This window comes from Lycium ferocissimum, chromosome 7, assembly GCF_029784015.1.
Source record: "Lycium ferocissimum isolate CSIRO_LF1 chromosome 7, AGI_CSIRO_Lferr_CH_V1, whole genome shotgun sequence".
Lineage (NCBI taxonomy): Eukaryota > Viridiplantae > Streptophyta > Magnoliopsida > Solanales > Solanaceae > Lycium > Lycium ferocissimum.
The window spans coordinates 61,596,240-61,653,011 of record NC_081348.1 but is presented as its reverse complement, the minus strand read 5'-3'; the positions used below and the strand labels follow the sequence as shown (position 1 = coordinate 61,653,011).

The 56,772-nt window shown below is 38.5% G+C and overlaps 3 protein-coding genes across 8 annotated transcripts; 2 read left to right on the top strand and 1 right to left on the bottom strand.

Moving 5' to 3' along the window:
- The first annotated feature begins 21,775 nt into the window (after positions 1-21,775).
- Positions 21,776-31,550, top strand: LOC132065819 (transcription factor TGA2.2-like). Of its 3 annotated transcripts, none has more exons than XM_059459373.1 (9): positions 21,776-22,086; positions 24,315-24,434; positions 24,695-24,757; positions 24,844-24,903; positions 25,720-25,797; positions 25,932-25,983; positions 28,273-28,544; positions 29,538-29,783; positions 31,075-31,550. In XM_059459373.1, the coding sequence occupies exons 2-9, from the start codon at positions 24,375-24,377 to the stop codon at positions 31,219-31,221; spliced, it is 978 nt and encodes a 325-aa protein (XP_059315356.1). In that variant the 5' UTR covers positions 21,776-22,086; positions 24,315-24,374; the 3' UTR covers positions 31,222-31,550. The 3 variants fall into 3 exon arrangements, with proteins under 3 accessions (XP_059315356.1, XP_059315355.1, XP_059315357.1); XM_059459372.1 differs by having other exon boundaries at positions 24,312-24,434; XM_059459374.1 differs by lacking the exon at positions 21,776-22,086 and adding an exon at positions 22,589-22,768 and having other exon boundaries at positions 24,312-24,434.
- Positions 31,551-34,829: 3,279 nt separating this feature from the next.
- On the top strand, positions 34,830-43,803 carry LOC132065818 (uncharacterized). Its single transcript, XM_059459371.1, has 7 exons — positions 34,830-34,914; positions 37,072-37,260; positions 38,440-38,622; positions 38,908-39,087; positions 42,259-42,441; positions 43,225-43,410; positions 43,670-43,803. Exons 1-7 carry the CDS (start codon positions 34,897-34,899, stop codon positions 43,718-43,720), a joined length of 990 nt encoding a protein of 329 aa, XP_059315354.1. The 5' UTR covers positions 34,830-34,896; the 3' UTR covers positions 43,721-43,803.
- A 137-nt stretch (positions 43,804-43,940) lies between these two features.
- On the bottom strand, positions 43,941-52,588 carry LOC132065817 (dihydropyrimidinase). Of its 4 annotated transcripts, none has more exons than XM_059459367.1 (13): positions 52,194-52,588; positions 50,447-50,656; positions 49,298-49,349; positions 48,429-48,698; positions 48,066-48,277; positions 46,720-46,840; positions 46,103-46,190; positions 45,926-46,004; positions 45,615-45,702; positions 45,474-45,514; positions 45,321-45,373; positions 44,900-45,056; positions 43,941-44,326 (listed from the first exon to the last, which is right to left on the bottom strand). In XM_059459367.1, the coding sequence occupies exons 1-13, from the start codon at positions 52,272-52,274 to the stop codon at positions 44,141-44,143; spliced, it is 1,638 nt and encodes a 545-aa protein (XP_059315350.1). In that variant the 5' UTR covers positions 52,275-52,588; the 3' UTR covers positions 43,941-44,140. The 4 variants fall into 4 exon arrangements, with proteins under 4 accessions (XP_059315350.1, XP_059315351.1, XP_059315352.1 ...); XM_059459368.1 differs by having other exon boundaries at positions 50,447-50,644; positions 52,194-52,587; XM_059459369.1 differs by having other exon boundaries at positions 50,447-50,614; positions 52,194-52,587.
- Positions 52,589-56,772: the final 4,184 nt, after the last annotated feature.

Here is a 56,772-nt window from a genome sequence, read left to right as displayed (position 1 = left end):
TCCATTTATGACCCATTTTCTATACTCTTCTACAATCCAAGTGTTTCAACCTAACAATACTTCAAACAACATGTAAAGGTCATGAAACTCACCTTAGATAACGTAGAAACAAGCCTTGAGTGGAAGTATTCTTCTAGCACCAAAATTCTATTTCACCTTTCTTGGGATCTTCTTGGTTTGGATGACCCCAATGAATTTCTTACACTTGATTTCTTGTTGTTGATCCTTGATTCCCTTTGTTTTTCTTGTGGATGAGATATATGGAAGGTTCTATAGGTCTTGAGAAGTTGAAGAAAAGTGTGGAAATGAAATAAATGAAATGGGAGCATCATTATATAATTGAACTAAGTTCGGCCCACGGACTTCCACCACGATTTATTTCACGGTCCCCATGATCTCCGGTGTCGTGGCCGTGGTTCTGGTCGTGGTTCATGACCAGCCAGCCACCTTCTCTGCTGGCAGTTCCACGGACCCTTCCACGGTCCGTGGAATATTCCATGGTCCGTGGAACATGGTCGTGGAACTCACAGTTCCACCGGAGTTGTTCCCGTCGTTTCGTTTGATCTCAAATCCTTATGGAACCTTCTTAACACATTTTTATCACTTCATTAGTAATATAAGGGACATTATAACTCTTCTCCAAAACATCATTAAGACATCATTAACTCAATACTCAAAATTTTGCCCGACACACAACTTATAACTCGCTTCCCTTAACAACTTTCTTTCCTTAACTCGAATGTCTTTGGAAATCTTAATTAGGACCATTAAAGACTATTTCTCACTCGTCCAAACCTCGTGTACATCATGCCCTTCATTAGTCTATTCACTGTACGCTAAGGGGGAAATTTCCTAGGTGTAACAGTAGAGAGGCTATTTTCGGTAGACCCTCGGCACAAGGACAAGTAATCCAAAACAGTATAAAAGTAATACCATAAAAGTTATGGAAAGATACTATAAAAATATGATAAAGCAGTATAAAAGGAGCAGTACCTACAACAAAGTAATACGATAATCAAAGTACAAGAAATAGCAGATAGTAGCAGAAATCGAGGGACAAGCAAGTATAAGAGCAATACTACGACTACTAGTATGATCAGATAAGTAGGACACCACACAACTACCCACTAAACTTCTACCCTAATCTGTGTCCTCCATAACCCTTTATCTAAGGTGATGTCCTCGGACCCAAATCATACCCGAACGCCTCAGGACTAGAACTAATAACTCGACTAAGTCAAAAATCACATTTTGAACTTATTAGAATCGACGAAACTTTGAAAATAACGTATTTACCCCTGATGTTGACTTTAGTCAAACACCTCCATTTCTTCAACTTAGAAAACTCCAATTTCACGAAAACCAATCTAAAACCCGCTCGATTTCCTCAGGAACTACACCACTCATTCCCGCAACAAAAATCTAGAGAAAAGGTCATTTTGAAAAAAAAGAGGAAAAAGTCATAAAATGACCTAACAGGTCGTTACACTTTCGTACTCCCATGCAATATTAGACTTAGCACATCTCATGCTTTCATTAGATGAACACATAATTACTGTGACTGTAGTGTCACAAAACTTAAACTATTCGAATGCACTTCAGTACACTTCAACTCCGTAGGGTAGAAAGAAGACTCTTCATATTAATTCCATAACAAGTCCTACCACCTCAGACCTCATTACTAAGAATCACCTTTCATCTCTTTGTCCTTCTTCAACTCCTCCTCATAGCCTTAACATGTTCGCTATCCTCTCAACTTCAAGTGATTTCTTCCAAGCTTGCACTTGTCTTCAGAATATCAGAATTTGCACCATGTCATTAGAGAATTGTTGATTTGTCATTGATACACCCGTGTCATAAGACTCTCATAATAAATTTGGACAATGCTGGAGCATTCTTACTCTAATTTGTAACGACCCATTTGGTCATTTAGGCATTTTTTACCCTTTTACCTCTATTGACCCTTCCACTAGCTCGATTAGAGCATGTTTGACTCGTAGGGATGGGTAGCGTGGTTCCTTAGGCGATCCGGATTGGTTTTTGAAAGAATTACAGGCCTAAAGCAAAAAATCATTGACCAATAGTTGACTTTTAGGTAAACGAACCTTTTTGGGATTTTCGTTGATTTCATGAGGTTCAGAGACTCATTTATAACTTGGTGGGGTGATTGGTTTGGTTCTCGAGGCACTCAGACCTCTGTTAGGAATTCTAAGGGCACGGGTGGATTCGTAGCATGTTTTTATGCTGATATGTACGTCTGGTTTGTATCTAAGGGGTCTCGAATGAGTGTTGGGTTTTGGTTTGGACTTGGTGAAAAATCATATTATTTGCTGGTTTCTGATGTCCCACTTCTGCGGGTATGTGTGCACTTCTACGGGTTCGTCCATGCGGGACTTGGCCCGTAGATGCTAAGTGGTGACCTGGTAAGTGACTCCGCGGAGGCAAAGCCCTCTCTGTGGAGGTGAGTCCACATCTGCGGACGACGTTGTGTCCGCGGATACGAAAATCGCTAAATCAGAAAACCCTTTTTATTTCCCAACTTCAAATCATTTTTTCCATTCACTAAATTCATATCCTAGAGAGTTTTGTGGGTGAAATTGAAGAACTTTTAGGTGAATTCATCTTGGGGTAAGTTCCTTTACTTTCTCTTGTAATTTATTTATGGTTTAGGATTAAATTTCATGCTCTCAAGATTTAAGTTGGGGAAGATGGGTTAGGAACCCTAAATTGTTTTTATGATTTCCTTTCATTTCTAATGAATTTTTTTGGTAAGGTTTCTTAAATTCTAAGCTTCTAATCATTGGGGATTTAGATACTAAGTTGAAGCTCTTCTTAAAATCTAGGGTTTGAATATATGGCATTTGGGGTTTTCTATTATAGATGAAATTATTGCTAATTGGGAGCTAATTGGTGTTGAGGGTTAGTAATTGGACTTCTTGAACTTCGGATTGACCTTTTCCAACATATAGTTTTCCATTTTACCGTTGTGGGCCTAGGGTCATCTTTATAGGGTTATTTTGGGGGTTTTCTGAAAGCATTGCAATGTTTATATCATTAGATTCGTAGTCTAATGTAGATCATTTAATTGCTAGACTTTGAGTGTTCAGAGGTTATCCGGAAGTGGAAGGCCCAGATTTGGGATGTTTAAAGCTCGTCTTCAGCGTCGAGGTAGGTTATGCCTTATCTTCTTAGACTTTGATTGGCGAATCACATGTGTTATGTAGTTATTGACGGGGAAAGCATGATAGGCCTTCGAGCATGGTTGTGGTGTTAAATCCATTAGGTTGGTATGATTTCTGATTATGTAGTCAAGTCGCTGTTCTTTATGCAATTATTGACATATGGTGTACTGGATTACGTAGTTATGGTGATGAAGGATGTGTTGGTTCTATTTCTGGTGTTGAGACTGATTTTCTGATACATTTCCATGGTAGTTTAATAATTCGTGCAAGGATTGAATTGGCTTTATGGTGCTTTGTGAACTCCATATCATATTCATTGGCACTGTTACATGCGATCCCTCATCCTTGCATTCATACATTCATACATGATGAAAAGGGTTATGGAAACGGTTTCAAATTGGAAAGAAAGAGAAAGAAGAAAGTAACAAATGATTATTGCTATGATCCGAGGTTTGTTTCGGATATGTTGATAGAACCACCGCTTGTAGTCCATCCTAGGTGGCTAGTACATGGACTCCACAGGTCCCCCATGGTTCATGACTATTGAAGCGACAAATGCTTATAGCATGTGTGTGTATATTTGAGATATTGGCCATTGCATTGCACATCATTGCATCTCATATGCATTGCATCTTTCATTATTGCATCATATATTATTCTATCGGATTCTTGTTGGTGTTCTACTTGCGTTGATCGATGGATGAGGTATTTCTTAGAACTTGGTAGATATGTGGAATAAAAGCTTAATCTAGGCTATGACTTGATGGTGTTGGGATATTCTGTGCCTGTAGATTATTGTTCGCTGTCTTATCTATTTACCTGTTGATTTCTGTATTTCATATGCATCATCTAATCTTAGTCGACCTATGATGCTTACCAGTAAGTGTGTTGTATTGATACTACTCTTGCTGCACTTTTTCTGAGTGTCGAGTTTAAGGCAGTATCTACATCGAGGCCTAGAGTTTAGCCCCGAGGCTTCTTATCTCCAGATCTGAGGGTAAGCCACCTTCCAGCCTGCAGCCTTAGATCTCTTCTTGTTTTGTCTATCTCTCTATCCCTCAAACAGTATTCCCTTGTGATAAGACAATTATTATATTTCTAGAGATGTATTTGGATTAATTGTTCTTGTACTGTGACTTCAAATCCTTGGGGGATGTATTTGACTTAGTATTCCGTACTTATGTTTATGTATGATTTAAGACTTATTGTTGTTGGTGTAATTTATTTCCATGTATTTATTAATTGACTAAGTATTGATTGAGGGGATGGTTCGCCCACCGGGGGGTTAGTGTCGGTGCCATGATTTGGGTCGTGACACAATCACACCTCAAGTAAGCCATCCTTGCTATGTCAAACCTCCTTAGATGCAGTCCTCAAAGTCACAATGCTTATTACCTGGTTATTTCGCTAACCGTACCAATTCAATCGTCAACTCTCTTCCCATCACTTGCTATACCATAAATGCAGTTCCTCGACTTCCAATAAACTAACCGTTGAAGGCATGACGATCATGTCATTTTTTATACAATTACTCCCATTTCCTAGGATATCACCGAACTAAAGAGTCTGAATCACAACCCCAGTCAATTGAGTCTTCAAATCATAGCTGCAATTTGAACTTGGTCATGCATCCTTATCACAGTAACACATCTCGTACCATACCACGCGATGTCACATCAAGCCGCTCATGTGTAATTCGAGAATGTGTCCTCACTATCTGTGAGAGATTGAAACAAAGAAGTTTAGATCTTAAACCGAATCACATATGCATGATGAGAAAAGAAATAATGGAAGTTTCCAAAATATCTTATAGCCTCTCGAAGATAGGTACGGAGCTTATCGTACCGATTCACGAGACTAGATCTACTAGACATTGCTCTTGTACTCATGAGACTGGTGAACCTAGTGTCTGATACCAAAAGTGTCACGACCCAAAATTCATTAGCCGTGAAGACACCTACCTCCACCCGGTAGGAGAACCAATAACAATTGAATTATCCAATTCATTTAGTTAATTAAACGGAAAGTAAGTGATAACACAATAATATCAAAAATCAAGTCTTTTACTAATAAACAAACTTTGGAAATATACCACCCAAGACTAGTGTCATGTGTACAATAGCCATTAAGGGAAATAATACAAGTCTGAAATCACTAATACACTGTCTGGGATGAGAAGGAAAGACAGGAATACATAAAAGGATAGAAAGAGAATGGAGCTGCAGATCAACCATGCAACTATGATCAAGGTGAAACCTAAGACAAGCCTCACTATACAATTATGGAATATAAAAGAAGCGCTAACCGTTGCTAAACTAATAGGATAACAAGAAGTTGAAGTGACTGCTCAACCGCTATCAAGCTTCTAAAGGATGATGACATACAACACCATCCTCTTAGAGCTACCTTCTTAGAGGTATTATTGAAGACGACATATTTTTGTTGAATATCAACAAAGCCTCAATTAAACACCTCAGGGGAAAGTTGAATCAATGTGCCATTTTCTAGCAAATAAATGGCACAAGCATGATGAAGATTATTAATAATCTGGGAAAATGCGTTCAAGGGTATGAAGTTTCTTCTCCTGGTAGACTTAATTGGTGTTGCTTTTGTATAACTGTAATCTTTTTTTAACTTTTTCCAATGTAAAAAAAATGATTATAAAAATTAACTCTTTCTATTTGAATATCAGTAAGTAGCAGTTGCTCGATCCTAATTTACATGATAATGACTTATTTTGAAACATTCCAACATCTAACAATTCATTCTACTCATAATATTATTATATATAATATTTACAAATCATATTTAAATTTCACCTTTAACATGATATTTTCCTTATAAAACTAGCATTTAACTTGTTACCTATTATATTTTATACTACTAATATTTATGCGAGAATTCAAATAAACATATAAAATTCAAAAATCAATCAAATAATATCATTAATATGAGGCACGAAAGTTCTTGTTTCTAGCATTACAATCATAAATGAAATTATCGTCATACGATCAGGGTTTTGTTTTATGTTATCCTTGTTTTACCCTGAAATTGGATAATAAGTTAAATTTGTAATAAGGTATAGGATATGTGGCACTTTAATCTATTCTTTGATGAACAAAAGATGTACGTGTATATTTTGCCTATAAAAGCGATTTAAGTAATGTATAAGTTGGTATGCTAAGATGTTGGGATTTATATTATTTAAGCTAAGATTATATATATTCCGTGCAATGTTGAATGAAATGATTCAGTGAATTATTTAAACTGTAAACCGGACCAAAATCTGGAGAAATCAAAGCGAGAAAGAATTTCAATATATATTCAAAATACAAAGCTCTTGGATTCGAAAAGTCAACCCTCAAAAGTGAGGGAATGCCCCCTATTTATAGTTTTCCCCTATGGGCCTTCTTTACATCCGGACTCCTTTTTAGGATAAAGAAAACCTAATATGGATAAGGTTGGGTCGTACGGTCCGACACCCGTACGACCGTCGATGTGTGGCAACTTGATTTCCATACGTGGCGGGCGAATAACTGATTATCCGGACCAACGGCCACGATCAGAATGGCCATGAAGAAAACGGGCTAACGGCCACGACTGATTCGGCTATGTTTAAACCGAAAAACGGCCACGATCAACTCGGCCATGGAGGGACCGGACCAACTACTACGGTTGAACCGGACACAACGACTTTAATCAAAACTTCAGATCAAGCGCTATTGTTTGCCTTCTTTCTTTTACAGCCCCCGGTTTGCCCCGGACAAACGCTAACCGGTTTTTACCGTATACAGATAGTCCCCACACTTTCCGGATCGAGGTCATACTGGAGTAACGGGAAGTGGATGAATCATGAAAATCGGTGATCTCATCGTCTCGTTCTTATCTTCTCGTTTTAGCGGGAACAGTTGTCACCTCTTTCTGCCGTCTGCCACGTGTCGCATCCCGAAAGGCCGAGCTCTGCAACCGCCGTTACGCACGTCCTTTCAAGTCATGTCCTCATTAATTATGGGACATGTGGCGTTCGCCGATTGGTCGGGATTTGTAACCGCCCAAACCCATGCCTATATAAGGCCTTCGATGTCCTTCCCTCTTCACTTTTACTTCATCTTTCAACATTTTACCTCACTTTCTTTACTTCTTCACTTCTGTTCTTCATTGCCTTCCTTTCTATCATTGATTCCATCATTTCAACACCCATATTTGCTGCTTAAATCTGCTTGCAAAGAACTCGTTCCACTCAAGTGTTGCTTCCCTGATTGAAATGTTACTCATTTCTCCATTTGGCTTCATTTTCTTTACTTCACCATTTCTATCTTCTTACCTTCATCCCATTATCAAATTTTTAACCTCTCTCAACCATTATAAATGTCTGCCAATACCGAAACCACCTCCCAGGATATTCCCTCGGTTTCCTCCCAAGGAGCCGAACCGGTGTCTCAGCCGAAGGGGAAAAACGTGGCCGAGCCTACGGCTTTAGATATAGTGCCGATCAAACCCAACTTCAATAAAGAATTTGAAGCCGAGAAGCCTTCCTTAGTTGCGGATAGAGGGTATGACGTAAGGCGATAGCCCTCTTTTATCACCGAGGATAAGCTCGATCAGGTCCGGACTGACTGCGGATGGGATAACCATCCGGTGCAGGTTTTTGCTCCTGAACCGGATGAATCAATTACCGACCACCGGGAGGGTTTTTTATATGTTTACACTTATCCCTTCACGCTCAAGCTCGAACCTGCAATTGATCAGGTCATATTGGAGATGTGCCGGACCTATAATGTGACCCTTGCACAAATCGACCTTATAATCTGGAGGACGGTAGCTTGCCTCCAGTTGTTGGCCAACGACGCCAAGAAGCCATTCACAATGACACATTTGATCCGCCTTTATTCCCCGAGATGATTCCGGGGAGGCGTAATAAAATTAGCCAAGCGAGGGGAATCCAATCTTCTAAAAAATGGACGAAGATAGGGATCGGGGGGGTTAGAGCGCTTCGCTCGGGTGAGGACCCGGACATTATACCGAGGAGTACATGCCCTTCCCGAAAAAATGGAATGACAACCGTAAGTTTCTTGGTCCCTCCTTCATTAATTTATCCTTATACTCTTTTATCTAATCCTTCGTGCTCATGTCTCCCCTTTCCATTTCAATAGCCGTGGCATGGATACCCCCGGTCGTCCCACATATGAACGAGTGGGTCGAAGCGCTCCTTGACCAGTATACACACGAAGAGTTGACATGGAAAATCCTGGCTCGTGGCCGATGGATTGCCCAAAATCACGGTAACACTACTTTGAGTTTGGGTATTACGTACTGTCTGCCCTTCTTTAATTTGAATATTATCCATAACCCCTTCGGTTTTAGGTTTACCGAAGGGCTCAGTGAATCCCAGACCCGGGACTGCAGCAGAGCAAGCTGTACCGACACCGGCGTTCGACTCTGCCGGGTCATCCCGAATTATTGCTGCTGCCAAAAGACGAAGGAAGCCCTCGGATAAAGGAGAGAAACCAAGAAAAAGGGCTAGAAGCGTCGTCCGGTCTCTGAGAGATGAAGAAGGGTCCGATGTGATCATTCGTAGGGTCGGCGTGGCCCCAACCTTTGAGTCGGTCCAGAGGAAGAAGTTACGCTCCACCCCTTCAACCGAGGAAGGACCCTCCGATTCGGCTCGGCTACCTGTGGGAAGAAATACTTTACCCAACGCCCCAGGTCTATTGAGTTTGTTGATACACAGTGATGCCTCTTCCGAGGAGATTCCCCGTAAAGACCGGGCGGAGATCCGGACTCCGAGTCAACCGTCGAAATCGGGGACAAGACCTCGAGTCCGTACCGGCATCGGGGCACCCTCGATACCGGCTCATTGCCTACCGAGGACCCAGCCTACGGGTTTGGAAGCCTCTACTTCGCCGAGGCCGCCGGCGCCGTTCCGACTACCCCCACCGCTCCGAGGTCGGATAATTTAGATGACATGTTTTTGGACACCCTCCTCCCGCGACCGGGAGGCCGCGGGTTTCGGTCATCTTCCCATCCCCGGTTACGAGGGCAGCTAATCGATCCACCTAAACCGGTGCGAGTGAAGGTCTAGTGCGCATCTTTCCAGCTCCTAGTGTGGAACCCAGGAGAACCAGACGGCTAGTGAGAGTTAGCATCGTCCCTGAAGATTGCAGTTTCTTATCTCATCTGGTGGGAGTGGCAAGCTACTTAAGGCCTCTCGTTTCAGACTCGGACAAAAGGAAGATGGCCGGAATCCCTTGGCAGAGCCTGATTAACGAGGGCATGCATGCGGGCAATCGGGTAAGCCTTTCAGCCCATGCCTCGCATAATTTGATGCGAGTTTTTGGTTTCTTGTTTAACATCTTTGCTTATTTTACAGAGTGTGATGCTTGTTAACGAAGCCTTCATCCAGGCACAGCAAGAGGTTGATGACCTTAGAGGCCAGCTGGATTCCCAAGGTCGAGAAACGGAGAAATTCCAGCATCTTTTGCAAGTAAAGGAAGATGAGCTGAGCCGAGCAGTGGCCCTCACAAACCTTCAGCCCGAGCTTGATGCAACGAAGGCTGAGAACCTTCGGCTAAAAGATGAGTTAGCCGGGGTTGTGGAGAGGAACCGGCTTCTGGAGGAAGAGAAAATCGGTCTTAGTCAAGACAACACTCGGTTCTCTTCCAAACTGAGCGAGCTCGAAACCACCATTTCCCAACTCCGAGGGGAACTCGACTCGGTTAAATCTGATGCCACCAATTTGGCCGAGAGGCACCGACAGCTTGAATCCGAGAGTGCCAAATATGAGGAGAGAATGAAGGTATTCGAGCGAAAAGCTGAGGACAGGGCTCGGATATGCGATGAGCTAAGAACCAGACTCGGGGAGACGGTCGAGGCTAATGATATACTCAAAGCTGAGCTTGAATCGGCCAATCAATACCGGAGTATCCTCGACGAAGAGAGGAATGAGTTCTTGGTTAAGCTGGCCCGGGCTGAAGCCGATTTGGCAGAAGCCTTGAAAAATGTGGAAGCTGTCGAAGCCTACTCCACAGTTGTAGTGGAGCATGAGCGGTGGAGATCTCGGAGGATCACCCTCGGGAAGCCGAGCGTGGCTTTACCGATCTCCCGGCCTCTTATTCCGGAGGCTAGAAGAACCGAGGAAGAAGCAAAAAGAGCTCTTGATTCCGACTACGAAGACTCCGAACGAACAGAGTCCGAGCATTCTGGTTCCAGCCATACCGGATAGGCCAGGGCTTGTATTACCCTTTATTTTGCCTTTATATTATTTTGAACTTTCTCAAATTTCAAGTGTAAAAGATCTGTATATATAAAAAGCGTATCCTTTCTGTTGACCATTCTTTTGTTTGAATGTTTGTTATGATTCTTGTCCAAACTGCCGGTCTTTTTCGAGGATAAGTGAACATCGGAGTCGCTTTTGGACTTGTTCGATTAGAATTTTCATCTCATCCGGTATGATTTATCCGGGAGTCGAATAGAGAAGTTTGCCCGCGGGACTTATTTATGCTTTGTGAATTCGGACGTCTCGAATCACGTTAGGCATTTTTAGGGCCGATATTTTGTGGCTATTCCTTTATTTTGATTAGGTTCGGCACCGAATCTCTCTCGCTTAAACTAATTACCGTGTAGCAGCCCCATTCGGGGGTATTAAGATTTAGGCTCGGTTTGCTATGACCTTGTTGCCTTTGCCGTATTTCGACTGTAATGCCCGGAATCGAATATACGGATAAAATGGTGCCCGATTTTCGGGGCAAAGTCCTTTACTGGGAAGATAAATCCGAAATGCAATAATTTAATTTTTCAATAAACTCCAAGTACTTGTACATCATATGAGGACTTTATTCGTTTCCTTCTGTTTTTTACCATGGCAAATTCTAAGTGGACACGATTCGCTCTGATCGTTTGGTCCTTATACATCAAAACCTAATACAGAAGGTCCGGCATTGGTTCTTGCCATAGTAAATATTAAGGGGACACGATTCGCTTTTGATCATTTGGTCCCTACATCGGAATGTAATGCCGGTGGTCCGGTCCATGAGATCCCAGCGGTGTCCGTTGTTGAACTTCTTCCGTTTCCGACTAATCGGAATAAACCGAGATGTAGGTGTCATAGCCCCTTAGTGCTTATTCGAACTGTGAAGCCGGGTAAGCACTATCAAGCCCCCACTCGTAGGGTGTTGCCCCGAATATCCGGGTATTTATACTCCTCCTATTTTAGTAACACGCTGTACTTGTTGCCTCATTAAAAATCTTGTCGGAAAACCCATTTGGGACAAAACCAGGCCAAGGAAAATAGTGCAACACGTGTTTTCAGACCTAGCAAGTTAACTGCGTTGGGCACTCGGCTCCCTGCAAGAAAGGAAAGGTAAGTGAATAAAATAAAAGGGGCCATACCTCAACAGTAGTATTTCTTCAAATGAGCCACATTCCAGTTATTGCGCAACCGTTCCGTCCACGGATTCCAAACGATAGACCCTTTGTCCATTATCTCGGTCACCTTGTATGGCCCTTACCAGTTCGGGCTCAGTTTTCCCTCGTTGGGGTTCTTGGTGTTCAAGGTAACTTTTCGAAGCACCAAGTCCCCAATTTGGAAATGTCGGAAGTTAGCTCTTCGGTTATAGTACCTTTCCATTCTCTCGCTTCGGGCCGCAATATGGACTAGCGCGTTTTCGCGTAGCTCATCCACGAGATCGAGTTTTACGGTCGCCTCCTCGTTTGATCCCTCGGTGTAATCGAATCGGAGACCGGGCTCACCGACTTCTGCAGAATGAGGGCTTCGGTCCCGTAGACCAACGAGAAAGGCGTTTCCTCCGCACTTGATTTTGATGTGTTACCGTAAGCCCACAAAGACCTCCGGTAATATTTCCTCCAAAGGATGCTTTGATGTCTCAAGTCTCTTCCTCAGATTCTGAATTATTGTTTTGTTCGTAGATTCCGCTTGTCCGTTTGTACAAAGGTGATATGGAGTTGACACAATCTTCTTGATCTTCAATCCTTCAAGGAAATCATTGACTTTGCCACCAACGAACTGGGGGCCGTTGTCACAAGTAATTTCGGCCGGAATGCCGAACCGGCAAATAATGTGATCCCATATGAAATCAATAACTTCCTTTTCTCTTATTTTTTCGAAGGCCTGCGCTTCAACCCATTTTGAGAAATTGTCAGTCATATACAAAATAAAACGGGCCTTACCTGGTGCCCATGGCAACGGACCAACAATGTCCATTCCCCATTTCATGAAGGGACAGGGTGAAATCACTGAGTGCAATAGCTCCCCGGGCTGGTGAATCATCGGGGCATGCCTTTGACACCCGTCACATTTCCGGACAAAATTCTTCGAGTCTTCCTCCATCCGGTTCCAGTAATCGCTTCCCGATGATTTTTCGGACTAAGGCTTCCGCACCGGAGTGATTGCCGCAAGTCCCCTCGTGCACTTCTCTCATTACATACTCGGTTTCACCGGGGCCTAAACATTTGGCCAAAGGACCGAAGAAAGACCGTCGGTATAACTAGCCATCTACCAGGCAGAATCGTGCTGCTTTCGCCCTTAGCGACCGCGATTCCTTAGGGTCATTGGGGAGCTTTCCATCTTGCAAATAGTCGATGTATTTGTTGCACCAATCCCAAGTTAAACCCATCGTGTTTATCTCAGCATGCCCGTTCTCTATTGCCGAGTTCATCAAGTGCACTACGGTCCCGGTTAATTTCTTCCCCTTCGATCGAAGACTCAAATCGGCCAATGCACGCCGCCCGCGCTTCGCTCCCCGTGCACATGCCGCACGGTCCATTCTTTAAATCGGTGAAGTACGACCTCCGGACCCTTTCAAGATACCTTTTTGCATCCGTTCGTCCTGACTTCGAAGACGCCATTCACCCGGTTAACAACCAGGAGAGAATCGCATTTTGCTTCGATTACTTCGGCCCCCATGCTCCGAGCTAATTCCAGTCCTGCAATCATAGCCTCATACTCGGCTTCATTGTTAGTTAATTTAACTGTTCTAATGGATTGCCGGATCGCATCTCCGGCGGGGGTTTTAAGGACGATTCCAAGCCCGGAACCTCTAAGGTTCGAGGCTCCGTCCGTGTGTAATAACCAAATACCCGACCCTTTCCCCGAGGTTAGTGAGTTCCTTCTCAACCTCTGGGTACCACTTCGGGTGAAGTCCGCCACAAAGTCGGCCAAGATTTGGGACTTGATGGCCGTCCGAGGCTTATATTCAATGTCATATCCGCTTATCTCTACAACCCATTTAGTTAATCTACCCGATAGTTCCGGTTTATGCAAGATGTTCTTTAATGGATAAGTAGTGACCACACATGCTCCGGTGGCATTGGAAATAAGGCTTCGAGCTTTCTAAGCGCTCTACTGTGGCTAATGCCAACTTTTCAAGGTGGGGATAGAAGGGTTTTCCGCATCCCCCAAGGTTCTACTTACATAATAAATGGGAAATTGCATACCTAATTCTTCTCGGACCAAGACTCCACTTACCGCTACCTCGGACATGCGTTAAGGCAGGAAAAAAAGCTGCTCGTCCGCTGTGTATGCAACAAAGCTGCAAGGCTGGACAAGTACTCTTTTAATCCTTGTAAGGCTCTCTGGCATTCCGGTGTCCAAGTGAAATCATTCTTCTTCCTCAATAAGGAGAAGAAACGGTGACTTTTGTCCGAAGACCTTGATATGAACCGCCGCCGCCGCTATTCTCCCAAAGAAGCCTCCGTACTCCTTTGACGTTATTTACCACCTCGATATCCTCGATTGCTTTTGATCTTGTCCGGTTAATCTCGATTCCCCGATTTGATACCATGAAACCGAGGAATTTGCCCGACCGGACACCGAAAGCACACTTCTCCGAATTGAGCTCCATGTTATATCTTCGGAGCACGTCAAAGGTTTCCTGCAAATGTTTTAAATGGTCCTACGTCTCCAGGGACTTAACAACCATGTCATCAATATAAACTTCCATTGTTTTTCCTATTTGCTCTTCGAACATCCCGTTAACTAGGCGTTGGTAGGTTGCCCCAGCATTTTTAATCCAAAAGGCATGACATTGTAGCAATAAGTCCAGACGGGTAATAAAGATGTTTTCTCTTGATCCTCCGGTGCATCCGAATTTGGTTGTACCCGGAGTAAGCATCGAGAAAACTTAACATCTCATGCCGGCCGTCGCATCGATCATTCTATCGACGCGGGGCATCGGAAATAATCCTTCGGGCATGCTTTGTTTAGTCCTTTATAATCAACGCACATTCGAAATTTATTACCTTTTTTCGGCACCACCACTACGTTAGCCAGCCAATCCGGGTATTTTACTTCCCGGATAGAGCCTATTTTTAAAAGCTTTGTTACCTCATCCTTCACGAAGGCATGCTTTGATTCTGCCATAGGCCTCCGTTTCTGCTTCACCGGGGGAAATCTCCCGTCGAGACTAAGCTTATGAGTTGTTACTTCTGGTGGTACACCTGTCATATCTATATGCGACCATGCAAAACAATCGGCATTAGCTTGAAGAAATTTAATTAACCTCGTTCCCCGAGCTCCGAGGTTAACCCCTGCCAGGTATACCTTTCTATCCGGTAGATATTCGAACAAGATGACTTGCTCCGGCTCCCTCCTCCACCGTAGATTTTGTCGCGTCCGACTCATCCGACAAGACGAATGATCTAGGTATGTTCAGTCGTCTCTTCGTGCCCCGGGTCTAATCTCTTTTGCTCCGTTGCTAGACCCGTTAATGGTAATTGCTATTTGAATCCTTGTCCCCGGATGATTCTTCCTTTTGATCCGGCTTTTGAATAGGGGTGATGATTCTTCGATCGCGAACATCTCTCTTGTGCTGTTGTTCTCCGGATGGTTTTTACCCCCTCCGGTGTCGGGAATTTAAAGCCACTCGATATAATGTAGACGGCACTTTGACTCTCATGTTATGTACCACGGTCTACCCAGCAATGCGTTGTATTTCATATCCCCTTTGATTACATAGAATACAGTCTGCTGGATGGTGCCGTCAATGTTGACCGGTAAGAAAATCTCACCCCTCGTAGTTTCACTCGCCATATTGAACGCACTAAGCACCCGGGCTACCGACGTATCCGGTCGAGTAGCCTTAGCTCGTTCAACCACTCTCCACCGGATGATGTTGGCCGAGCTACCCGGGTCAATTAGAATACGTTTTTTTGAGACTTTAAAACGAGAATAGAAATTACCAACGCATCATTGTGCGGTTGAACGATGCATTCCGCATCCGTTGTCGAAAGTGATGGAGCCCCGGGTATATAATCCGGTTGCGCTTTTCACGGAAACCTTGGCGCGCTTCATTACCGGCCCTCTAGGAGCATACGACCCCCAATTATCATGTTGATTATATCCGAGGCTCTACCGGTTCAATCCGTTTGTTCGACTCCCTTTCCTTGTAGTAGGTTTTTGCCCGCTCACTCAGAATTCACGAAGGTGCCCATTTTTCGCAAACGAGCCACCTCTTCTCTTAGTTGCCGGGCGATGCCTTCATTTCCGTGACCGTGAGTTCCATGGTATTCACAAATCATGTTCGGGTCCCGTTGGCCGGATCCGACCTCAATGGTCTCGACCACCTTGCTTTTTCGGAATGCGACCTCCATGGCCGAGACAAGGTCCGAGGTATTGACACTAAAGTTATATTCCGATATCCTTGGCGGGTCCCTCGTTAGTTGCCGAACTTCCGCATCACTTCTTAACGACAACCCCAGCTATTCGACGGACGCTCGGTTCTTCTATCTCCCGCCGGAGAATTGACGGGACTCGCACCGACTTCTCGGCCGAAGCTTGTTTTCTCGACGAGAATATGGCCGTATCCTTCCCTTGATGGTCGTATCTCCGGGTCGTAATTTTTTCTAGATCTCTCAGATCCTTTACTTAGGTTTACCGGACCCGGAGGAAGTTCGAGCTGATCATCCTCCACCCGAATCTTGGACTCGTATACGGTTGCGGCACGTCACGCTTGTGTCACGACCTCGTATTCCAAGCAAATTTTCCTTTAGTTTGAACGAGGCCGTCGAACTTCGGGGATTAAGTCCTTTGGTGAATGCTTGTGTAGCCCATTCTTCGGAGGAGGAGTTCCATCCGTTCCCTTGGAAACGATTGACGAACTCCCGTAGTAACTCATCATCCCTTTGGGCTATCCGAAAAATATCCGCCTTACGGGCTCGGGACCTTTTTGGCTCCGGATGAGCCTTTATGAACGCATCCGCGGCGAGCATTTCGAAAGAAGTGATTGAATGCTCGGAGGCGCATGATCATACCAAGTCAATGCCCTTTTGTGGCGTTTCCCCGAACTTTTTCAACAACACGGACTCAATTTCGTCTTCTTCAACATCGTTGCCCTTTATAGCACAGGTGTATGAGGTCACGTGTTCCTGAGGATCCGTTGTGCCATCATATTTCTGGATGTCCGGCATCTTGAACCTTTTTGGGATCAACAGGAGCACTCGGAGGAAAAGGCCTCTCGAATATACCTCTTGAATACGGTCCCTTGAGAATGGGCGGAGCCCGGAATCCGGTCCACGAGAGTTATAGGTCTCACCTTTTCTCGGAGTCTACCCGTTTTGCCAATGTTTGAGCATTCTCAATACCCTCGGTGGACGAACAGCTCGGAACCATTGCTTCGACCATTCGGACTTCTTCTCTCGGGGTTCGGCAACACCTTATTCTTCTCCGAGTTGCTTATCCTTCAACCCGCAACCGGGCTATTCTTTATCCTTGCTCGGCAATTGCCGCTCTTTGTTCCTGCAACATTTCAAAAATTAGACGTAAGTTAATATCATCAAGGATATTTGACACTTTCGGCTCAGGTAGCCCGGATAAAGTGGCAAGTAAGAGTATTTAAAGGATCGGTGGCAGTGGGCATCATTCTCCTCGGTTCGATATTTTGTCGGTTGAGGCCCTCCTCGAATCGAAGGAATTCGAGTCAACGGAATTCACCGGTAATCCCCGTAGCCCAATGTTCTCATTTTCGACCACAATCCGTTGTTGACGTGACGGATTGTCCATCGCTTTTGCCATTTTGTCCGTTTTCACGAGACGAACAAAAGAAGCTCAAATCTTTGGATGAATGAGTTGCAACCGAGATCAAAGACCACTATTATCCGATGCCCCACGGTGGGCGCCAAACTGTTTTACCCCGAAATTGGATAATAAGTTAAATTTGTAATGAGGTATAGGATATGTGGCACTTTAATCTATTCTTTGATGAACAAAAGATGTACGTGTATATTTTGCCTATAAAAACGATTTAAGTAATGTATAAGTTGGTATGCTAATGGTTGGGTAGAGATGTTGGGATTTATATTATTTAAGCTAAGATTATATATATTCCGTGCAATGTTGAATGAAATGATTCAGTGAATTATTTAAACTGTAAACCGGACCAAAATCTGGAGAAATCAAAGCGAGAAAGAATTTCAATATATATATTCAAAATACAAAGCTCTTGGATCTGAAAAGCCAACCATCAAAAGTGAGGGAATGCCCCTTATTTATAGTTTTCCCCTATGGGCCTTCTTTACATCCTGGACTCCTTTTAGGATAAAGAAAACATAATATGGATAAGGTTAGGTCGTACGGTCTGACACCGTCTGTACGTCGAGCGGGTGTGGCAACATGATCTCCACACGTGGCGGGCGAATAACTGATTATCCGGACCAACGGCCACAATCAGAATGGCCATGAAGAAGACGGGCTAACGGCCACGACCGGTCGGCTAGTTATATTTGAACCGGACAAACGGCCACGATCAACTCGGCATGGAGGGACCGGACCAACTACTACGGTTGAACCGGACACAACAACTTTAATCAAAACTTCAGATCAAGCGCTATTGTTTGCCTTCTTTCTTTTACCGCCCCCGGTTTGCCCCGGACAAACGCTAACCGGTTTTTACCGTATACAATCCTTTTTAATTTTTTTTTTTGGCTCCTTCCTTTTCTCGTCCTCCTTTTTTTTTTTTTAATCCAAATAACAAGAGTGAATTTTTTTTATAAAAGAATATTCTCAATAGATTTGTTTTTTCGGGCAGTATAGACCGTTCAATCAGTACAAGTAGTGTTAATTCGTTGTAGAGTTCAAAATAAAAGTAGAATTTACTTTTTCCTATGATTAATTTGTTTGTCTCACTTGTGCGTGTGATTAGATAACCTTGGTCATGTCTAATTATACTAGCCATATATGCCCGTGGATCGAACATGTTTATTCACTTTAATTAGCCTGTCTTTAAGGTTTGTATTTTGTAAATAATTTTTAAAAATTTGTCATAGTCATGGCAATGAAAGTTGTTCATCAATGTGAAAAAGAAAATTAGTAAGAAGGTGGGGGAAAATTAATATTTTGATTTTAGATTTTTTTTCTTTTAAATTGTTTAATATCTTATATGTATACCGACAAGTTGATATCCATCTCAATCAATTAAGCTGCATTGCATCCAAACATACGAACCATTGTTGTATATATTGGATTTTTTAAAAGCAAAACTAATAAAATATTTTTATTAAATTAATTAAAAAATATGAGGAAATAAATGTGTCGGATAATTAAAATTGAAGTGCATATGTCTATGGAGTAAATATTATATGACATATTAGAAATGTAATATGTTATATCGTAAATCACCAAATTTTAATTCCGAAATGAAAATATAAAGTAATACACTTTATAAATGTAAAGAAACAATAATCAGAGAATGCAAAGGAGATGAAGATAAGTAAAGTATTGACAAAGAAGGAAAACAGTTTTCTTTCAATCTTAATACTTTAAACGTGAAAAAAGGACGAACAATAGCAATGCAAATTTGTACCAAAAGTTATATAAAGTGTACACTTTAACCAACTACTTTTTTTATCCCACTTAGACATTTGTCATAGTCTCTCTTGAATAGACTATTTTCAAGAATATTTATTAGAAAGGGCTAATTTTATTTTGGTTTTATAAATGAACAAGTAATTTGGACACACACATATTATGTTTTTCAAGAACGCGAAAAGTCAAGAGTGAACAAGTAAAAGTGCACGGAGAAAATAAATGTGTCGGAGAATTAAAATTGAAGTACATACATGTATAAATGAGAAGAGAATACATATTCAGTGCTATGACATATGTCCACATGGGATAAAGAAGTAATTGATTAAAGTGTACAATTTATGTAACTTTTGGTACAAGTATTCATTGTTGTGTTAAAGTGTACAATTTGTAATGCTTATGGAACAATTTTTGTATACATGAGAAGAGAATACATATCAGTACTATGACATATGTCCACATGGGATAAAGAAGTAAAATTGAAGTGCATACGTTTATGGAATAAATATTAAGTACTATGACATATTAGAAATGTCCACGTGAGATAGGAAAATAGTTGGGTAAAGTGTACAAGTTATATAGCTTATGGTATAAGCATTCATTGCGGATACAATCTGTGAAGCTTTTCGTACAACTGTTTAAAGCTGTGCTCATCCCTTTAAAATTGAAGTGCATATATGTATACATGAGAAGAAAATAAATATTCAGCAAGAATGTGAAAAATCAAAAGTAAACAAGTAAAAGTGCATGGAGGAAATAAATATGTGTCGGAGAATTAAAATTCAAGTGCATGCGCGTATACATGAGAAGAAAATAAATATTCAGTACTATGGCATACATCCACGTAGGATTTACTAATTCTTAAAGAACGTGAAAAGTCAAAAGTGAACAAGTAAAAGTGCACGGAGGAAAAAATTTGTGTAAGAGAATTAAAATTAAACTGCATATGCCTATACATGAGAAAAGAATAAATACTCGGCAAGAACGTGAAAAGTCAAAAGTGAACAAGTAAAAGTATACGGAGGAAATAAATGTGTTGGAGAATTCGAATTGAAGTGCATACTTCTATACTTGAGAAATGAATAATATTAAGTATTATGACATATTATAAATGTCCACGTGAGATAGGAAAATAGTTGGGTAAAGTGTACAAGTTATATAACTTATGGTATAAGCATTCATTGCGGGTACAATCTGTGAAGCTTTTGGTATTCTTTGTTTAAAGATGTGTTTGTCCCTTTAAGGGACTTATATATAATAGAAAAATGTAAAAAGCCAAAAGTGAACAAGTAAAAGTGCATGAAATAAATTTGTGTGTGAATTAAAATTGAAGCCGCATATGTACATACATGAGAAGAGAATAAATATTCAGCTAGAACATGAAAAGTTAAAAGTGAACAAGTAAAAGTGCAAGGAGGAAATAAATATGTCGGAGAATTAAATTTGAAGTGCATACGTCTATTCATGAGAAAGGAATAAATATTAAGTATTATGACATATGTCTACATGGGATATAAAAATAATTGAATAAAGTGTACAAGTTATATAGCTTTTGGTACTTTTTCTATAAGAATGTAAAAGCGAAAGTGAACAAGTAAAAGTGCGGAGGAAATAAATTTGTGTAGGAGAATTAAAATTGGCTAGATATACATACGAGAAGAGAATAAATATTCAGCTAGAACATGAAAAGTCAAAAGTGAACAAGTAAAAGTGCAAGGAGGAAATAAATATGTGAGGATTAAATTTGAAGTGCATATGTCTATACATGAGAAGGAAATAAATATTAAGTATTATGACATATGTCTACGTGGGATATAAAAATAGTTAAATAAAGTGTACAAGTTATATAACTTTTGGTACAAATATTCACTGCGGGTATAATTTAAAAAGCTGTGGGTACAAGGAGGGACTGTTGTGTTCATCCCTCCTTGGCACTTATTATATATAGAAAAATAGTTCAAGATCAAATTATTTTAATTTTCGCTTTTTGTTTGTCAAATTGGCTACTTTTAAAATTAAGATTTGACGTGAAATATTCATCAATTTTACATAAAATAATTAAATTGATAAAATACTTTTTGTTGTTTCAAAATTATATAATCATTTTATTCAAATTTGGTACAATTGATCCTCTCAGAAAAATAAAAATAAAAAGGAATATTTCTTTTTATTCATCTAAATTTTGATAGACATAATCTTTTAACATTTGTACATATAAAAATAGCAAGAAATTAATAGAAATTCTTTCATTCAAAGTTATTGAATGCGCAACATAATCTATTCCATGTTATGACGACTGGACGACTTTGACGCGTTACACCTGATTACACGTAATCTTGACTTTCGTCTTTCACTCGTGCAGTTGGATTGACACGTGACTTTAAATAAAATCTTGTGACCGAGCCCTACCTATTAATGCTCGTATAAACTGGTTTAGATTGCACGTAATCTTGACTTTCGTCTCACTCGTGCAGTTAGACTGACTGGTGATTTTAAATTAAACCTTGTGATTAGGCCCTGCCTATTTATGCGCCAGATTGCACATAATCTTGACTTTCCGCTTTTACTTGTGCAGTTACACTGACTAGTAACTTTAAATTAAATCTTGAGACCAAGCCCTGCCCGTTAATGCGTGTGTAAATTGGTCAGGACATTTAAAAGGAAAAAAAAAAGAGGAGAATTTTCACAAATAGTTGGAACTTGGAACAAGCTTTGAAATTTCTCATCTATAATGAGGTAAAATAAAATAAAATTAGAGATAAAATCAAATAAAAAGAGTGAGAGTGTGAGTAAAAAGTCAAAATTGGGTGGTAAGCGAGAGAGGGAGAGGTGACAAGGTATTGGACGTCATCCCCATTTTCCCAACTTTCACCTGCTCTCGCTTCTCATCTGATTGATTTGCTCATTCTAAACTTCAGTTTGATTTCTCACTGATTTACACAACAGTTGAGGAACCTAGAAAGACAACAAAGAACTAGGAAGGGAAAAAACCAAACAAAAATAATCAAGATTTGATGATTCTGTTGTTTTATTTTGGCTTTCTTGCAAAGGTTGAGCCTTTTGCTAGAGACCCTTTTCGTTTCTTGAACTGTAAGTGGTTTTACCTTTCGTTAATCTTCAATTATTATTATGTAACTTGCTACTGCTTATTTCTAGTTAGGTGTGTTTGTTTAGGGGTGGAGGGTTATAAAGTTTGGATTTTGAGGACTTGCTGAGCAAAGAGCTTACATTTTTTTTGTGTTGTTGAGGTTGGGGTATGGACTGGGGATGAGTTTTAGTTTGGATTTTACTAGATAGGAGTTGTGAGCATGATTCTTGATTATCATATAGCCTAGAGAAAGTTCAATTTTGGGATTAGTAGTGTCTAAGATTTGAGATGAGCAATTCTTTAATCTTCAATTATTATTAGTAAATTGCTACTGTAGTGCTTGGTCGTCAGTTAATATTATGTAACTAGCATACTGTTTTTTTGAAGTTGGGTGTGGAGGGTTATAAAGTTTAGATTTTGAGGACTTGGTGTGCAAAGATTTAACATTTTCTTGTCTTTTGGGGATGGGGAGAGGTGGGTGTAGATCAAGGAGGAGTTTTCTTTTGGATTTTACTAGATATGAGTTATGAGTATGATACTTGATTATCATATAGCTTAGAACTAGGAGGGGGAGAAACCCAACAAAAATAGAAGGAAAATAACAAGATTTGATGATTCTGTTGTCTTACTTTGGCTTTTAGCAAAGGTTGACCCTTGCTAGAGACCCTTTTCGTTTCTTGAACTGTAAGTGGCTTTACCTTTCTTTAATCTTCAATTATTATTATGTAAGTTGCTACTGTATTGCTTTAATCTTCAGTTAGTATGTAACTTGCTACTGCTTTTTTGAAGTTGGGTGTGTTTGTTTGGGGGTGGAGGGTTATAAAGTTTGGATTTTGAGGACTTTGTGAGCAAAGAGTTTACTTTTTTTTTTTTTTTTTTTTTTTTTCCCCTGTTGAGGATTGGGTGGAGTGGGGTATGGATTAGGGAGGAGTTTTCTTTTGGATTTTACTAGATGTTAGTTGTGAGAATTCGATGAGCAATTCTGTTTTCCCCTTAACTATGTGAAAGGTTCAAATTTACCCTTCGCTTAAAAAAATTACAAATTTACAGAGGGTGATTGACATTAGAGGTAAGGGCGGGGAGAGAGAAAAGAGGGACAAAAAAAAAAAAAAAAAAAAAAAAATCATAATGGGGAGAAGGATCAATTTTTCCCCTGAACTATGTGAAAGGTTCAAATTTTTCCCTCTGTGTAAAAAAATTAATCCATAATTGAGGGACCGTGGCATCATTGGATACTAAGCTTCTGCGTTTGAAAATAAGGGTAAATTTAGCCCATTTTAGTAACGACGGTGGCATATTTGACTCCAACTATTAACGGAGGGCAAATATGTTCCATTTCGCATAGTTTTGGGCAAACTTGACCCTTTACCCTTTTGCTTTTGATACGAGGAAAGGCTATATAAGCTCAAGATGCCCTTCAGCTTAAGTCAAATTACTTGATGGAGACACATCTATCGCGATGTCTATGCTTGTATGTCTATTGCTGAGGCTGTGTATTCAGCCATTCTGTTGCTTCTGATAGTTCTGTCCTCAATACAGAGTTGGAAGTAGTACGTTCGTATTGTTGTTTTATCTTATATAAACATTTTTGTTTGCTTCTTTAATGTTGGTTAGCTTTCAGTACTTTGTTTTGTAGTTGCTGCTATAATTTGGTGCAAAATGAAGAAACTTTACCTACTTTGAATAGATAAGTAAACTATATCAAACATTTGAAATACCAAAAGGTTTTAAATAGACGTTGTCCACATTTTTTGTTCTCCCTGATTTAATTTATTAATTGATAGAATCTTGTAACGTAAGTTGCCAGAATAATGAGTCTTTGAGTCTACAATTTAGTTTTGTTTGCTTTGCAATGATTTTTTATATTTTTTAGCATCTTTCCGAAGTCCTGGGTACACTTTACCCTCCTCCCCACCTGGTGGGATTACACTGGGCATGTTCTTGTTGTTGTTGTTTCCGAAGTCCATGATAATTCAAGTCCCTTGCGAAGCACCTTCCCAACCTAATCCACCCCCCCTTTCCTTCTTCCCCCACCCTCACTGAAAAGAAAAGGAGACAAATTTTTGGTTTGCAGCCAATAATTTGAAGGTTGAAGTGTTAAGCAGTTCACTTCAAAGACAAGTCTTTTGTGCTTTGATATTGTTACCCAATATCTTTGGCAGTTATCAACTTGATGTTTGCAAGTCAATATGTATTAATATCCGCTTCTGCCTTGGTGATTTTACAGAAGATACTACATCTGATTTGTGTTTCAATTTCAATTGATAATCCACGAAGTTGGCTATAGTCCATGATGGCTGATATTAGTCCTAGTACATCAACAGATGCCGATACTGAAGATAAGAACAGGGTAAGTCAATTACCTCTCAAATCCATATGTAGTCTTTATTATTTAATTTTATGTTTTGAACTATGACTACTCTTGACTTCAATAAGCAAAAATTTGATTGATTATAACGACTTTGTAAGTTGAATTTGGTTTTCCTTTAAAACCTGGTTTGGTATGTAGACTTATTTAATTTTCCTGAATTTGGTTGTGTAGCTTTTATCCTTGAATCTAATCTGTATTAAAAGTTAAATGAAATTGATATTTGGTCTCTGTTGATGCAGTACCAATTACAACAACTGGGTGCCGTAGCTTCTGATGGAAGTGACAGACCGAAAGATCAAAAGGTATCACATATTTATCATCACATATTGAATGATGGAATATGAGTGGAAAAGAAAAATTTATGTGATATTGAACTCTTGTTGTGCAGACACTACGTAGACTTGCTCAAAATCGTGAGGCTGCTCGAAAAAGCCGTCTAAGGAAAAAGGTAAATTGTCTTGCTATGGCATTATTTGCAGTTTCATTTGATCTACACTCTATGACTCTATTCATTTTTACTTGAGATTAATTTGGAAATGTAACTAACAGTCTTTAGGTTAACAGTTAGCAGTCATCTAAAACCTGCCTAACTAGATGTTGCCATTTAATTTTTATCCGGTGGGTCTGGAAATTCAATGTCATAATACTAGTCAAATGTTGCACCCAAGGCTGTGGCCCTGTGGTCAATGAATTAGGTTGAGAATCATGAGGTTTCAGGTTCAAATCTCAGCAGAGATGAAAACACTAGGTGATTTTTTCCCATCTGTCCTAGCCTTGGTAGACCCAGTTACCAACCTGTTGCTGGTGGGAGGTGGAAAGTATCCCTTGGAATTAGTCGAGGTGCGCGCAAGCTGGTCTGGACACCACAGTTATCAAAAACAAAAAACAAAAAAAAAAAACTAGTCAAGACTCAAGATGGAAAAAAAAAGAAGGTTTACTGTCAGAATCTATTAGTTTAGAATCTGGTCGACCTTGAATAAATGAAGGATTTGATCTGCAATTGAGCCTATTGCCGTGTTGCCGACGTGGTAAATGCTAGTAATTGTCAACTTCAAAGCCGAAATCCTGATTCAGCAACTTCTCCCTCTACAAATGTGAGGCATAATGAGCTAGAGTGTCACACTTTCAATGGGTATTGGGACTTAATAGATGGTTAAAACTACTATGCATATGGGTATCAGTACTGCATAGATGTGCACCGATTGTAATGGCTTTATAGATCTCATCAATATGGTAATTCCTATGTTGTTTTTTGTTGGTCTAGGCATATGTTCAACAGTTAGAGAGCAGCAGGATGAAGCTGACACAACTAGAACAGGAGCTTCAACGAGCTCGGCAACAGGTTTGTTCAGTATTTCTTGTGCCTTCATCTGTTTCTATATGTGACCACCTAAATACATATCACCTCAATAGTTATTAGCTCACGACCTCTCCAATGATCAGCTTTTCTGAGACAATTTTTTTCTTTTCCCAAAGGGCATATTTATTTCAGGTTCAGGAGATCAATCTCAGTCGATGAGTGGAAATGGTATGCTCATCTTCTGTATTCAGACTTTTATCATTAGAAGTTTATCACTTCTCATTTTTATGCTGGTTAATCTAGTATATTGATTTATGAAAATTTTTTGGCTGAGTAACGATCTGTTATCGCCAAGCACAAGTAGATTATGGTGGAATTGGTGCATGGAACCTAGATACAATGCCCTCTAAGTAGTTTAAAGGTGACTTCAAGATGTTTCCACAGAAAATATTCAATCATTAACAAGGTTCCAGTGACTCGGACTGAGAAAGACATAGCTAAATGAATTTTTGTCAACTATGAAAATAAAATTTATTCCCTAGTTGATCTGATTTGATTCAACTTTTCCACTGTACAATCTTTGATATATAACTATTACTGTGTCTAGAAGTTTGATATGTTATTGTCATATTTCTCAGTTCAGCCCAAGATAGCGTGTATTAATCTGTCAATGAAAAGTGAAAACATTGCAAGTGGGTAGTTGAACAGCATTTCTGTTTTTTCTCCTTCCTTTTTGTTTGCGCCCCCCCCACCACCCACCGGGGGGGGGGGGTGAAGTACTGTATTGGAAAGTGATTTTAAATGGCTGTATAGTCTAACTACCCAGACCAATGGCCCAATTTGTCTGCAGGTGAAATTTACCGCACAATAACTGGATTTCAAGTGGGTAGTCAGTATTGCTAAATATTTGGTTAAATGCATCGGAAAAGGAACCATTACTTTCTTTACTTTGTGTATCTTTTAGCGGCATTCAATGGAGCACTAGAAGATATATTAGAGGTCACTGCCATAAAATAATGTCAGGAAAATAGATAACTGCAATTTATCATCGTGGGGCACGTACTTGAAGTGGATTTTTAACATTGATGAGCTGCCTTGTTCTTTACTTTCGCATGCTTTGGTTGAGAAATGTGCATTTTGCTTTGTTAAAATATGGGCTTTTGGGTCCTTCACAACTATTGATATGTATAGACTGGAGGGAATGGATGGTTATTGTCTTACTGAGCGATAGGCTGTGTGATCTTGCAAGGGACAAGATTTGGAGCAGTAAGCGGGATTGATGTGGGAGATGATGATGTCCATGTTGGCCATTAATAAATTGAAAGAAATGACAAAGAAAACAAGCAAAAAACTGAAAAAGGCAACTCAGAGATGAACAAAGCGTCAACACAATTTGGCAGGCTTTTTTAATTCTGTGTCGGTTTTAGCAGATTTGAAAAGATTTATATCTTTGGTCTCATTAGGCTTTAACTAGACTAGGACCAGGAGTGCCTCAGAACAGGAGCCCAGGGATTATCTTAATTTTGCACCTGTTCTATATCCTTTCTGATGTGTTACTTATTAGATACCCTATAGATTTGCATCTTAATGGTGGGCTTCCTTATAGTTTTCTAAGTTGATTCTTCGAAGGCCTTGGATTTTCGTTATTTGATTCCATTATTTTATTTTACCACTTGATGCTGCAATTGAAATTTAATCTATCGACAAAAGTACTATTTTCAGATTTTATGAGTGGGCTTCATTCATCGGAATTGTCAGATGTATAGTGCTATATTCACCCATATGTTTAATTATGCCAAGTATGTTATTGCCTGAATTTTGGGCATTGGACATGTAACACATTTCATTAAAAAGGGAAGGGGCAGTACTGTAGCTTTGATCAAGAATGGAGAAGAATCTCAGCAGAATAGTTGAATAAGTTTAGTATACAGGTTATTGCATTCTTTTTCTTTTACCTTTTCTGGACAAGTCAAATGCATTTCATTAGGTACTTACCAAGATGTTTTTGGGGCCGGGGTGGGGGTTGGGGGGGGGGGGGGTTAGGAGTATGTAGAGATGGGGTGTCTTCTTAGCACATTCATCCATCATGATAGTCCCTTTGTCTCTACAAAATTGAATTCTCTCCTTTGCGCTCCGACTCGATGTTACATCCTCGATCTGTTCGTCGGAACACCCATGAAATGCTAAACAAGGAGCACACAAGGTTCCATACCAGAACCACTAAGAGGCCATTTGTGCCCTTATATGCCTCTTGCATAGGCTGCACTGCACCATCGTGTAACAGTTCCCCCCCTCCTTTGTTATCTGTTATCATGGAGGAGGAGCATAAACCATGAAAGCAGCTTTTAGATTAGTCATCAATAAATGTTCTGTGGAGTAGTAAATCATCTATATTGTGGTCTTTATTCCTTTACATAACATGGAATGCCCTTGAGTTCAGAATAATTGGTTTTGTAAAACCTACTCTGAATATAAAATTCCATTAAAGTAAATAATGCTAACTTCCGGTCCTTCTAGGAGCTTTGGCATTTGATGTAGAATATGCCCGATGGTTGGAAGAGCAGAACCGACGAGTTAATGAGTTAAGGGGAGCTGTTAATTCTCATGCTGGTGATGCTGAACTTCGCATAATTGTCGATGGAATCTTGGCACACTATGATGACATATTCAGGATAAAGGGGGATGCTGCAAAGGCTGATGTTTTTCACATATTGTCGGGCATGTGGAAAACCCCTGCAGAAAGATGCTTCTTGTGGCTTGGTGGATTCCGTTCGTCTGAACTCCTCAAGGTGAGTCTTTGTCTTCCCACAAGTGAATGTGCAGCTTGGCAAATAGCTTTCTCCCCCCCTCCCTTTGGCTGAAAAAATAACAAAAAGAAAAGTGCATAAACTTGTGAATGTTGGTTGGACATGTGAGATGAGGGTGCTTGTGTTTGAATGAAACAGGATATATATGGAAAATTTTAATTGGGAGTTCTTTTTTTCCGTATTCCACCATTGACAGGAACTATAGAGGACAAATATCAATTTCTGACTCGTTCTTTTTTTTCCTTCTTTAAAGACAAGTTCCGACCTAATTTACTGCTACATCTTGATAAACTACCTTTGTATACTTTTCTAACTAGAAGTTCTCGGTAAAATGCACTTTTGGGGTGCACTACTCTGATTTCAGTATGCTCCGCCTCCTATTTGTTGTCCCTATGACGGTGGTTCTGTGCAGTGATTGAACAGAGATTATCTCTGCTGCCCCTATGGTGTTGTTTTAGTTACTCCCTCCACTCTTACCTTCCATTCTGGTTCATCTGATTAGGTTTAGCATCTAAAATCTCCTCATTCTCTCTCTCTCTCTCTCTCTCTCTCTTGTATCTTTTATATGGAAGTCTTCTAGCATATACCTTTACTATGAAACATAGAGCGAGCTTCTGACCTTAGTTACAGCCACCTTCTTGATGAATGACCTCTTCTTACTTCTCTAGCTGGAAGTTCTTGTTGAAGATTTTCTTTTGGGATGCACTGCTCTTATTTCAACATTGCTTTTGCAGCTCCTATTTATTGTCTTTGTATTGCAGTTCTTGTCAGTAAAATAAACAGCTCTTCATGTTTCCGTTTCTCTCTCTCCCCCCTTATCATCCCGTTTAAAAGATTAGGTAAGCTCTAATATCAATTGGACATTCCCTTTCTCTTTTTTTTTTTTTTTCCCTTTTCAAAGGGTAAAGGTGATGAGAAGAGATTATTGACTTAGTTTTCCTGCAAGTTGTTAAATTTCTTACCACTTTGTTGCAGCTGCTCATTAATCAGTTGGAGCCCTTAACCGAACAGCAATTATTGGCGATCAACAACTTGCAACAGTCATCCCAACAGGCAGAAGATGCATTATCCCAGGGAATGGAGGCATTACAGCAGTCTTTGGCTGAGACTCTCGCAGGGTCTCTTGGACCTTCAGGTTCCTCTGGGAATGTTGCCAATTATATGGGTCAAATGGCCATGGCAATGGGGAAGCTTGGAACTCTTGAGGGCTTCATACGGCAGGTGCTTAATTCTTCACATCTGTATCTATTCCTTTGAAATAATATGCTTGGTTGCTTCCTAAAAGCCCGCAGATTTGTCATTGACATGTCAAACTTCTGCATCTTTCTGTTGGCTAGCCTTTTCCATAGCTGTCTCCTTATAAAGAAAGAGAGAGAGATGCATACGGAGAAGGAAAAGGGAAAAGTTTATTGCACCATCATATTATTATGATCATCAGTACATTTTGAATTACAAGCGATGAGGGTCCTGGGGAGGGGGAAGGGAGGGAAAACCGAAGTTACTGGTTAGAATTGAACTATTGCTTAGTCTAAGGCAAGTGAACCTGGGACCACTAATTCTTATTTACTTCACAAAACAAACACCTTTGAACGGCTTTAGTTCCCAGCCAAACCAAAAGTGTCCATTTCACCTCACAGTACCACTAGACAACTGATGTATGCATGATAATAGCACCTCCTCAAACCAGCTGTGGTCACTTACTACTGCCTTAAGTTAATAAAGTAAAATTCTATGTCCTTGTTTGCACCTTGGCCTATTTGTAAGTTGCTTATTCCTTGTAAATTTAGGAGTTGTACATACTCCTCCTGTGAAATATTTGATTGATTCTGACATCCATATATCTGGGATTAGGCGGCGTTATTAGCTGCATTTAAGATCTATTATTGGGGAATGTTCTCTCCTTTTCAAGCCTTAGATTTGGGTATTCGTTTTGAAGATGGAGGGGGAAGAGAAGGGGTTTTATGGGTCTCATACTCATTGCTTAAAGGGCGACTCCTCTTTTTTCTTTTTTTTATTTTTTAAATAACCGTGGTGTTCGAGCCAGCTTGCGTGCACCTCGACTGATTCCACCGGATACCTGCTACCTTCCACCGGCAGCAGGTACCAGGTCCACCAAGGCTAGAACAGATGAGAAGAAATCACCTAATGTTTTTGGCTCTGGTGGGATTTGAACCTAGGACCTCATGGTTCTTAACACACTTCATTGATGGGGCGACTCCTATTTAGTGATGATAGTTTACATAAATTTGCTTTGGAACATATTGGGAATCAGTGGAAAATCCAACCATGGGTTGTGTAGAACCCATGTGTCATTGTCAAACTACATTTATATATGTGTGTGAGTGTGTGTGAGAGAGAGAGAGAGAGAGAGAGATTTCAGAACTCACCCGCTCAAATCACAATCCGCCACTGCTAGGAATGTGTACCACATTTTGCACATGTTTGAAGATTTTTTTCTTCTTTTCTTTCTCACATAAATAGGCTGACCTATAAATTAAAAATGTTGTCTCAGGCTGATAACCTTCGGCAACAGACATTGCAGCAAATGCATCGCATATTGACAACTCGCCAATCAGCTCGTGCTCTTCTTGCGATCACCGATTATTTCTCTCGGCTTCGAGCACTGAGCTCTCTCTGGCTTGCTCGTCCTCGGGAATAACATCGACTTTCTTCTAATACTATGTTACTGAAAGATTCATGGTGACATTTGTAAATGAGAAACCTGTTTGTGGGAAAGCTGCTGGGATTTAATGGATATATATATTTCTTTCAAATTTCGTGGTGGCTGATAATACCTACCAGCTTAGATTTTTCAGGCAGCCATTTTAGTCTTTACTTGTTCATCTCTTGTAATGGTACTTGTAACATTGTTTATTTAACTTGGATAGACTCTGTGTGATAATGTGATCAATGAATTGTTGTATTTTAGCACATCAAATGGTTCCAGTTAAGGTTAATGGAAATGGACATTCACTGATTTACCTCCAATTTTTGCATTGTTATTTAGCTGTTGATTTTGTCATTCTAGCTTTGCCTACACATTCACATGTATGCCACTTTTTCCTGGCCCTTGACGTATACGTACTTGTACCGTATACATACCTCTAGGTAATACTCATTCTACTCTCTTGTACAACTTTTGGAGATCAGATTTAACGATATTTACTCAAATATATCCATTGTTTGTTTGTAGTCCATTGCCTAACCAATCTTAATCTAATATCATTGTGTCCATAGGCAATCATACTGCCTCTTTTTTGTTCTTTCCTTTTTCCCTCAGAGATTTTCTTGGTTTTCTTTGGGCACGAACAAAATTGACTTTTTGTCCAAACTAACAAGCATACGAGACATCTGCATGACAACATATCCGGTGAAATTCACAAAGTGGGACGCAGGAAGAAGCGAGCGTCTGTGTTTACTTTACCGTCTGTGGTAGTAGAGGTTTCCGGTAGACCCTCGGGACAAGGACAAACAATTCAAAACAATATAAAAAGCAATGAAAAATACTATATAAAACATGATAAAGTTATCCGGAAAAAAAAAAGGAGCCGTAACTACCTAACTTAATACGATAATCGAATTACAAGAAACAACGTAAGTAACTGAAATAGATGGACAAGAAACTATAAGAGTAACAAGCATATGAAGACATCAAAGGAAATCATTACTATAAACCACCTTCCACGATTTGTCTCGCTCCTAAATGTACTCTAGGGCCAAATCTGTCACTTTTTAATGATTTTTTTGTCAGTAATCTATCATTTCTTGCTCTAGACATATTGTTTTTTTCCTTTTTTTTCCTTGTTCAGAAATCAAATAAGAATGCCAGGACAAAATAAATTTCCCTTGTATGGAACCTCAAAGAAAGTTTGCATCGTTATTTAGCTGTATATTTCCGTTTCTCTTATTTGGAAATTTAAAGGATTAGTCAAGGATATTTTAATTTTTGATTTAGTTTAACTAGAGTTTAACTCAATACACTGACGATGAAAAAAGATATTTACACTATTCGGTCACTAAAGTAATTATTAGGATATGATAAACATTAGTTAGGAATTTAATAAAAATGACAAGTTACCTATTATCACATATTTAATTAGATTGATCATGTAAAAAGTCTTTAAATCGTCAGCACGTATAACTTAATATATTTACACAACCAGAGTTTAAAGTGATACGAATCGATTTGGGGATGAAGCCAAATCAATTCAAACGCGGAAAAATAAAGGATACGAAGAAAAGGGAGTGAGAAAAGAGGATAAATAGTCTTCCAAAAGTAGAACAGGTGTTAGAAGTGCGTTCGATTGATTCAATATCCATGAATCTAGAAAAGAGGGTTGAGGGTTGGAACAAATGTATAACAAGAATTCATGGAATTCTTGGGGATTCTTGATTGGTCTTGAGCTAACTATAGCGCAAAGCCGAATCTCTTTGGTTAATAAAATCCAACAAAGTTTATCGCTCCCGGGGGGCGTGATTCATAATAGACATATCGAAATTATTGTACGTCAAATAACATCAAAAGTTTTGGTTTCAGAAGAGGGAATGTCTAATGTTTTTTTACCTGGAGAATTGATTGGATTGTTACGAGCAGAACGAATGGGGGAATCCTATAGACAAATTTAGGTATATGAAACCTAAACCCTTCTAACGTGAATTCAACAACCCAAAAGAACCAAAGCAATATGAATTCAAGGCAAGATATTCGGATGAAATCCACAAACGAACAATCTTGACCCGAATGGGGGAATCCTATAGACAAATATAGGTATATGAAACCTAAACCCTTCTAACGTGAATTCAACAACCCAAAAGAACCAAAGCACTATGAATTCAAGGCAAGATATTCGGATGAAATCCACAAATGAACAATCTTCATGAAATCATTGGAAATAAACGGTTCAAAGACCAACAATGGAATCCACCATTAAATCTACTAAACTAAGCTAAACCCTAGCTAAACAAACTGTGATAATCCTATCATCACTCAAATATTCATCATCCAAAATCTAAGTAATGAAATGAAAGACAAGCTATATATACAAGCTAAGTAAAGAAGACTAATAGGCAATTACAATCTTACCCTTAATGAAGAAAGGGCCTTGTTTGGCCGATCTTCTTAGTGTAGTCTTGATTCAAAATTGGCCTTCAACGTGCCAAACACGCCCCCTCGTGCATAGATGGCCCTCTAATCAACCTTGCATGCATGGCCTTCTTGCATGCATGGCCTTCTTGCAAGCATAACCTTCTTCGCACAAATAGCCAACTCCCGACCTTGTCCAAGTTTGCACATGTAGCCAATTTGCAGAAATGTCCCTATTTGCACGTTTGGCCACTTTGCGCATTTGGTCCCCTTTTTAGTAGCTTCTTCTTCAAGCCTCTCCCAAGCCACCTCCCACACATCATAGGCCTCATTGTGGGGGCTTGTATGGGCCTCCAAAGGCCTTCAACGCCATCCTTATCATCCATACCGCTTGTAGAGCTTGAAGTTCCATATCTTGGCCTTGGATGTAAGTCTTGAAATGAGGTGTGCTAAGTAGGATCATATCATCAAGACACTGGAGTAATTACTAGTATATGATAAACATTAGTTGGAAATTCAATAAAAATGATAAGTTACCTATTATCACATATTCAATTAGATTGATAGTGTAAAAAGACTTTAAATCGTCAGCATGTATAACTTATAACCATTTACATGGTAAGATAACATTTAATTCTAAGTATATATAACTGAAATCCGTTTAACTAATTTTGAAACGGAGGAACCAAAAACATTCTTAAGCAATAAAATGATATGACTCTAGATTCAATGACAAAAAATGTTTCTCTCCAATATTGAGATGGATGCGTTGAAAATCAAAATTATGGTCTCTAAGACTTGTAAAAGGAAAAGAGAGAGAGAAAGGAAAAAAAAAAAGCGCAAAACAGTTCTTTTGTGTAGATTATGTGATTCTTTTAAGGAGGATAGGGAGAAGAAAATCTCCTTTAGTTTAACTTAAATGCTTCTCTAAAAGGCTTAATTTTTAAAGGAAATTTTCCTCACCAAAGATCTAGGGAAAATATGGAAAAAGAATTAAGACTAACCAAAATAAATTATAGGAAACTTCATTGTTCTTATTGTTTTTCCTTTTTCTTTTTTGTTGTCTAATATCTACTCTTTAATTTTCACCTCTAGTTTCTTAAGCAATGGATATACTTGAATAGTTAGAATATTTCATGTTCTTTAAACATTAGAGGCTTATAAATAAATGAAATGATACAACATATAATAATTTCTTCTCAAAACATTTCCACCATTTTCTCTCTTCTTTTCCTATCCTCTATCTCCTTCATGGCAAAACAAAGGGAGGTATGTTTTAGATTCATTAAGTGATAAAGAATTCTTTTTTTTTTTTGTTTAAATTTCTTTTTGTTATCTTGAAGATTGTAATTATTCTTAGGTATTCTTACATGTTTGTTTATGTTTTTTTTTTTTTGAAAATTATTAAACGAGAGATAAAGTAAATGTTTTTGACGTAAATGATCATAAAGATAATGTTGTTAATCCATTTTTATTAGTTGGAGATTTTGTTTCCCATGCATTCATCAAAGCTTCTTTGCTCTATTTTTTTTTCTTGATTTTTCTTTTATAACATTTTTGTTTCTCCTTCTGCGTCTTCTGTTTCTGGCCTTCAAGAACAATAATTTATATTTTTATACATCATCATTAATGGTTAATATCATCTGATACGGTTCTTAGCATGGATTTAAAGGTTAGCGATACTATACATAATTTTGGGTATTTCTTGAAGCATTATTGGTGAAATTACTAGATTGATTCTTTTGTATCATATGAGCTTTCAGTTGTTTTCTGCAATTAATAACAGGATATATAAACAAGTATATTTCTTGATGTAGATATAAGTCATAAAACCCTTTTTACTTTGTCTTATTATTTTTGCATCAAAGTTGCAAACATTGCATGCAATATACTTCATCTCTTTGTTTGCTCAATTATAAGTTGTACTGCATTTAGTTTAAAAAGTGGTATAATATGAGAAATCATCACAATTATAGGATGAAGAGATACTCATCTCCCATGCTAATTGTCCTACTTTCTGTATCTGAAAAAAAAAAAAAAAAAAGTATTCCATACACAATACTATTATTTGACATTTTACTACTGAAAGCTCCTACATAACCGACTTTTATGTTTCTGAACTTTTTTTGGAGGGTGGTCATGTATATATAGATCAGGGAAATTGGTCTTGATTATAAATAAAAAAAATCATCTACACTTTTATACACAAACACTTTATTCTTATCGTAATAGTAGCGCCTAGCAAATTGGAACATCTTGGGGTAATAGAGAAAGGTAATTATATAAGAATACAATGTTTTGAACTGAGATTTTACTTGGTACTACTTTATTTTGTTATGTTTTTCCACATAAAAATAGATAATAGGATGATAATTGTACTTCTAATTGTTACATTCAATGTTTGGTCCTTTAAAAGATATAGTTCTCATCAAATAAAAATAGTATGCTTCTGGGCTTTGGTCTAGTGGCAAAAACAAATTGCGAGTGTAGGGTTTAACCGTATGCCGCTGGTTTGAACGATCTACCATTGACAAAAATTTGGTGAAGAAGGGTAGGGGACTGAGCCCATATCAAGTTTTCAACCGTCTGTCACTAGCCATCAAGATTACTTCATTATAGAAATGGTAAACTAGATTGGTGATAGAATAGTGGCTTAATGGTAGGCTGTAGGAAATAGCGGCAGATATAGGCGTTTATGCAGGCAATATCCACCATTCACCATATTTGCAATATTTCTCACTTATTCAGTAACTGTTTCTACTTTATTATGCCGATTCTCCCCTCCGTATATTTTCTGTTAGAAGGATGACAAACGTTGACCGGTGCTTTGTTTAGGAACAAGAGTCACTCCTCCTTTTCCACAGTACTAAGCTGACCTGCCAACAGATATTGGAGAATACCTCACTACATTCAATCCGAATTATGTATCTAATTAGAATTTTTTGAAATATATGTATTTAAACTATGTTTAAATCCTTTGTCACAATCTGCATGTGTTGATAAGGGGAAATTGACCTATCAACAACTGCATCATCGTAAGAACAACTTTCAAGAAAGGAGAATAAAAGTACGGCACTTATTATCACACAAAAACTTAACTCATCATTGTAGGTAAGAATATCAAATTTTGTGGTGCAGTATCCCTAAAGTAATTTAATTTGCTTAATAAGCTTGAGATTTAACTAGTGACAATTCCTGTACATCAAAATCCAATAGATATGTGAATTTCACATTGTTAACTTCATCTTTTCTTGGTCCAATTCCTTTAATAAAACTATGATTCCATGGTCATTCACGACATTCTTTTCAAATTATAGTTTACAACATGCTTAATTTATCCAACGTTTATATAACATTTCATATCATAGATACTGGGTAACTTCTATAGTCATCGTTTGACTAATTAAAGTTTATTTTTCTATGTAGAAAAATGGATCGCCGTCTGTGCCTCAGTTTGGAGCGTGGGATCAAAAGACCGGGGACAACCTTAATTTTTCCATGGTATTCTCCCAAGCTCGTGCAAACAAGAAGCAGCATGGACATAATCTAGCATACCACAGTCCAGGAAATGAGCAAGAAATGCTTGGCAAGCACCAAGAGGTCTCATCACCCGGGGTAAGAAATACTTTTTTTCTTCTACCATCACGAAAATTCGTTCACATATACACAATTACACATACATCCTCACTTTAGTATAATATGAGACTTCACCGGAGGTAATGGTTCGAGCCTCAGGAATGGAGTTCTCTTTGATAGGGAGAGCTAAAAACTCCCATAATGGACCCTTTTTTTCTGACAAGGGAACCTGCAGCCGCTACCCTTCGGGTGCGCATAGGGTAAACCCCGCTCTTGTGCAACAGCCCGCAAACCACAACCAGGAGAGATAACCCGCCGCAGTAGGCAAGCCCGTGCGACGAGCTCGACCCAGGCAAATCCCCTGTTGTTGTAGGCAGGGGGGTTACAAACCTGAGACCTCCATTATGAAAGCCCAATGATCAACCAACTGAGCCACCCTTGCGGGTCCCCCATAATGGACTTTTTACAGTGAGAATCCGAACTAGACTGGCCAACGAGTTCAGAATACAAGATGATTAAACCAAAAAGTAAAAATGAGAGCCTCGAGACAAACCTTCCTTTAGTGATACAATGGAAACTTCTCTTTGGTATGATAACAACATGAATAATCCCTTATTTTGTTAAAGAAATGATTTTTGGATCTAACAGCCCAAAAACTAGCTCATGTGAGAATTAACCAAGTTTATACATGGAGACACCATGTCATTTCCTTACTTAATTTAGGACATTCTAACACCTCTATGCACGCCCAGCTCTAGATGCCTAGAGCGTGTACGACATGACATGAAGGTCCGATGTTGGGTAAACCAAGAATACAGATAGGTCTGACTCTGATACACCTTAATTTTTTCCCAACTAGATTAATAATGATAGTGAACTTCACTAATGACCATCCTAAGACATCAAAGTTCACCTGATCTTTGAATTTTCTCCGCTTTTAACCATGTATAATTCGAACTGTTAACTTCACTTTAACTATGTCCTTCAAAGTCTGCGGTAACTAATGCAACAACAACTAGAATATTAACTAATAGAACATATAAACTATGATTCTCATTATCATCATTCATGACCATACTTCCCGATTTTATCAATACCATTTATCGTTTCTCCTTATGCAAGTTATTCTAGTTTACGATACATTTAATTACCTCTCATATATTTTAGAGAATGGGTAACTCATAATGTCATCAATTAATAGTTCTTCTAAATTTATAGAAAAACAGTACTACTCCGGTGCCTCAATTTGGAGCATGGGATTCAAAGACTAAGGGCAATCCTGATAATTATGTGGTGTCCCCCAAAGATCGTGCCAACAAGAAGCCACATAAACTTAATAGAACACGCCAAAGCGTAGGAAATGAGCAAGACCTTGGCAGGCACCAAGAGGTTTCACCAATGGTAAGAAATACTTCTCTTGTAACCTTAAATAGTTCATTTACATATGCAGAGGCTTCTTCATTTAATGCATCATACAACTCACAAGACAAACTCTCCTTCAACGGTATTGTCAGGATTTGTCTTTGGTATGGAATTGTATGACTCCTTCCCCAGAAACTACTTGCTGAACACACTACATCGCACTATACAATTATAACTCAATAATTAGATAACATTTCATGTCTTTTAGAGAATCGATAAGACAGTGTTATTGTTTCACTAATATATTTCACAAATTTGTATCAGGCTCGTCCAAAGTCTGTCCCTCATTTTGGAGAGTGGGATCAAAAGAGTGAGGGTAGTCCTGATTACTCGAAAGTGTCCCCCCAAGCTCGTGCCAACAAAAGGCAGCATAAACATGATTTAGCACGACGCAGCTTGGGAAATGAACAAGAGCTTGGCAAGCATCACGAGGTATCACCCGGGGTAAGAAATGTTATTTTTTCTTATGAGACACAAGATGAACTTCTCCCTAGTGATACAATGGAAAATGTCTTTGGTATGGTAAAAACATGATTACTACCCCCTATTTTGCATATGTCGTTACAGAAATTCAGACCATGAGTAGTATGAATGAATCTTTGGTCTAACTCAAATCCAAAAGCTAGCTCAAGAGTTGAGGATTGCCCAAGACTACATAAAGATTGGTCTAACTCAAACCCAAAAGCTAGCTCAAAAGTTAAGGATTGCCCAAGACTATATAAAGAGACTAATTTCTCCCCATCCCATTGATGCGTGACTCAACACCCCCTCATGCCCAGGGCTGGACATAATTGGGATGGATCTGGCTCTGGTACCATGCAAAGAAATGAATATTGGGCCTAACTCAACCTCAAAAACTAGCTCTAAGAGGTGAGGATTGCCCAAAACCATATAAAGAGCCCAATTAGTCCTTATCCCACTGATGTGGGACTCACCATGATTACTACCCCCTACTTTGCATATGTCATTAGACAAATTCAGACCATGAGCATCATGGTGTTACTTAGGCGAGCAAATGACCTTAAGGGTTCAACATTGTTCCTACTTACTACCTGCACGACTTGTACACTCAACCAAGTGGAGATGCTTTGCCAGAAAAAGTTGACAGCATTTTCTAGCATTTAAAGGGGTCCTCCATATGAAACAAGTCCGAAAATGGTAAATGTACGAAAGTGATTGTAATGTCTTGCTTGAGAAACATGAGACAGAAAGCCCATCAACTATTTTTTCAGTTAGGTACATGAGAATCATAGGTTTTGTCAGCAATCTCAAACTATAGATTACTGTGTAAACCCATTTTCCCCAACTGGATTATCTAGTTGGGGTTGGGGCGAGAGATAAGTAGAAAGGTTATGTGAGGTTATTTATAGCAAAGTATTTACCGTGTATTAAGTTTTAACTTAATCTACTTGTGCATTTTACTAGATCTATTACCTACCGGTGGTTTGAAGATTAGCAGTTGCACCATTCTAGGAAAGAAATTTCATAGATTAACAAATCTAGTCTATATTGTTTGTAATGGGTGAGTTTGCGTTGACAAAGGGGAAATTTGACCTATGCGTCAAGGATGAGTAACCAATTTCATGAGAAGAGAGGAAAGTAACATATTTATTATACCAAAATCTAATGCATCTGCCAAAGGTGTGGTGAAGAGATTAGAAGGCAAAAGACATAAATTAACCCTTAAATTTATCCCCAAAAGTCATTTTCACACTTAAACTATCCTGGCAATCCATTACACATCTAATATATTTAAAAGTGATATTTTTTACTTCCTGATACAATATGACCAGTTGCACTAGGGGAGAGTGTACACACTCTCTCCCCACATCAATGCCACCTCAGTGCCACATCGAAAAATCCTCTAATTTTTAATTTTATATTTTTTTCCTTTCCCCTCCTCCCTTTCTTCTTCATCCCTACTCCCTTTCTTATTGTATAACCACCATTATTTCCAATGAGCTTCAATATTTTCCGGTGAGCTTCCATCTTTTCCGATCACCAAATTTACATCTAATCTACTTATAAAATAAATTTTATTATTTTTTATTATGTGTGATATTAAACTCATCAAGCTATTTTCCAAAAAGAAGAAGAGAGAATGGCAAGGAGGAACCACTGCTCGTCCTCCCCCGTCACTGCCAAGGAGGAACCACTGCTCTGCCTTCTTCATTTTAAAGAATGGCAAGGAGGAACCACTGCCTCTTTAAAAAGAGGGAATCCTTTTGCATTTGTGGGACAACAGATTAGAAATAAATGGCACCAAATCTCTACTGCTATCAACGTTAGATGGCACCAACAGATTAGAGATTTGATGCCATTTTGGACGGAGTAATTTTACTACTACTGTTGCTATCAATGTTAAGATGGCAACAGATTTGCTATCAACGTTACATCAATGGAAATTTCACAAGTATACCAATGGAGGATTGTTGCTTTCGTGGTGGAGTTTGACCGGGGAGGGGGAGGAGAATGGCGGTGGGAGTGGTGGGGGGAGAGTGGTGTTGGTGAAATGAAGAAGAAGGGTTTGGGGGTGGGGTAGGGTGGCGTGAAGGTGGAGGAGAAGGGAGGGAGGGGTGACGGTGGCAGTGGTTTGAAGCTGGAAGAGATGGGGGTGGGGTGGGGTTTTTTTGGGGGCTGCGGGGGCAGTGGTGGTGGAGGAATTATTTAAAAATTATTTTTTATTTTAATTTTGACTTCACTTGCTTATTTTTGAATTACAATTTTTGTTCTACCACATCAGCTTTTAGGGGATAAAAAATATCATTTTGAAATATATTAGGTGTGTAATGGATCGCCTGAATAGTTTAAGTGTGAAAATGACTTTTGGGAACAATTTTAAGTGTCAATTTATGCCTTTTGCCCAGATTAGAACTCAAATTAGTGTCAAAAATTCTAATCCCTCGTCTTTGGCAATTCCAATCCAATTAGATCGTTCCTATTGTCCTATAACTTTGTAAAAAGTTAGAAAAAGAAAAAGGAAGGTGTGAATAAGAAAATTTCTGGTGCAATAGATAAGTGCACTTTAATAGGCACTGACAAAATTGACTATACATGAAAGTTCGGCACATATGTGGATTTAATTCCGGTTTACACGCTTGTTCATAATGGTTTGGGTTAACTTCACTTTATAACACTGTGTTCATCATGGGCTGTTCAGTTAATGTGCATTGACCATAGCAATATCAATAATGTTTCACATGGTCATCATTCATAACCTTGTTTCAATTTTTTATAATTATTGGATATCCCACATCAGCAGGGATGTGGTCCGTTGGTCTTCTTATATGGTCTTGGGCAGTCCTCACCTCTTGAGGTAGCTTTTGGGGTCTACTTTTTATTAAAGTATCAGAGACAGGCTTATCCCAATTCTTGATTTACCTGATGTTGGACCCCTATATTATTTTGTCGAATCTCCAGTTACCAGGCATGGGCTTTCGAGGGGTGCTGGATAACATTTCAACCAACATAGATTATGATAATGTTAATGATTCGAAACTTAGATTATGATAATGTTAATGATTCAAAACTTAGATAGCATTTCAAGTCGTCCAGAGAGTGAGTTGCTCGTATTGTATTGTTTCACTGACTGTTTTTTTTTTTCCGTGCTTTTAGAAAAATAGTCCTACGGCAGCGCCTCAGTATGGAACATGGGATCAGAAGAGCGGGAACAACCCAAATTATCCCATGGCGTCGTCCCAAGATCGTGCCAAAAAGAAGCAGCATAGACATGGTTTAGCACGCCACAGCCTGGGAACTGAGCAAGAGCTTGGCAAACACCGAGATGCTTCACCTATGGTAAGAATTTTTTCCCTAGACCCATGAATATTTATTTGAACATGCAGACACACCTCCATTTCTTCTTCATCTTTTTCTCGTTGCCATTCATACATTCAAAGATCAGGGGAGGTATTTCTGAATCCCACTTGGAGAAACAAGCTTGAAACTGAAATTCAAATTGGAATTGTTTGAATTTGAAAATCTGGTGTTGAATCAAATCTAGAATATGATTTTGTGGTCTTGTGGAATCAAAATTGGAAATATCTGTAGTTTGAGGTTTAGAAGAAATCCGCCATTGTTGAAAAAAAAAAAAAGTAGAACTCAAACTTGACTTTCCATATTTTGATATTTGTTAAGTACTTGGAACTTGAGATTGATTGGGGTTATTTTGAGTTCAAAAAATTGAGGGACAACTATTGATCGGAAGGTTCGAACCTTGAAGACAATTGAAACACTATTGCACCCACTTCGAGCTTCAAATTTCAAATATGAGTTTTTTTTTTATTAGGCATTGTTAAATCTTGTTGAGGTACAAGTTCAGTCATTTATGCTTGAAGTTCAGTTATATATGCCCGAAGTCTACTTCATGTGTGCATCTATTCTCCTTACAGCAATCTCTCCCTCAAGCTATTTATTTAGCTAACGAGTAATGTGTTCATTTTGTTCCAGTTTAATCAAGCAATGCAAAGATGTATCAGTCATGAATTCCATATTAATCATCCATAAACTACTACGAGCTCTGTACAAGAAAAATACTCACCAACTCTTAATAACTTATCAGATTGTTTCCTAAATCTGTAGAAAACTGGTTGGTTGTCAGTACCTCAATTTGGAGAGTGGGAGCAAAAGACTCCGAGTGAGACCAATTATTCTGTGGTGTTCTCTCAAGCGCGCGCCAACAGGAAGAAGCATAAGAGTGATGTAACTCATCGTAGCTATGACTTTGAGCAGGATCTTCTATTCAGGGAGCGAGAGAAAGCTGCCACGGTAAGACATCCTAATCTCCGAAAAATTATGTTACATGGTAAACACATCTTCAATACTATGCATTATAATATTCTCGAGACAGAATTTCCTCAAGTAACAGAATAGAAGTGCATATTGGGGTTTGTTCTGATCCATATCCGTCCTTGCTTGACGCCCTAGGATCAGAACATGCCAAACAGTATGTACCGATATAGCTTTAATTTGTGGTTATGCAAGTGCAACCATACCTCTAATCATTTTGAACATGTCCTTTATGCAGAGGAAAAAGAAGAAGTTCCTGACTTACCTTAGTTGCTGTCTTCCTGTATGATGCCGTGGTTTTTAGTGTGAGCGAGGAGCCCCCTCTGTAGAAGTCTTGAACTGACTATTTCTCTCCTGTATTCATAAATGAAAGCATGAGAGAATTTTATCATTTTTCATCAGAGCTAATGTATGCATCCAAGCGTCTTGCTTGGAGTAAAAATCAAGAAAATATAGCAATGTTATAATCAAAAGCTGTGTGATTCTTGGGATCTACTTATATTCTGCACTACGAGATAAACGCACAATCTCCATTCAGTAATTGTATAATATCCTTTATGGAACAAACATCACTTTGATAAAATAACATTATGTGCCCAAGGGCCTATCTGCAACTGCAGGAGTCTGAATGTCCTTACGATTGTTCTGTATTTACAAGTAAATAGAGACAGGATTTCTGTTCCTCAAAATGAAAAGTGAATTTGCCAAATCAAATCGTTGACCGATTTATGGGTGCTCTCAAGGAAGAGAGGTACTTTGCATCAGCCTTGTCTATCCCGTCAAAAAGATAACTGAAAGGTGGCATTTCAATGTACTTGCCAACACCAGGAATGACTTTCAGCTCATCATTTTCCCAAACAACCCTTCCTCCTGCAATTGTAACTTCAACTTTTCCCTGTATAAGGAATAAAGAGGGAAAATTATAAAACATAGGTTTAACAAAGTGCAAGCAAAAAGCAACGGCAATGTCTGACAAGCAGTAAAAGGAGGGACTGTGAAATTGGGTAAATTTAGCATAAAACAAATGGTGTTCAGAAAGAAAGAAAAAACAGAAATTTAGTGGATGGTTAAATTATAGAAAAATATCGTTTTCAACAAAATAAAAATATCGTTTTCAAGAAAATATAGTGTTCGCTTCTCCTGACAATAGCAATTTTCTTTAAGGGATTAGACAATTACAACTTTTACGAAGTGATTATCAATGGGAGAAACAGCATGAGAATATAGATTCCAGAAAAATGTAATACTCGAGTGTCTAACTGCTTTTATGCAAGGAAATAAATCAAAACGAATAAAGGAAATTATTCTGAAATCGCTCCTTTGATTTGGCTAATCATATTCCTTTAACATTTATTAAGTATTAAGTAAATTCACAAGAACATTGAAACAATAGAATCACTGCATGCGGCAAAGTTCAACAAAACAAAAGTATATAATATATAAAACTCAATAATTAGTGAATGCTTACCTTGCCTCTCCAACCCTCATAGACATTGGTATCGGTCCTATAATGGTGTGACTTTGAACTGATCTTGAAGCTCGAATTTGGATTAAAAATGATTATATCTGCATCAGACCCAACAAGTATTGCTCCCTTCCTTGGATAGATATTGAAGATCCGAGCACTAAAACACAAGATCAGGTATCTCCAGTTAAGCTTCCATAATAAGACAGTAGCATTGTTGAAATACAAAGGATTAAACCAAAGAAGAAAGCATAAGCATTAGGCTTGTGGAATTAGATTCACATTGAAATAAATATCAGAACATCTGCAAAACCTTTGGCCAAAGTATAGTAGTTTATCAATAAAAGTCTTGTACTTAAGTGGAGAAGGGTGGGCCCATTATCCAACTTTTGAGAAGTTATTAAAAAAGGGTTTGGTAGTTTACCATTCAGTGCTTGTTATGCGAACATAATCAGTGACAGGTATTTGACCAGATGCCTGACATAACAGTCGAAAGTAAGCAAGCAATATACTCGCACATGATAATTTATTTGAGCATCACGTCGCATTCAGAACAACAGGAAATGTCACAGCTTACCACCATTGTATCCCAAACTAAATGCATCCTCTCCTCCATACCTATAAAGAAATTATTATACTGAAGAACTTAGAAATACATTAGAAGGAAGCTAAAGACAAAGCAATACGTATATGAAAAGAAAAGGAAAGTTTTGCATACCATTAACACCATTTGGTATTTTACGGAAATCACCAATTCCTAGGGCTTTCTGAGTTGAGTTGAAGGTACAGTGATCGGTTCCTACCAGCTGCATTTATGAAACCATGCTGATCAGTTGTATAGACAAAGGAATGTTAATGACATGTATCTTGCTCATATGAGTTGATGGACTGATCATAAGACAGGGGAAAGTGGAATATTTGGATATTGCCAATGAGTCTATGACCAATGGAGTCCCCAAGTAGCTTTAAAATTTGTAATAGCACAAAAAAACATATATTGATATCTATACAAAGATCAGGATTGAAAACCTGCAGAAGACCCGTCGCAAGAGCTGCTTGAAGAGCTGTTCCATGACCTGGTGCTCTGATTGGTGGACTCATGACATACCTGAAATAATAAAAATGTTTATGGGAATCTTATGTCATCTATGAAGGGAGAAAAGAAAAGAAAGAAAAGCTAAATACAGAGGAGAAAATGATATTTACCTGGCTGCAAAATGGAAGTCAGGGTCCCAAAGTACTGAATCATTAAGAAGTAAACCTGAAACTACTGGCTCCCCAACAACTCGTTGACCTGAAATGAGATGGTACATTTAGTATAGAGGCCTAAGTGAAGTGCCATGAAACTGGCATCTGAAGCAAAGTATTTGATAGATAGTACGCAAATAAACGTGTCTTTCAGAGAGGAGACAAAAACGCGCACAGAGGAAGTTAGAGATAGAAACACAACGTGCACTGTGGAAGTTAGAGATAGAAACACTACAAGTACCATGTAAAGTTTTGATTACATGTTCCCATTGAAGGTTGGTAACTTTAAAGTAGAGTAAACAATTTGATTACACCTAAAGAGCAGAAAAGAGGACCTTCAAACCAAAGGAGCTCCATGGTTAATTGACCAAAAAAAAAACTAACAAACCATTTAGCCCCAGAATGGGTTTGCATGAATGACTTGATGGGGCTAAAACCAAGAACTTGAAATACTAGTACTTACTAATATTCCTTAGAGGGGACAACGATCATGGCACATTCACTATAGGGTAAGCATTACAAAAATACTAATCCAAATTACCATCAAATACACTATCGAACAGTTTATGCCAAACCTGACTTCCGAGCTCTGGCAACTTCTTCCATCGCATCAATGCTCATGACATGAACAACATACAATGGAGTGTTCACAAAGCTAGCCAAACGAATAGCTCGAGCAGTAGCCTCTCCCTCCAGCTGCGATTATTAATGACATTGCAAGGAGCACCATTAGGAAAGCTATTCAAAGGATGAAATAGCTTTGTCAATCAAAGCACAAACATTCACAATCACATTGAGGACATTGTTGGCAAGAAAGAACAGAAATACGACAAATAACAAAAAAATCTTGAAGAAATCACCATAATCTAACAAATATTTAATTCATACAACTATGTAGCATCGTCACTTCTGAAATTCTATGTCCATGATTATCCGTGACTGACAACTATAGCTACCAAGCATCTTACACACCTAGTGCTGTGTCCAAAAACTTTTCTCATTATCTGACCAATGGTTACTCATCTATCCTATGCCGTCAACATATGCAGAAGACTTAAAGATATTTACTACTTATTCATATGCAATCCAATTAAATGTATACACAGAAGCTTGTCTATATAGTTTACTGAATTAGCTCATATATTTAGTTTAACCCTCTAAAAGGAATTAAAGAAGTACTTCTGTTTCTTCATCGCAGTCACCTACATAATTTATCTAGAAAGTAAGTTCTTTCATGTCGAAAAATCACTCATATTTATACCTATGCTGCACAACTCTCATCCTACTTTCAAATAATTGATTTCATGAAAGATAACCAGCAGAATAGTAATGCCGCACTTTCATGCTATACATAAAAATGAATAAGACTCAAAGATATAATTTGGTGAAGTTGATCAACGAAAGCTATTACAATGATGACTACCTTTTTTTTTTTAAGATGCAGTTGGCCAGCTGTTACAACTTTTTCTACCAAAAGAGAAAGGGAGAATTCAAAGGAGCCTTAATAACATAAAAGCTTGAAGTAAAAAATACCACTTCAGTATCACTGTCGAGCTGTCACAGATAGAAATGATATCTTGTAGGATTGGTCAGCATGCCTTAATATTTTGCCTCAAAATATTATGCCTTGTAATATACTTTCCTTGCTAGAAAATGAAAATATTTCCTACATTGCAATGTCCTAGACCTAGACAGTATTTTCTGTTCTTATTACTTTACTGGTTCTAATAATGAGAAAGAATTACCAACCTACAGCAAAAAAATTCCTACCTAATAATTGATTTTTTCTGGAACTCAAAGCTCCAATTACTTGGTCGCAATGAAGCAAAAGTGCATGCATGTTGACAAGCAAGAGACAGAAAAAACTAAAGCAGCTTTATCCCTAGGCATGAATGTTGAAGGCAAAATAAGTTGACTTTACCAATGGAGGCCTTGATAGTGCATGTCCCTCTGGACCAGTAATGCCAAGTTCGATCATTCTTTTTTGACCTTCAAATACAGCATCCCCATTTTCTGCATGAACCATAGCTAAGGCACCAAGGGACTTGCACTTCTTCAACCCCTCCATGAGAAGCTCATCATTAACCATGAAGGAGCCCTTGTAGGCAAGGAAAAACTTGAAAGAGTTGATACCTAGGGTGAGAGAGATAGTCAAGAAGAGTGACTTAAATAGACGCCAAAAAGTGCAGCGGGAAAGATGCTTCCCCATGAACTACCCCACAAGTATGAACTGAAACTTAAAAAGTATTCAGACGAATGACACACTCTCTAGAAATAAGAAAACCTTTCTCGTTGACCATAATTTCCATCTCCTCTGAAACAGTTTCATTCCATTTTGTAATTGCCATGTGAAAACCATAATCCATGCATGACCTCTTAGCTTTCTTTACATACGCTTCATAACCTGCAGATAAGCTTCCATTTACCGGAATAACAAAGTCAATATGCATTGTTGTTCCACCAGCTAATGCGGCCGCTTGTCCACTGAAGAAGTCATCAATTGTCTCAGATCCCATAAATTCCATAGCAAGGTGTGTATGAGGATCAATTCCTCCTGTCATCATCATGAGAATTAGCAAGCAAAGGTAAATTGTCTGTTAGACAAGGTTTGCTGGTGAGACTGTTTATTAGGAACTATAATTTCGAGAAAATGCTCTCATGCATATTTTACCACTCAGACTCGAATATCTTATACTCCCTCCGGATCAAAAAGAGTGTCCACTTAGCTATTTGCACACCCCTTAAGAAAATACTAACTCCTAGAAATAGGTAATTTGACGAAACTGCCCCTAATTAAATAGGTATTGGGATTTGATCACATAGCACTTAATAGGGGCAAATTTGGAAAAATAAGGTTAATTCTTTCTTGATTTGATAAGTGGACACTCTTTTTGACTCGAGAAAAAAAGCTAAGTGGACACTCTTTTTGATCCGGAGGGAGTATTAAGCAAGGGAAAATATAGGAAATCTTGCTAAAGGAAACTCTCTGCTTATTCACATAAGATTAACATTAGTGGAACTGATGTAAGAGCTGCACATATGATACTAAAATATATCCGTTTGCAGTAGCCACGCCTGATGGGTCTTTTTCTGGTAGGGAAAAAGCAAAACTTTGATTCTGAGACTAGATAGCAATATATTCAGAAACTCTACCTGGCATGACAAACTTTCCTGTTGCATCGATGACTTTGATATCGTCACCAACCTGCAAATGGTCTTGTAAACTGAGATGTGCATCATATTCAGATGATAAGCAATGCAATACCCACTAAGGATAAAGATATTTAACTAGTGAAAACATAAAAAGAGTTTATGGAATTCATAAAGCCAGATTGAGGGTGCAGCTGTTGCATATAAGTAGGTAAAACTTAAGAAGTAAATGGAATAAATGTGACCAGCAACTGAAGACACAAAAGAACCTAAAACACAAAGTGAAGAACTAGAAAACTAAGCCAGTTCTCCCAGCTCAGCGAGCTTCAGGATCATAAAATCAGAAGGTAAGAAGTTCTTTTATCGTGCTAAAGGAATCCTGACAATTATATCAAGTGATAATGATGTGACCTTTAGCAAAATGATATGGGAGTCAAAAAAACTATTCCTTCCCCAGTAAAAACTTTCATATGATGCTACATCCATATATCCACCATATCATAGAGTTGGCTTCCAGCGTTGCAATTTCTTGATAAAAAAATAAAATAATATCCACCATACTCTTACCCATCTCCAGACTAATTAAAAAAATATTTCCCTTGCAAAGTTAAGAAAAACCGCCATTTGCTAGGGCACAACACAGGATTTCCAAATATTTTTCCAGACCTGAACATTCTAGCTCACAGTTCAGACATGATAATTGCATGTGTATCATAAACCATGTTATCATAAACTATGTGAATTCATTTGGATTTGTCTTCAGTAAAATCCAGAAAGGAAAACAATAACATGTTCTCATTATATAACTTACAAGAGTTGCCAGTCTTTTAATCTTGGTGTACCAGGGACCAGGGTTTATTTCAGAATCATACCAGTTAAGCTTTCACATATGAGAAACTTTTTTCGGTTGTTCAGATTGTTAACAGAAAAACAGATTATTTGTTAAACCCTTTTGTTATTCCCATATACCAACAAAATGTAGCTAGCTACAAATGAATCAAGAACAATAAATGGCATCAGATTCAGCTATCAGTTCAGAGAGATCAATCACAACAGACAAGCGGCCCAACTAGCTCTCCTACACAACATTTATTATTCACTTCCCAGTCAATCAAGAAAACTCAAACAAAAAAGAGAAACTTCAACAATTACCTTAATGTTAGGCTGCACTGCCGCAATTATTCCATCTTCTATATACACATCGGCAACCTCCTTATGATGAGCATTCACTACGGTTCCTCCTTTTATCAGTAATTTTGATGAAACTGAAGACGGAACATCGCACCCAGGATCTCCATAGATATTTATGGCATCACAAAACTGAGAAAGATCAAAAGGATTTAGACCATCCTTCAAAAGAAACTACTCCACATTGATAAGAAGGCAGAAGATTCTATTAATTTTCTTTACTCCTCAAAATTCAATACATAGAACAGTTCATATTCCTTATCATCTACCACGATTCAAATGAGAGGTCCTCCACAAAATCTGAAACAGTTCATTGAGTACAAAAACAGAAGGAACAATGAATCAAATCAACTTATTAGAAAACCACCAGAAGATTCAACCTGGCTTCACTTTGATTCGTCCGTCAAAGATACACTCTGTAGACAGTCTAGTTCATGTTGGAGTTTGTCCTGATTTTCTTACCATATTTGGATTTTACCTTTTCTTGCAGTAGGGAAAAGCGTTTACATAATTGTTTTTTTACTTTTCCCATATTTGGATAACCCCTTTCTTGGAGGAAAAGTTTTGGACTTCTATAAATTGAACATCCTTACTTCTCACACAACAATACAATAGCATCCACAATGTAGTCATTAAAGAGTCTTGTTTAGGGGGAGATTATATTCTCTCAATAGCTTTTATACTTTCTTTTATATCAGTTTTCAATGGGCCAAACCATATCATATTTATTAGGGAAAAGGGTCAAAAATACCCCTCTACTTTGGAAAAAGGGCTAAAAATATCCTCCGAACTTATTTTGGGTCAAAAATACCCCTCTCATCCTTAAAGTTTTCAAATATACCCCTGTCTTGACGGAAATTATCCCCCAAAATAACCCGAAATCATTTTTTAAACCCGCTCCATCATTTAAACCCGACCCAACTAAATAATTACCCATAAGATCCCCTTATTCCCCCAATACGTAGGTTTGAAGTTTGAGGGAATTGGGGGAATAAGGAGATCTTGTGGGTTATTATTTAGTTGGGTTGGGTTTAAATGATGTTAGTTTAAAAAATGATTTCGGGTTATTTTGGGGGATAATTTCCATTAAGACAAGGGTATATTTGAAAACTTTAAGGATGAGAGGGGTATTTTTGACCCAAAATAAGTTCGGAGGATATTTTTAGCCCTTTTTCCAAAGTAGAGGGGTATTTTTGACCCTTTTCCCTATTTATTATGCATATTTTAGTATACTTCTCTTTGTTTATGATTTATCGTGTTTCAAGGTTTTGCAATTGTTAGCTTCCGCATAACGTCGCGTTAAAATCCCAACAGTTTAGTGGTCAAGAAGTCACAAATCAACTACAGCATTTGCTGCTAATGGTTTGGTCATCGGTATTTGAAATATTGAAAAAAAAAAAAACTCATTTGAGGAGTCTTTGAAGCAAAATTATGATCTTCCTTCACAAAATGAAGAGCATATACCACATAATCCTGGGCTCTTTATAAGGCTTGGACAATTCTGCTCCCTTTGAGCTAGCTTTTGAGGTGTGAGTCACGCTAAGGCCAACTTTTATTTATGTTCAGACACAACTTCAGTTTCCAAATAATATTTTTAACTTCAACTTCCAGTACTCTTTTAGGATTTAGTGTTGTCAAGAATGAATCTTTCCTACTCTCTTAATCTATATAACAAGAGAAAAGAAATGTCAAATCAAATACAAAGACATACCTGGTTATTGTTGGATTCAGAAACAGGGAAAAAGGTGGAGAAAATTGCAAACACAGAAACCAAAGTAATCAAAAACTCCATTTATCGGTCGATCAAATTCTTGAGTCTCTCAAACAATATTAGTTGTGGTGAAAATTGGATAAAGCAACCCAAAATTCCATTGCAATCAGTTTTGACTTTCAGTTCCTTTTAAACAATAAACACTTTCAGTTCCTGTTTGCTGCCGGAGCTACAGGAAACCTGGTGTGGATTTGTCACATGGGCCCACGATAGAGAATCTTGTATGGTAAATTTTGAAACTTTTGAATCTTCAACGTTGTTGCTTGTTGGTATAGAAAACAACCTTGGATAAGGTTTTTCCGGTTATTTTACTACCTAACTTTTAAGGTGTGTCACATATTAAAAAAATAATATAGGTTTTGATTTTTAAGAAACTAATTATAGATAATGAATTTTTGTTTAAACTTTTGTAAAATTTCCACACTTTTAGATTATTCAAATGCCAATTATAAGTAGATTTCTATAATTGATGCGAATAGATTGGTAACAAGATGGTACTTTGTTCTATCCGAAGGCAATGGCGGAGTCAGAATTTTCATTAAGGGGTTCAAAATATAAAAAAAATAAACATGCGATGAGGCTAAAGGGGATTCAACATTTACTATATATACAAAAATAAAAAAAACTAACCATGTATAAACAGTGTTTTCTTCTGCCGGAGGGGTTTCGGGCCCTATGTGGCTCCGCCCCTGTCTGAGGTGGATAAAACAACATCAGGCTTGATAATATAAGGTGGATATCTAGGATTAAATTTGAATTTAAATTTGAAATATAAATTTATACCTTAAATCAAATAAAGTACTTATAAGTTTTATCTCAAATTTAATCATGGGATATCTCACTTTATCCCATCAACCAAACGAACCCTTAAGGTGTGTCACATGTAAAAATAATAATTAAAATAGCTTGTGATTTCCTAGAAACTTAACTAAACAGAGATGATAAATTTTTGTTTAAACTTTTGTACGGCCAAAATGACCACTCTATTAAATTATTCAAAGGTCAATTATAATTACCGTTCTATTATAAGTATAGAAGATTTGGTAACAAGATGGTACATGACATGTTATAGTGGGGAAAATTGCACTAATCGCATAAAAAGATTTGGGAAAACATCACCAACTGCCCGCCCAACCCAATCTTATTACGAGCCCATACTCCTTCTCAAAGTATTTTCGCTTATGCCAAGCCCATTCGAAAATAATTACCTGACATGCCCCCTCCCCCCCCCCCCTTCCTAAGTCGCTCCTATGCGGCCCAACTAAGTCGCTTTTACTGCGGCCTAACTAACAAAAATCGGCCCTAATCACTCTTCTTCACTTTGCCACGCTTGTTCATGCTCGTTTTTCACAGTGAGTTTTGAAATTGAAAAAAGGGAGAGTTGGTTGCATCAGATAACTTCCATTAACGGGTACATTGATTCTTATCCTTCTTTTTTGTTTTATTTAATGGTTTATTTCATATAAGTTCTTAGCTTTATAGAGTTTTTAGCAATTGTTTCTAAAAAAATTCAAAGTCGTTGTTTTTTATATTTTTCCATGTTTTTTGTTGTTTTCTGGTGTGTTATTTTTTTGTTGGTTGTTTTTTATGAGTCGTAAGCATACTACAACTCAATGGAGGGGCCATCGTCGAGTTTTTACCGATGTTGTTAAATCTTTAGACGAAGGTGTAGGTACAGAAGACTCTATTTCTTCAAGAATGTCGGTCCTAAATTTTTCATTGCACCATGGTGAATCGTCGTCGGTTTTTGTGGGTAGCCCTAAACTGAATCAGGGTGACCCAAAAATCGAGTGATGACCAAAATCCCGACACTCGGGGGATGCTGATGAAACAGTGGCGGATAAAAATGTTGAGAATGTTAAAAGAAAAGGGAAGGAAAAAGTAGTGGATGATGGTTCAATTGATGAGAATGTGAGGAAGAATAGAAAAAATACCGTTGAATCACAAGATATTCCTTGTGAATCAATTCCTGAAACAACACCCGATACAGCCCCTGCAACCCCTAATAATGTTGATGATACGAAGGTAACTTATTTTTTATCTTTTGTTACCTTTGATTTTCTATACTTTTATGCAAAAATGTGGTGAAATGGAAGTTGTAAGTGAATACTTTGTGTGTTTTAAAGTAATGCAGCTTTTTCGCCTCTGTGATACTCTGATAGTATATGATAGTGAGTGAGTATCATAGAGGATTTAGTAGTTTAAGCTATTTTAGTTGCTCCTCTATGATACCCTATTAGTATATTTATATACTATTTAGGCATCACAGAGTACTAAGGGGGGTTGGGGTGGGGGGGGGGGGGCATGATTCTATGATCGTAATGAGGTTTGTTGTTTTGATGTAGTTTTTTTGTATAATCATTGTGTTTGTAGGTTGGGGATTTTTATATAAAGAGGGATATTGACTATAAACCAAAGATTGAGTGCAACACAAACTACAATATTGTTGTTGATTTGCATGACAAGTTGTCGGCTAAGCAACTTGCGTTGTTTAGAGATACCTATTTTGGGTATTTCTTGGACATGGCTCCAATTATGGTGCAAGGGCGAGTGTTGCACAATCTATTGATAAGGAGGTGCATTGCTTGGATAATGATGCATTGCACTTTGTGGTCAGTGGTGCCAGGCTGCATTTTGGGTTGGGTGAGTTTGGTCTTGTTACGGGGTTAAAATGTAAATGTGGTTTATCTATCACGGTCAAATCAGTGCCCAATCGGTTGGTGAAAAAGTTCTTTAAGAGTTCTGATGTGGCGTGATTTTTACGCCACAACCGATACTTTTCAGCTATAAGTTTTACTTGTTGTTAAGCAAGTCGGTGTGATTTTACGTGTTTTTTAGTGTTTTTCGTGTAAAGGAACGGTCATCCGGCACAAACACTGATTGAAAGCGGCCTCCGGGTCGTAAATTGAAGTTTACGGCTCGTATTCCACAATACGGCCGTATTCCATGGTCGTGTTAAAGAATAAGAGAACCGTAAACTCAAGTTGAAATTTGGTGATTTACGAGCTCAGTTTACGGACCGTATTTCAGTTTACGGTCCGTATTCCATTTCGTATTTAACCAGTCGAGCAGTTGGCAGAAAGTCTGATTTTTGGAAGCTGAAAGACGACGAGGAGGTTTACGGACCGTAAAGTGGTTTACGGTCCGTATCTTAGAAGATTGAGATTTCACAGAATTTAGAAGACGACCTGGGCCTGAACCACTTTACGGTCCGTAAAGTGATTTACGGACCGTATTTCGTACTGACGGGACTAAAGTGCAAATCTGTAACTTGTGTATTGTTCCAAACATATAAATAGTCCATTGTAGGGTTTTATTAAGTAGTTCTGATATTTTTTAGTTTTTGACTTAGAACATAAAATACTCTCAAGTTTTTGAAGGTTCTAACATCAATCCAATTATTCTCAATTCCTCTTTTATTCAAAGTAAGCAATTATGAACTCTTGATTTCTTGTTTCTTGTTCTTTGTCATGAGTAGCTAATTTCCTTAACTAGGGTTGTGAACCCCACGGGTGTTTGTGATTGGGTTGTGATTGATATACAAATAATGGATTATTAGGGTTTGTTTATTCTTCATTCTTCATTCATAATTAATGGTTGCAAACATTGATTAAAGCCACAAACTTTGATTTATTTGGGAAAATAATTAGGGTTGGTAAGAATAAACAACAAGAACTCAAGGCATTAAACTTTGTTTAATAAATTCGCTTAGGAATAAGAAGAATTTACTTGGCATGATTAATCATTCTTCATAACCACTTTCTTATATTTGGGAAAAGCATAGAAAGACATAATCTTTAGTTATTGGGAGATAGTAGAGATTCACATAGAGATTAAGTGCATTCATATAATGATTCATTAGAAGTATATCAAGAACAAGACCCATGATCATACACCCTATCTAACGGGGACACAACCTTAGTTTAAGTACTATAAACTTCCCAAATCAATAGACTAGCAATTAGTTATAAAAAAAACCAACCTTTGCCAAAACTCATCGGATTAAGATATTAGACCTAAAATTTAGCATCTACGATTTTAGTAAACTTTTCACACCATATTCCCCGTGGGATTCGACCCTAACCTTGTTGGGTTACTATGTTTGACAACGTCTGCGTTATACCGTTAATAGGTGTAAGTTGAGCGTATCAAATTTTGGCGCCGTTGCCGGGGATGAGATGCCTATGAATTTTGTTATGGAGGTGGAAGTGTTTGATGTCTGGGGATCGACTTTATGGGGCCTTTTGTGAGCTCTGGTGGAATGAAATACATCTTGGTAGCTGTGGATTATGTGTCAAAATGGGTTGAAGCGGTGTCTTTACCCAATAATGAAGCCAAGAGTGTTATGGGGTTTCTTAAGAAAGAACATATTTACTCGTTTGGTACTCAGAGGCAATAATCGGCGATGGTGGATTTTTTTGCAATAAAGCGTTCACGGGGATGGAAAGTATGGTGTAAAAATTTGGGGAGCCTTTTCCCCCGGAAAAAAGGGGGGGGGGGTGTAGGGAGATAAAGTATT

Bases quoted from the DNA above. Each gene is read 5' to 3' on its own strand.
- LOC132065818 (XM_059459371.1), top strand. The intron at 42,442-43,224 runs GTAAGAATTTTT...CTAAATCTGTAG, and splicing joins ACCGAGATGCTTCACCTATG to AAAACTGGTTGGTTGTCAGT. The intron at 43,411-43,669 runs GTAAGACATCCT...TCCTTTATGCAG, and splicing joins AGCGAGAGAAAGCTGCCACG to AGGAAAAAGAAGAAGTTCCT.
- LOC132065819 (XM_059459373.1), top strand. From the start codon at position 24,375: ATGATGGCTGATATTAGTCCTAGTACATCAACAGATGCCGATACTGAA. The intron at 24,904-25,719 runs GTAAATTGTCTT...TTGTTGGTCTAG, and splicing joins AAAGCCGTCTAAGGAAAAAG to GCATATGTTCAACAGTTAGA. The intron at 25,798-25,931 runs GTTTGTTCAGTA...CTTTTCCCAAAG, and splicing joins TTCAACGAGCTCGGCAACAG to GGCATATTTATTTCAGGTTC.
- LOC132065817 (XM_059459367.1), bottom strand. From the start codon at position 52,274: ATGGAGTTTTTGATTACTTTGGTTTCTGTGTTTGCAATTTTCTCCACC. The intron at 45,374-45,473 runs GTAAGCTGTGAC...CTGTTATGTCAG, and splicing joins TAGTTTGGGATACAATGGTG to GCATCTGGTCAAATACCTGT. The intron at 44,327-44,899 runs GTAAGCATTCAC...TTCCTTATACAG, and splicing joins ATGAGGGTTGGAGAGGCAAG to GGAAAAGTTGAAGTTACAAT.